The sequence below is a fragment of the Vicugna pacos genome, chromosome 19, assembly GCF_048564905.1.
Source record: "Vicugna pacos chromosome 19, VicPac4, whole genome shotgun sequence".
In the NCBI taxonomy this organism is placed as follows: Eukaryota; Metazoa; Chordata; class Mammalia; order Artiodactyla; family Camelidae; genus Vicugna; species Vicugna pacos.
In genome coordinates this window covers 44,707,481-44,777,986 of record NC_133005.1, presented here as the reverse complement: position 1 = coordinate 44,777,986, position 70,506 = coordinate 44,707,481, and the positions used below count along the sequence as shown (strand labels likewise).

At 54.3% G+C, this 70,506-nt stretch overlaps 2 long non-coding RNA genes across 2 annotated transcripts; both read right to left on the bottom strand.

The window, feature by feature from the left end:
• Positions 1–30,914: 30,914 nt before the first annotated feature.
• LOC140687332 (uncharacterized) lies at positions 30,915–33,057 on the bottom strand. Its single transcript, XR_012061541.1, has 2 exons — positions 32,675–33,057; positions 30,915–31,704 (listed from the first exon to the last, which is right to left on the bottom strand). It is a non-coding gene; the product is annotated as an uncharacterized lncRNA (long non-coding RNA).
• Positions 33,058–51,274: 18,217 nt separating this feature from the next.
• Positions 51,275–54,573, bottom strand: LOC140687331 (uncharacterized). The gene is made up of 2 exons (XR_012061540.1): positions 53,862–54,573; positions 51,275–51,402 (listed from the first exon to the last, which is right to left on the bottom strand). It is a non-coding gene; the product is annotated as an uncharacterized lncRNA (long non-coding RNA).
• Positions 54,574–70,506: the final 15,933 nt, after the last annotated feature.

The window sequence follows — 70,506 nt, the reverse complement described above, 5'->3', positions numbered from 1 at the left end:
AGGGACCACAGTGACTGCAGATGAGCAAATGCACCGACAAGATCATGAGCATGGAAGCCAGGGAGAGCTGAACCCGGGCTGGTGGTGCGTGGAGGACGTGCGCGAGGCGTGGGGAGTGTCAGTGTGTGTGTGTCTCTGCGGGTGGGCGTGTCTGTGTGTGGATGTGAGTGGGCAGCCTGTGTCCACGTGTGCATGACGGGAGGTCTGTGTCAGCGAGTGCGTGTGTGTGAAGGAGCAGGTTGTGGATTTGGGAGAAGGCGGCCCCAGAGGAGGGGCGCTCCCCTCCTCTCCAGGTGCAGGGGTCCCAGCTGTCGGCACGCGTGACCGGCGGTGGAAACCCCACCACTTGGATAAGGTGCTCTCCCGGATTCCTCCACTGCAGACTTACCCTTTCTCCCTGTCCAGGCTCTGGTCATTAGGAGGGAATTGCTAAAACCAGCCCATCCTCAAGGGAGAGAATTAAGCTCCATCTCCCGGAGGGAGGAATGTTAAAGAACGCGTGGACGTTTGTTAAACCCACTCCAGGAATCAGTGAACATTTTAGGGAGAGAGGCTGAGGCTGTGACAATGCCCTTTCCCCCTGTATGGCCTCTTGTACTGAATTCCTCTCCCAGCCCCACATTTGAGTAATCACTGGTCTCTTTTCCATCCTGTGGTTTTGCTTTTCCAAAATGTCTCATAGATGGAATTACACAGTGTGTTGCCTCTTGGGTCTGGCCTTTTCCACTTAGCAGAACACACTCGCGAGTCATCCACGTTGTTGTGTGAACTGGAGACATTCTTCTGTATTGATGGGGAGTTTCCCATTTTACAAACAATACCATGGTTTGATAATCCATTCACCTGTTAAGGAGCACGTGAATTGTTTCCAATTGGGGCAGTTCAGAATAAAGCTTCTATAAATACCTGTGTACCGGTTTTCCTTGACCACACATTTTCAGTCCACGCGGGTAATACTTAACAGTAGGATGGCCGGGTGGCATAGCTCAGCTGTGTGAGAATGTGGACGCCTCCTGACCGAAGCTCCCGGGCCACTTGCGTTCCCTCCAGCACTGGCTGACGGTGCTTCTGGCTCTCACTGCGCGGTCAGGAGCACTGGGCGCCGTCCCTTTGTGTTTCAGCCGTTCTGATGAGCGTGTGGCGGTGTCTCATTGCTGTTTCAGTCTGCAGCTCCCTAACGACTAAGGATGTCGAGTATTTATTCCTATGCCTGCTTGGCATCCATTTATCACCTGGTGAGGTGTCTGTTCAGATCTTCACCCACTTTTAAGTTGGGTTTTTGAGTTTAAGAGTTCTTTATGTGTACCATATGCAAGTCTCTTATTGGATGTGTGGTTTGAAAATATTTTCCCAAGTTTGTAGTTTGTCTTCTCATTCTCTTAACAGTGTCTTTCACAAAGTAAACGCTTTGGTTTTAAAAAAGTCCAGTTTACCATTTTTTTTCTTTCAAGGATGAAAGTCTTGGTGTTATGGCCACAAACTCATTGCCAAACCCAGGTCACATGGATTTTCTCCCTACAAAGTCTCTAGAAGACGTTCTCTTCCATAATTTTAACATTTTGTTTTACCTTTAGATTTTTTTGTGTGTAGTATGTGAAATTTGTGTTGAGGTTCCTTTTTCCCCCATAAAAACATCCAGCAGCATTTGTTGATAAGACTATGGAAGAGGGAAGGGTACAGCTCAACATGCACGAGGTCCTGGGTTCAATCCCCAGTGCCCCCATTAGGAAATAAATAAGTAAAACTAATTACCTCCCCCAAGAAAGAACCAAACAAACCCCCAAAGACTATAGACTCTCTGTCAAATTATCAATGCACCTTTGTCAAAAGGCAGTTGACTATTTGCTTTTAAAAGTTTCAGAATCCAACTGTTCATTGATGGAGCAGAGGAAAACAAGTCACTGGCACGTTGGCCTTGCGTCCTGAGACCCTGCCAATCTCACATGTCCGTTCTGGGAACTCTTTTTGAGATTCGTTGTGATTTCTCCCAGGAAAGACTTATGCCACGTGCAGATAAAGACGGTTTCATCTGTCCCTTTGTAAGCTGCATGCCATTAGCCTTTTATCTCTTTACTTTCTTTATTTCGCTGGCCAGGCCTTCCAGGGTGGAGTCGGATAGAAATGGGGGTTGGGGATGGCTCTGACTTGTTCCTAATCTCAGGGGGAAAAGCATTCAGTTTCTCTTTACTTACTGTGTTGTTAGCTGTAAGTTTTTTAAGCTTTTATTTCTGTAGGTGACCTTTGTTAGGTCAAAGATGTTCCTTCCTTTTCCTGGTTTGCTGAGACAGTCTATCATAAATTGATGTTGAATTTTGTCTGATTAATTTTCCTACCTTTATTAAAATGGTCTTATGTTTTTCTTCTTTATAGTATTAATGCAATGAATTATTCTAGTTTTGATGTTGAACCAGCCTTGCATTCTGTGTGTGAAATAATACGGCCACTCCAGCTTTCCATCAGTTTGTGCTTGCACAGTACGTCACTCTCTCTACTTTTCCTTTCATTGCATCTGTGTCTCTAAGTTTAAAATGGATTTCTTCTGGACACCATACAGTTGAGTCTTCCATGCTTTTAATCCAACCTGACCATTTCTGTCTTTTGTCATTTATTTAGACCATTCACATTTAAAATGATTATTGACAGCACTGGGTGAAAACATACCATTTTGTTGCTGTTCTCTGTTCATTTCACTTTTTACAAATTTCTCCCTCTTTCGGCCTTCTCTAAGTTTAACTATGCATTCTACGATTGCATTTTATTTCTTCTGTTACATAGTTATACCTCTTATTTTTTAATGTTTGCCCTAGTATCTACAATATACTTTTTAAAAAATCTAGGTTCACCTTCAAGTAATATGATACCATTTCACGGGTAGGGCAAGGGACTTAGGGCAGGGCGTCCCTGGTTCCTCCCTCCCCCCCGCCCCCCATGCATTGTTGCCTTGTAGTTCACACATATTTCACTTTTGCATGCAAACCTGCGACACTGGGTGTGTTCGTAAGATGGTGCAAACCTTCCCCATGTCTATAGTCACCACGCACTTTACACGCTCAGGCTCGCCTGCACTTGGCCCCTATTAGTTAACAATTTAAAGCTGAGTTTTCCTTTAGCATACGTGCCTTCAGGTAACATCTGCTCTGCATAAGCAAATGTGTGGGTCTTCTTTTTCCCTGCCAGCATCTGTCTCTCCCCAGGTTTTGGGTTTTTTGTGTTTGCTCTGCAACTTAGATTCTGTGATGGGTTCAAGAGAAGTCAGCGGCTGGCAGTTTGTCTAGTCCTTCACTTGTTATAAAGGTGGAAGTAATAATCTCTCTGGGTCTCTCCATCATTGAAGTAAAATCTGAAGGCTTTCACTCCACTCTGCTTGCGCTGTGTTTCATTCGCTCACAGTGAACAGAAATTCCATTACAGAGACTTGATCTTATCTGGCTACCTGGCTGGGGCATCTTCTAAGCAACTGTCAGAGTACCTGCCAAGGCTCGTGAATGCCCACCAATTGTATCTCACACTGGAAATCTGCAAGATGTTATCTCACCTTTTCATTACTTTCAAGATTTCTCTCTTTTAACCTCCACAAAAGAATTCTCGAGAATTCTGCAAGGTGCCCTTAGAATGGCAATAGGGCCTGGACTCAGGCCGATCTGGGTTCAAATTCATGTTCTGCTACTTCTAGTCGGGTGACAAGTCAGTTTTCTGACTCTCTCTGGGTCGTCTTGGATGGGGTGACTGTGTGTAATTACACAGTATTCCTGTCCCGTATGTGACAGCCTGGACAGCCACCGTTTTGTCCTGTTTCGCAGAGTTACTCCTATTAAACAGTCGGTACTTGAACAACTCAATAAAAGCCTCGAGCCCGTTTTTTTCCTTTAGGAAAGACTCTTTGGTAGGCACCCAGGAAGCACCCAGTCCTTTCTTATTCCACAATGGCTGCATCTTCCTCACCTGCAGCCCTTTCCCCGGAGACACAGTGTTCCAGCGGTTCCCGCTCCAGGCAAGGCCTGCACCTTCCACCCAGATACGGAAGCTCAAAATCTCAGAGCCATTCCTGATGCCTCCGTTTCCTGCACCCTCATATCCAGTGCATCTCCGAACTTCATCTTCTGGACGATCTCCCACATTTACTGGCCTCCCTTCCAAACTACCCTCATCCTCCCGTCAGAACAGTGCAGCCGCCCGTGAACTGGCATTCCCTGTCGCTGTTCTCAGCTCCTCTGCCACCTGCTCTTTCTAAAACAGAGTCACGGCTCCAGCCTGAGCCTTCGTAGATCCCCACCCTCCCTTTGCATCCCCCACCGCTGTCCCTGGCAGGTTCCCTTGATACGCCCTTTGGCACCTGCACCTCCACGCCATGCCTCTGCTCCCCGATTTTAAGTTCTGCTTTGTTCACGACGACTAGCTGAGACCCTGCCACCAGCTCATACTAGATGCTTGATAAATATTGGTCGTATAAATGAACGGATGAGTGAGTGAGTGAGAGTGGGTGCCTTCTACTGAAGAAAAGGGGATCCAACTTTAGAAAGAAATGACATGAACTCTCATGTCAACACTGCCGTAGCCTGTATCACGCTCCCAGCACTGCTTCTAATTAAGTGGCTTCACACGTGCCAGGCCTGCAAGGCGGGTGCTATCACCTTCACTTTACAGCTGAGAAAACTGAAGCCCAGAGACGCTCGCTCATTTACAAACGTCATAATGTGAGCCGCGTGTCCACAATGGACTCAAAACTGACTCAAAGTGGTGTTTCAACTTTATATTTATTACCAATGGGGGCGACTCACGTTTAAAAACTGACATGAGTTTAATACTAAGTCAGTTCTACCCGGAAGCAGTTACATTTAACTAAATGCAGGGGGACTCCCAAAGGTCATCCCGTAACCTTCCTATACCCAGCCCAGCGCACGGACCCCTGGCCGTGACCGGCGTCTCCTGAAATGAGAGAGTCCACCCTGAGCGGCGTACTGGTCCTTAGAGGGGCGTTTCTCTCCTGGGAGCCGCGATGACTCTCCGCACAGGTTCCCAGACTCTCGCCATTTGCTGGGGCTGGAAGGAGCGCTGGGCAGGGCGCGGGGCCATCGGGTCTCTGTGCTCGCTGGCCGGGACCCCCCCCACCACTAGGTGTCTCGCCTCGAGCCTCCTGATCAGAAGGCCACGGGTTGGGCTGTGGCCCCCGACGGAGGAGCCTCTCGTAACGTCCGCGTGGGGAGCCACGTTAGTGACGCTTCTCTGGGGGCTAATCTGGTGTCTGATCTTTCAAAACGCAGAGTGGGCCGCTGTTCAAGAGAACGGAGGGATGCTACTCAGAAAGGTGCTCTCGGGCCATCGTTCAAAACTCGGTTGCCACCTACCATCTGCAAAATCTTCTTTCCCTGGAGTTTTCATCACACAGAGGGCTGGTTAGGTGCGCTCAGAAACGCTAGTAACGCAATCTCACGCGACAGCGTGTCCCCGTGACACACGATCATCATTTGGGAGAAGAAGTCTGGTGAAGGGTTTTGCTCGCTGGGACAGATGTCTGAGGTCCCTGGGAGAAGTTCATCAAGGTGAGACGGAGGCTGTGAGGGCAGCACGCTCACCCGGTGCTGGGGCTGGTCGCCCCACAATCCAGGGTGCGGGGTGGGTGCTGTGTCTGCGAACCTGACGCACAGCACACCCTCACCTGGCTCTCCCACACTCGTTCGTAGGTGGAGACAGGTGCCTGGGGACGTGGCGTTAACAGCCCGGGGAGGGACAAAGTGCACAAGGTGGGTCAAGTCCCGGAGGGGTGACGGCAGGCCCTTCCCCCCAACACCCTCTATTGTCTATAAAGTAATTTTTAAAACTTATTTAAGTAACACATGCTGGAAAATTATTTCAAAACTGAGGTAAAATTTCAGAGCCTCAGTTGTACCTTGTGGAGGGAAGTGTTGAGTTTGATGTGAATTCTTCTACGTGATGAAGACACAAACATGCAAACACACCCCTTACATAGGTTTGTGTACAAATTGACGTGGTGCTTTAGGTATATAAATAAATGCATATAAAATGTACAAATGTATACGTGCATATACATGTGGCAACTACCTTGGAAAGCAGCCTGGCCATGTCTTAAAAAGTTAAACCTCATACAAATATGAAATCTTTATGTTGTACACTTGGAACTGGTATAATGTCATGTCATTTGTGCCTCAACAACGAAAAAGGTAAACTTACATCCACCATGTGAGCGAGACAGCCCGTTCCTGGGTGTTTGTCAGAAAAGCAAGCATTCGTCTGCGCAGAAACACGTCCAGGGCTGTGGGAGCTACTTCATGGGCATCGACCCAAACTGGAAACACCCCAAATGTCCATGGACAGAAGCGCTGAGAAACCGTGGAGCATCCACGCAACGGAAGCAGCTCTGATAGAAAGGCTGGGCTGTGGGCACAGTGGCCACGGGGATGGATTTGAGGGCAATCACTCGGGTGAAAGAAGCCAGACACACACGTGCCCTTCCACGTCTGTAAAACTCGGGAAGATGGAAATTAGTCTCTGGTGCTGGAGAGCAGCTCGTGGGTGTCTGGGCACAAAAGCAGGGGTGGGGCCGTGACGACGGGCAGAAGGGAGCCTCTAGAGGGGACAGAGTCCAAACTAGAGGTGGACTGCGGGGGTGGTCTCCTGGGTGTGTCCTGTGTCGAACTATCAATTACACACACGCTAAACAGGTGTGGCGCGTCAGATGTCAGTCACGCTCTCCGACGGCAGGGCCGACAGCCCCGCCGTTTCCGTTATGGCGATAGGGAGGTTGACCCTGTCTTCGTAAGGGCAGTGGGGCTGTGGGGACACGCTGCCACGTGGACAGATCCTAGGGGGCCCCGTGAATACAAGGGGAGGGTGTCAGTATCGTGCATTTAAAAAGTAGCTCAATTTCTAAGGGGACAAGTAGGAATCACCACTGTCAGGAAGACTTCTATTTCAGACAATTGCTCATACCATCGGGAGGCCGGGGCCCCACCTCTGCTCCAGCGTCGCACGCACAGGGCTCCTGCGCCCAGGGTCGGGGGCGACGGCGAGTGGAGGCGCCCAGCTGCACGTGCAGAGGGGACCCTCCCTCTGCCGCCCCAGCGCCCAGATGCCACGCCCGGCCGGGGGCTGCTTCTCCGCAGCCCACGCTCGACCTTTGACGCTAACTTCGGAGACACAAATTTGCACCAGCAGCTGTGCTTCGAGCCTCGTGCTTCGCCCACATCTGGACTGCTGCTCATCGGGCGAAGAGGCTGCTCTTCCCCGTCCATAACCAGGACTCCTTCTTGGCCTCTCTCCTTCCCGCTGCAATGCACACACCCCCAAAACAAACACAAGACAGAGTCAAAGCCGCTTGCTGGTGGACTCTGCAGGCCGAGGGTCCTCTCCCTTCCGCCTCCCCCCAAGCCCTTTCCTCATCTCCTCAAAGCAGATGGCAGGCCTGGTTCCCGGGCTCGCGGGCGAGGCAGTCAGGCTGCGCCCAGTCCAGGCTCTGGAGTCTGATTTCCAAGCCCCTGATTCACAGGACGTAAATAGTTGGGTTTCTATTCAATGAGACACGTCTCCTCTGCCGCCAGGAGGCGGGGCCGGGGGGGAGGGTGGAACCTGAAGCAGGAGAGTCGGGCTAAGAGGAAGGCTTCCCTGGGCTGGGGGCGAGGCGAAGGACACTTGAGGTTTGCGGCTTCTCGCGTGTTCTGCCCCCTGCCCTGCGTCCGCTCACTCCGCCATTGGTCTTATTTTGAGGAGGCTGTTTCGTCGGATTCCCCAGCATGTTGCCTGTGGTTTTAGAGCTGCAGAGACGTCTCCCATGGAATACCCGAGTTAGGTGTGCGGCTTTCAATCCGTTTCGTTAGGTGGTTAGGGAAGCGCTTCCGAAGACTCAGAAGGGCCTCCAGGAAGACAACAGCTGATAAGCACTTAGGACCGAGACTGAATCCAGTTTTTTCTTGCAGGTTCTCGTAGCCAGAGGTGGGAACCGTCTTCCGCTCGACGAGGAAATCAAGGCAGGGGGGCTGAGCAGACACGGGAGCTGGGCAGCGGGGCCAGGCTTCCTCAGAAGAGGACAGTAGGGCCTCTGTTCCCTTGAGCGTCCGAGTCTCTGCAGGAGGTCGACCAGCACGCCGGGTAACAAGCATGTCCCCGCGGGTGGCGGGGTCAGCGCTGTGAAAATGTGACACAGGTGTGTCCCGGGCAAGACCCGAGCTGGACCAAAGGGAGCAGCTCTTGCTGCTCCTGTGTCCTCTCTGGTGAACCCAAGGCACCCTGGTGTTGGAAGCGGCTCCTGGGACCCATGAGAGTCCCCTGCTCACCCCTCCCCTCCCCTCCCCTCCCCTCATGGGACCCACACTGCTGACTCACAGTTGACCACAGTGAGAGTATTTACATCAGGGAAATGGGCGGACACTACAGATGGAGTCCTTCCCAGCCCTTCTGCTGAAAGCGCATTGTTAACACTTGCCAGCCCCCCGCAGGCTCTCTCTGTCCCTAAAGTCTCCCCCTGGTGTCCTGAGCTGCTGGCTGAAAAGAGGACCCTGGCTTCCCAGTTTGGAACCGATGGGCCGTCTCCCCAGGCATTTCCTAGAGCCCAGACAGGTGGGTAACACCCTCGGCCACGTTTGCAAAGAGCGCCGGGGGTCACAGTCACCTTTCGGGCAGGGGCAGCAGGGGAGGAGGGAGGCCACATCTTGGGAAGCCCTGGAACATGCTGCACCGAGAACTCGAGAGGGAGTCGTAGCTGCTGTGCCGTCAAACCGCCTCAGGAAGGAATCGCAGGTGCAGAAAATGAAGGTCTGGGTACTGAGGGGGAGTCCAGTGTCGCTTGGGTAAATTGTGATGGGTTGACTCACCTGAAAATTGTAAGGGATGGAGCAAAGAGAAATGAGAGCAAAGAATATGGACATTAATGAACAGGGAGTAATTCTGGATTTAAGAGGTATTGGATCATGGGAGTCACCAAGAATAAATTGACTAAATTGCTTGTTTATTTTTAGGCTCAACAGAATTTGCAAATTAGGGCATTGATCAATCGATTGATGTATTCATTGAATCAATCAGAAACTTATGGAGACCATACTGGGTGCTGGGCGAAATGTTCTGGGTCTGTGATATTGAATGAATGAGCTGAGGGCCCCGGAATCAGTACAGATACACAAGAATCCAACAATGACGTCAATAACCAGGTGATTACAGATCTTGTGTGTGAGCTTTGTAGGCAGAAAGAGCATACGCAAAGGTCCTGGGGTGCAAGGGAACCGTGAGTAGGAAGGGCAGGAAGTGACAGAGTGGCAGGGTGTGGCGGAGGGGAAATCCACGGGCCAAGCCTGGGCCACGGCAGCCTCGTTGGTTCCTCTGGTCTTGGGGGCAGAGGGACTGGAGGCTGCTGGAGGCGTCAGCCAGGCGGGTGGGCCGTCAGAGGTGCCAATTTAAAGACCACTTTCGAGAACTCTGTGCGGGGACAGACGGGACAGTGGCAGGTCCTTGAGGGAAAGCACAGCACCCGCCTTGCTTCCTGATCCTACGGCTTTGCGGCTCCAGGGCCTGGGGAGGCACAAACTTGCGCTGGCTTCCCGAGCTCACGTTTTGATTTTCATAAATGCAAATTAAAATGCTTATCTGCTCTATAAAGACCTGGCATGTTTAACTAACCGTTATCCCTTCAGTGTGGTCCCGGGATGTTGGCATCATTACTCTCCCAGGTAGAACAGGCATTGAATCCACAGGGGAGGCATTAAAGACGCTCTTCCTCTCCGTCTGACCGCAGCAGCAGTTGAAATGTATTTATTCGGGATTGAGAAAATAGAATTCAATTAGAGCTGGAAGGGTGTTAATTTAGGTAATCCCGTCGTCTCTGTCTGACAGACGGGGGTGGCCTGACCTGGGAGGGAAGGGCTACCAGATGTCACTGGATGCTGCTAAGCTCCTTAAACACACGCTCAGTTCCGTTCATGACGTCTAAGAACCGTGCAGGCTTATTGACACAATCTGATACCCTAATAGGAATCGTCTTCTTTATTCAAATTGTCTGGTAGGGGCTTCCCTTCCCCGGGGCTTCCGTCAGGTGCAAGTCACGCGGCTAGATCACGCTCCCTTCAAATAACAAGGTGCAGTGAGAGGATAAGACAGATGCAAACAGATATGCCAGCTCGCTTTTTATTTTACTTTTTTTTTTTTTTTACAGTGGTGGAGTTTGAGATTTCAGCGACAAGGAGACTTTGAGATTTTTGGAAAGAAGCTGTTCTAACACCTGCCCTGTCGCAGTGAAATTCTTGGTCGCCGTTTACCAAAGAAGGTGGGTTTAAGGTAATTATCATGGACCTGAAGACAGAATTTTCTAGACAAGTGGAAAGCAAAATGAAAAAAAATTATTATTTAAGACATCCAAAGCCCTACAAAAAACATGGGTTTTGGGTTTGGCCGTCTCCGCCAGGCGAATACTTCACGCCACGGTTCAGCCTTCCCCCCTGCTTCATAGTCACCGTGTAATGGAATATTCAGATGCTTCACCGGGACAAACGCCCACAGACAGGGTTAAGACTCACACCACTGTTACAACCACCACACGTCCGAGTGCGCACTCTGAAGGCAGAAGCGGGGTCCTGACTGGCAGAGGGCCGTTCACCCACTGGCGGTCACAGCTGGAGCCACGGCTCACTTCCGCTGGTGAAAAAGTGTGCCCCCTTCTCCTAAGCTGCACAGTTTATTTGTATAGACAGCGAACCGAAGGCAGGGACACCTTCTATATTCTTAGAAAATAAATGATAGACGGTTTGGTTTTGAGAGGAAAGGGAGGGAGGGTGCAGGGCTTAAAGCAACCGAGACCGGATTTCCTTGACGGGTGTTGAAATCAGAGAATGAATTGAGGCAAATGGTAGGAAATGCTTTCAGTCCCTTGACGAATGTTTCATACGTGTAGACAAAACATTTCTGCACGCACAGGAGTGGTGACCGTGTGATAAACACCCCATACGATGTGGACGGTCCCTCTGGAGCATCTGGGAGCAGATGGTGTGTCTCTGCGAAAAGAAGGAACAGTTGCCAGACAGCTGAGGCGCGTGGGTCTCGGAGGTCCAAGTTAGCAGGACGCCTTCCACCCAGACGTCTGGAACTCTTTGCTGAGCGGGAGAAAATTCCAGAGTTCAGATGAAAGGGTTTTTCCCTCGAATCCACCGAGGAAGCCGTAACTCATCACACGGACTTTCGTGGCCGTGACTCCCCTGCAGGCGGCTTCCGGAGATGCTCACGCAGCAAGTGCTTCCTCTCGAAGGACGAGGTCATCGGCTGGAAAATCGGCTCAAAACCCCGTTGCCCCAGACAACCAGAGGCGTCCCCAGGCCTGGCGGAGACGGCGGGGACTGAGGGAACAGAGCACACTCTGCTGATCGCGTCAGGCCTGGCTGCGCGGGGGGGCGAGTTGGAGGGCTGGCCGCTCTGTGCCACGGAGGCTGCTTCCCACGACGGTGGGTGTGTCAGGACACACCAGAGTGCATGTGCCGTTTAAGGAGACGGATCTCAGCTTCCTTCCCGATGGTGCAGGCCGGGCACCCCGACAGGACACCTGTCCCCCCTCCTCTCCGGGATCACCGCGAGCCCCAGGCCTGCTGCCCGAGGAATGCCCAGGCCGCCCCTCCAGGGCTTGCGGTCCCTGGAGCCCCTTCCGCTCCCATTGTTTGGAGCCCTCATCATTTCTACGAATGGCCTGTAGATGGTTCCAGCGAAGGCCCCCGCTGCTCCAGTAGTGGCTTCCTGTGATCGCTGGCCTGCCTGAGGCGGCCTACAAACCCGCGGCAATGTCGTGAACGGGGAGCCTTGTCGAAGCCTTGACACCTGTGGATTTCGACGGGAAGCCGAGAACACAAAGCCCTCCCTTGGCGGTGCCCTGGCGCGGCCCTGGGTCGGGGGGGCCTTGTCTCCGACGGGCTGCACTGACTTAGTTAAATCCATGTTTCCTTTCTCGAGAGCAGGAGTGGTAATAATAGCCAAGTCTGAAAGGAAAGAAGTTTACAACACTCGTCCTTTGTGCAACACTGCAGCCAGGGGCAAACAGCACGGCCGCTAAGATCGCGCAGGGAGCCTTGGTCTCAGCACAGGCAGGCGCACGCGGGGACAGGCCTGGGGTCCAGGACCTCTGGCCGCTCGGCCGCCTGGACGTCTGCACCAGCTGAGGCAGTGCACGGGCTGCGGGACCCCTCCTTCCTGAATCGTCGTTGGAGAAAGTTGTTCTGAGTTACCAGTGCAAGGGCCGATCACCGTCCAGTTTACTAGGTCACATCTAGTCCACTCCCAAAAGGTGAGTCCTCGGGAAACATCGGCCCTATGTGATGGGAGTAATAACACAGCATCTACTTGGCTGCCTTGAGCTGTGGTTCATGTCACCTGGTGGAATCCTTACAAAGTGGGAGTTGTTATTCTAGTGTCATCGGTGAAACTTAGCAATCGAGTAACTTTCCCGGACGACAGATGGGGGTCTGGGATTTGAATCCTCCCCCTTTAACTGTTACCCGCAACGGCAGCTGCTCAGCGTGGAGGGCCGGCTCCTGCCCACCGCGTGCTGTGGGCCGTGCTTCACTTTAAGCGTGTTACGTCGGTGGCCACCCCCACCGGAGGTGCTCATGAGGACTTTCTGCCGGTCAGTAAGGCACATCGGTCCCGGAGAGACCGTCACGGAACGGACGGCTTCCTTTTTTTTAATTGAAAACAAACTAATGGTTACCAGGGGCAAGGGGGAGGGAGGGATAAATGAGGAGTTTGGGATTAGCAGATACAAACTGCTTTATATAAAACAGATACACAATAAGGTCCTGCTGTGCAGCACGGGGAACTGCATTCAATATCTTGTAACAGCCTCTGGTGGAGGAGTGTGAAAAGGAACATGTACATGTATCTGTGTGTATATGTGTGCGTGTAACTGGAAGGTTTCTGAAGCCCACTTCCTCCCAGCCGAGCAGACGAGCCCTTGGACGGGGCCTCGTCACAGAGCCAGGCTCCAGGCCACCTTGGAACACCCGCCGCGTCTTCCAGTGCAGGGAGCTCCGCCTCCCTCTCAGCAGCGTGGTCGGTGTGGTGCCCTAGGTCCACACCCAGGAGGCAGGCAGTGCCCGAGGTCACTGGCTCCCCTCGCAATGGCTTCCACAGCCGTGCGGTTAGACAGTCAGGCTGAGGAGCAGGGCCACGCTTTTCATGGAAAGTAAATGGCCAGAAAAAAAAAAATCACAGCTTCCGAACTGCATGCTTCAATCCTTCACTGGTGATTAAATTTTAAAATGTTTCTGTTATAAACCCTGAACAGTGGTTTCTGCTGGGTTCATTTTCAAGTCGCCCTGTAACAATCTCGTCCCTGGAAAAACCAGTCAAACTTAGTAGCAGGAAAGTTGAAAATAGAATGATAAGGACTTTGCTAACACTCTCCTTTCCCCCCATTCGAGTTAGAGGACAATTTTGTTTACCTGATCCGGGTGAGGCTCCAGTTGCCCTGTGAGCCTTTCAGGAAGATGAGGAATTTATCTCCTCCCTGTGCAACATGGAGCTCACAAACCCCTGAGATCGTGATGTAAGCTTTACAACGGTCCGTAAAGAAGGCCGACACTGTACGTAAACCCACAAGGACCGGGCAGCCGACGTTTTCCAGCCCCCGGACCACATGACACTGAGCTGCCTCATCGGTCCCTCAGGGAAGAAGGCGCAACTCACGCGTACGTGCGCTCTCAAACAGGAGGCCTCAAATCCAGCGTCGCCGAGGTCAGGCAGGGCGTGGAGGCCAGCGCGGCGCACCTGGCGCGCAGAGGACAGAGGGGAACTCTCTCCTCCCTCCCCGTCCCTCCAGCCCGTTCTGGTCATGTGGGAAGGAGGCCACAGCGCTGCCAGATCTTAATTTTCCAGGAAAAGCCGGGAATCCAGATACTTTACGTGAAATCTCCCCAGTCTTAAACATTGACAGGTCATTAAAAAGCCACATGCACAGCGCAGCACAAACCCGGCCTGCGCCCCGCCCCCACGTGCCCCGCAGCCCGGCCGGACCTAAGCGCCTCCACGGAGCCCATCTAGATGGGCTGAGTGTTCTGAGCGCCCGCTCTGGACGCCGCGAGTTGGAGGCTCACACGTTTTCACCTTGTTTTTGTTCGTCCGTCCAGGTACGCACTTCAGGGCTCTGCCTCGTCGCCCGTCGTCACCCGGGTCACTCCCACGAGCAGCCTGGTTTGACAGGTCTTCTCAGTTTTCTCCCATCACTGCTCTACTGTCTGTTCCCCCGTTTTGCTGTACTTTATACACACGCTGAGACACACTGGGAGCTTCAGACGCACTCAGCCCCGAGCAATCCGTTTCACAGAGTGACTGCTTAGCGCCCTTTGCAACAGTTGCATGTAAAAACGTACCGAGCTTTTATTGACCGCTCCGGTCCGCACTCTGTCCTTGGCGCTGACGATACTTGACTCAGCATTCCATCAGTAGTTCCCGAGGACAGCTGGTTTCCCTGAACTCTCCCACCAGGGTCCTTAATCCCCTGCTTATCTCCCAGAGTCATTTGTGTTAATCCCCAGTCTAGAGAGCTTACAGCTTTCGGCTGTTGGTTGAGAGGGACCGGTACAAAACGCTAAAGATCATGCAGGCTTGTGTTTTCCGGTGGGTCTGCCGCGTCTCCCCCTCTGCCTTTCATTTTTAAGCCTTCAGTGAAACATCTATTTGATGTGTGTGCCCTCGAGTCATCGCGTTTTGAATTCATATGGGCCATCATTTTAAAAAATAAAGTCACAGATGTGTCTAAATGTATGGTAAATGCCCAGACAACATGGGATATGGACAAATTTAGAAGCTCTTTCCTATAAATGTTCCGTGAGGACCCAGGCTGGAACTGGAAACCCAGAACGCCAGTGGCCATTGCTTCTCTAGCAATTTGCTTCCGCAGATAAAAGATGTGCCCTCAAAACTGGATATTAACAGGGTACAGTGGAAATTGACACGAGCAGCGTTTTCACACTGTGTTGTTGGGTTTCCCAGTGCTGGTGCAAAGTCGGCTCAGTGAAAATCAATGATTTTATTAATATATGTAGGAACCAGATCCTCAACCTGCTTAGAGGCTTTTTAATGAGGTGGATGCTGCAAACTCGGGGTTTTGAAAAAAGGTGAGGAAATGGCATGTCGATTCTGTGGAGTCATGATTGGTTATGTATTTTTTTCCTTTTTCTCCCCAAATGGAGCAAGCTAAATAGCCAGAGCTCTCTGATGTATGGGGTCTTGTTAAAACAGGCTCCTGGATTAAGTCACAAAAACGAGACTGAGACCACGCCACACATACCAGCCCCGCCGCCCCCGTCTCCTGCTCCCAAGGTGCCCGCGCAGCTGCCCCTCTCCACCCACCGCCCCACACCACGGTGCTCATTAGTGTCGCGATGGTGTAATATTAACTTTCAGAGCTGCTGAGAGATCTAATTAGATGGAATGACTGATTTTTAAACACTTCAGGCTGTGGATGACACCCACTTTGCAAAATAAATCAAGCTTCCCGTGAATCTATCCGGGCCAAGTGGGTTAGAAGGAAAAGAAGGCAACCCTGTCTTTGTATGAGTCTCTGGAACCCTCGTCCTTATGTTTAAAAGCACATCTTGCTGTCGTAGAGGGTAAGTGAGAGAACATTCTGACTTCATACATATTTCCTTAGGTAAAGCCATTCAGTCATCAAATCTTAATTGGAATGTTTTAGTCTTCTAAGACAGGAGGGAGAAAGACGTAGATCTGGGGAAGCCCACTTCAGTTCCCCGCTCTCTATTTCTAATTGGCTATTTCAAAGGCAAGACATGTCCTGCCCTGTTCACAAAAGAAGCATGGTGAGGAGTGACAGGATTTAGCGCCCTCCCTAAAGCTGCGGCCCCTCCCGAGCAGAGGCCGTCTGTCGTCAGCAAAGATGCTGCCGCGTGCGGGGCTTCCGCGGGGCTGGGAGCCCGTGACCTTCGGCGTGCAGTGGTTATTAAGATTTCACAGGAGTTACGTACAGTGTCACAATATTATGTCACCTCCTTCGAGACAGTATCGCAGACATTATGACAACATGTAGCTCGTCAAACAATTATCAGTTGAGGCTGATGAACGTCGACAGTCTGGGGGAACACGTCAGGTGGATGCGGAGCTCCGGGCTGGCACTCGGACGAGCTTCATGCAGGCGTGGCTGCCCTGACACCCGAGCCCATTTCTCTGGAAGAATTTAATTTAGAGAGAAGAGAACACTGTGTCTCCCCTGGTGTTCCTTCAGGTCACGGGTGAGTTCTGTCCTACAGGTGTGCCAGCGCGAGTGTGCAAGGGTGTGTTAAAAACAAGGTTTGCTGCAGCGCTGTCCCTTTTCAACATAGCTCTCCATCCCCGCCCCACACTCCAGACCGACCTTCTGTCTCTGCACCTCCCTAATTCTGGCTACTTCATATGAGCAGAGTCACACAGGATCTGCCCTTTTGTGCCTGGTTTATCTCACCAAGCGCCACGCCTTTAATGTTCGCCCATGTTTCGGCATCTGCCAGACTTCCGTTCCCTTCTGTGGATGACAGTGCTCCCTTGGATGGATAGACCCCCTTTTGTTTATCCAGCACTTGAGTTGTTTCCCCTGCTTGGCTGATGCCAACAGAGCTCGTGTAAAGTACCTGAGCTCTGGTTTCAGTTCTTCTGTGCGTAGACGTGGGAGTGGGAGCTGGTGTAATTCCAGTGTTACCGCCAAGACCGTAAATCCCACAATGATGCCCTTCCAAGGGCTGCCTCGTGCCCCCGCACACAGGCTCCCCCTGAAATGAGAAGGAGAAATAGAGTCGCTATATGGAACACGGGGTGCACTTTAACTCCTAATCAGCCTGACTTCCCCTCCGTGGAACAGACTAGGCGAAGCACCTGCATCCTATCAACGTGGCAAGCGCAGCTGGAGCCCCCGGGGTCACGAGGTTCTCACGGCGTTTGGGTTTCCTGAGCGCCTGTGGGTGACCCCTGCCAGCCTCTTGTGTTTCCAGGACGTGCCCTGTGGTGCTCTGCACGGCTCTGATACATCTGAGCGGTAATTACCTGGCATGACTGTCCTTGACTGTCCGGATTGTGAAACAAATATTTGTGTGCCCCATTGCCCGCACTTTTCCCAGTGCCGCCCACGCTCACCCACCGCCCCCTGCACCTGGCCAGCAGGTGCTTTGTCCTACAGGGAGCCTTGCCCCTGACATCCCTTTTGGGTTCTGGGTAACTGTGCTGACCCTTTTGGGTGATGGAACACGAGTACACATCGATGTCGTCCAGCGCCTCTGGTTGGGCAACACGGTGCCAGGTCTTGAACTCCTTGGAGGGCTAGGGTGTGGGGAACTGAAATCTGGACAATTAGGATTGCAGAAGCCCCTGGGTCTTCCCAAAGGCACTGGAAACACCAGGGCAGCCAGGCAGAATGACGGGGACTTGAATGGAGCTGGAAGAGGCGACAGCTGGACAAATCAGGGCTTGAGGTGATGGGAGAGGATGGGAGGGGCTGCCAGGGAGAGGATGGAGCCCCCCCTCCGGGAAGGCAGCACCACCGACGTCCGAAGAGCCCTGGCCGCCAGCCCTCGCCTCTCCAGGGCCACCGTGGTCTGCCTGGGGTCTGTCTATGTGGCCTCCTTTGAGTCTGAAGCTGCTTCTACTGATGGGGAGGTCGGTGCCTGCGGTACTGTTAACGGACGTGAGAACAATCATCGTCACCATCATCTCTCTCTCTGGCTTCCTTTTGTTTTCCAGCCAAGCAGCTGCGTGGGGAAGGGGGCGGCCGCTGTGGAAACACACACACACACACACACACACACACACACACACACGGCTTTCCAGCACGCGGCGAAGAGGGCCCAGATGTCGCTCCCAACACCTCCCGCCTGTTTCTCTTCACTTTGCAGATTCAACACTCTTTCAGGCAAAGCAGCCTTGTCCTCCTGGGTCTGCAGCTGTGAGGTCTGCTCTCTGGCTCCTGGGACCCGCCTGGAGGGCCGGGCTCAGCCCGCAGAGGCCTTCCTCATCCATGCAGGCCTCCGAATGCGGGGGCTGCACCTGCCTCGCCTGAGCCGGGGAGGTCAGACATCCGCCCGGAGCCTCTGGCCCCGGGAGCAGAGCGGTCTTCCCCTCTCCCAGGCAGCCCAGCGCTGACCAGCTGCTGATGTGATGTTGGCAGTACAGGGACCAGCCCACCAGTGGAGAAGGTCCCCGCTCACAGTGGAAGGAGGATCTGGACTGTCCGCCCTCCTGAGCTCAGCCGAGGGGACAGCGGGGGCCTTGGCGCCCAGAGATGCTGCCGTTCTCAGCCAAGCAATAGTCCAGGTGAGCCCCTGCCTCAGGACGACCGGCCGCCTGGCTGAGTCAGAGACACAGGCCCCTCACCGTCTGGCTCACACATAAGCAAGGCCAGGCAGGCTCCACGGGCACCTCCCGAAAGCAGCAGGTTCGGTGCAGTCGGAGAACCGGGGCCGGCCCCCCGCTGAGCAGTTCTGCGCCGCAGCTGGGGACGGGCTGCCGGGGTCCCAGGCGAGGCTCAGGAGCGCGGGGCAGGGCTGGAGGAGGGGGCGGCGTGGATGCCCGCCTGCGTGGAAAAGGGCCGGGCAGGCTGCTGGCCTCATGGCTGTGAGGCCGTTTCACCTCCGGTGCTTCCCTTCCTGGACGGAAACGCCGTTGGCTCCCAAAGGACCTGGAGTCCAGGACAAGCGCTCAAGACCCCAGAGCCAGGTTCTTCGGCACCGAATGGACTCACACACCGTTGGCCGGGCCGAAGCTGGCCAGGCCCCCTCTGCCGGCTGGACTCCTGCAGGAGGACCTCTCTGCCATCGCGATGTGGGCTATTTTAAGACCCTTTGGATGTGGTCCGGCTGAAGTGCACGCGCTAATTATGATCCCTTTTTGTTAATCACGGTAATCATCGTCAGCGCGGTGATTTATCGCCTCTTCGGGGGCCTCGCTCAGCGCGATGATTAGACCTGCTCTGACAGCCGCCGGGACACTTCTTCATTTTAATTACGGAGGAAACGCTGTTTGTGAAGGAGACAGCTTCATTTCCTCCCCCTCCGCAGACGAGGAGGTTTTGTGCTGGGACGGAGCGTCCGGGCAGAAGCAAGGGCTCCACCTGGAGCCCAGGTGTTCACTGCGAGGTGGGGGGAGCAGGGGCTGGAGTGACCCACCGTTGGACGGTGTCTGGTTAAGCACTAGACTTGTCCGAGCTCTAGCCTCTGGCCAACCGGGAAAACACGCCCGCCCCCAGCTCTCCCGCCTCCCCCCGACCCCAGCAGGCCTGTGGCCAGGCGTGGCCTGACACGGGGCCCTGGCCCCGGGCTTGTGCAAGGAATGCCGCGGCTTGGGGACAAGTGTGCATTTAGTGGCGGCCGATTCCCTTTTACTGCGTCCTGCTCAAAGACTTTATCCCTGACAAGTTTGCAAGTGAGCGGAGCTGGCTTTCAGCAGAAAAGCCACGGAAGTGGGTGTGTTCTTGCACAGACAGATGTGTCTGAAGGATCCCCGAGCACTTGGCACCTGAGCAGTGTAACCACAAGCAACTCGCTGCTCAGGGCTGGTCGGCCACCTGCTCCAGGTCTTCCTGGGTGGAGGGCCTGGTGGTAAAGGGTCACCAGGGTGCCTACGGTCTCAGCTCTGGTGGAGCCTCCATCCTGGGAAGCAGCCATCCTGTGCACCTGCTGTGAAGGTGACCCCGAGGTCATCTCCGAGGCACCCAGTCACTGAAAGGGGTCATGTGGACTGACTCAGTCAGTCAGTCTCCTGCAAGGGTGGTCACGGGGCCCCTGAGACAGAGGAATCAGGGGCAGGAAGACCCGCCGGCACTCCCTTGCGGCGAGGTGAGTGGGCCAAGCGGCAGGGGTGGTTGACACTGAGGGCTGGTTGTGGCCAGGCCACTCTGGCAGCAGGCGTGGGCCACGGAAGACAGTGTGTGCTGCGGGGGGCCTGGGCCTGGGCAGTGCTGCCTTCCCCTGGCTGAACACACTAAGGCAGGGCTCCCAGGATCCTTGGTGGCTCCAGTGTCTGGGCAGGCGGTGACACTGCAGTCCCCATGGGCGCTGGCAGCAAGAACCAACCCCAGAGGTTCCTTCCAGCTGCCTGGATTCTGACTGTGAGCCAGGCATCCCCCACTCCCACTTTGGAGGGAGAAGTTTCAGCCCTGATGCCACCATGAAGAGCTCCTTGCTCCCCCAGCTCCACATGAGCCCTGTGGACCCAGGCCAGACCTGGGGGGCCTCGCAGACATGCTGGCAGGGACCCCGGTGCTGCAGGAGGGCAGGACTGGACTCTGCCATCCAGACTTGGAAAAGCTCCTGCTGTTTGGGGGGATGCATCGGAAGGGGACAGAACCCCAGGGCCTGCTGTCAGTACCAGCAGGGGCAGAGGCAGTTCTGCTTCTGTTTGACCAGCCCAGGCCCCGGCACGTCCAGGAGCATCGCTGTTAGTGAACAGTCGCTGAGTAAGGCGGGATGTAATTAGTGGGCGGACGCACATGGAGGCACATGGCTCCTCTTCCTGAGGTCTGTCCTGGGCCTGACAGAGCATCCGGAAATGATGGAGGCGCCCCCGCACAGCCATCGGGCTGCCTGCTGCCCTGTTGGCTACAGGATCTAGATGTGGGGCCAGCAGTTCCAACTTTATGTTTATGATGCTTAGAAAGGGCACATGATTTATTGTTCCTGTTCCATCTCGCCGTCGGCTAAACGCTCCCACAGCTTCCTTGCCTCTGTGACTTGCAGAAAGAGAGCTGTTTTTGCTACTGTTTGCTTTGCATACAGTGCAGCATATCCCAGGGAGTTGACTCCACAAAGGCCAGACTGGAGGAGGAGGTGGCAGATGGGAACAGGAGGATGGAAGGAGGCCACTTCCACATCCTATGACACATGAGGAAGAGCAACACCCATTTGCTGCTGCAAAAAGGCTAATCCAGCTCTGCAGACAAAGGCAGGTAAGATCCAAACAGCACATCCTTTCCTTTGAGACACGTGGCATCATTAACGGGCTCTGTAGTGGTGAATTTTAGGTGTTGGTTGGATGAAATGCCCAGATAAGTGGTCAAACGTTATTCTGGGTGTCTGCGAGGGTGTTTTTGGCTGAGATGCATGTCTGGATGGGTGAGCTGAAGAGAGCAGATTGCCCTTCCCCATGAGGGTGGGTCTCGTCCCATCAGTTGAAGGCCTGAATAAAGCAGAGAGGCTGAGTAAGAGGACCACTGTCTGCCTGACTGCTGAGCTGGGATGCCGGTCCTTTCCTGCCTCCAGACTTGCACTGAAACTTCCACTCCTCTTGGGTCTCCAGCTCATTGACTGCAAATCTGGGGACCTTCCAACCTCCATAATCATGGGAGCCAATTCTCTATAATAAATCTCTCTCATGCACTATGCGTTTTATTGGTCTGTTTCTTCAGGGAACCTTGACAAACACAAGCCCCCAAGGTAGGTGATCCAATGGCATCACTGAGAGAGTCCACCCCACCCCAGGTCAGTGCTAAGGTGTGTGTGCGGGTGGGGTTGCAGGGTCCAAATCTGGGGAGCCACCTCCCGACCTGGCCTTCACCGGTCACTGTCCAGGGGCCTCGGTTCCTTGAAGGGGCCTCTCTGAAGCTTCCACCCAAGCTCAGGCTGTAAATCTCGGCTGGCGTTGGAAGCCCCACCTCTGGACACCAGCCTCCCAGGGTGCATCCCTGGGGCTATATCCCGTGCGAGGGCAGGACCCGGACCCCTGACCCCTCAGGACCTGCACCTTCACCTTCATCTGCATCCTCCAGCCACCTCTGCTTCCTCACTTTCAAAGGCACTGCCTCTTCCTCATCCCCTCAGGGAACCTAAGCTCTCCTCAGTCTGGGCTTCACCTGCTCTCCAGGCGGCTTCCCGTTTGGCTCTGCCTTGGGGTCAAGGGCACATGTGCATTCTAAGAGAGTGAGCAGAAAACGCAGAGCAAAGTCTCCCGAACTCACCCCCTCGCAGCGAGACCCAGCGACATCGCTGAGATGAAAGACACCGTCCATGGGCATGTTTAGGTGGATGCCAGCCTCCATGTTTATGGGAAGTTCTGTTTATTTACAAACAGCTGTATTACCCCCGAGTTGACCTCCACTTGAATTCAGCCGTAGGGAAGTGCTCACTGGGACCCACTTTGTAAAAACAGGCGGGGACGGCGGTGAGCCGTCTCCACCCGCGGAGACGTGCAATCCAAGACAAGCTCACGCTTTACTTTATGTGCCTTGGGACTGGCTTCTTATTATAAGAAGCCATATTACTCATAATAGAAATTAAACACAGGTTAATATGGTTCGCAGTGAGTATATAATAAGAATTTGTAGGGAGAGAATGTCTCCATCCTGCTTAGAAGCAGCGTGTGCTCTTACACAGGTCGTGGGTGTCCCCGGTGATTAGATTTGTACTGAGGTTTGTCTACTAAATCGAATTTTCCTCATAGAGATTATAAAGACATTTTTTTTTAAAGCCAAAGCTCACCTGCAGCACAAGTCCTGGAGTAGCAGAGGACAAATGAACGGCAATTTACTACATTTCCAGTTGTTATCGGGCAACCGACGGGTCGCTCCTTGCCGGCCGTGTTCCATGTGCTGCACTCAGGGGTGCGTTCATTTTGCTGAATAAACAGGTAAAATGCTTCAGGAGCACAAACACTTATTTTCGCTCGGGCTTGTAGTATCCTGTTCTTTGCTGATTGCAGAAAAGGAAAAAACACCCACGTTTTTATCTTTTGATTCATAATTCAGATGCTTGGTGCACGGGATCTTCTTATGATCTCAATTGTTAATGTTTTCTCTTTGTAAGACAGGGTTTGAGCAAAGTCAATATTTTAATGTTGACAGTTAATGCTTGCTTGACATAATTTGTGTATTACTTCCTTTAGAAACTGGAAAGAAAAGAAAAGCACCTTTCCTGAAATAAAAGTTTGCAGGATGAAGATAACCGCCACGTTCAACATTCAGGATCCGTTTATCTTAGGACTTTCAAGAAATATTAGAAATATTCACAGTGGCAAGATATCACCAGAGCCGTCTGCAAGATGAATTAGAAACAGTGGTATCTTGCCTTTGATTTATTGCACAGAAAATGTAAATGCAATTCTATGAATATGACTCAATGAGTGAAAAATGCCAGGCGCAGTTTACTGTGATTATTCGAGGCTAAAAATGCTGTCCGGTTGTTCTATTAACGGACTGGGCGCTGGGAGCTCTGATCCAGGGACATCCTTCTCTTGAAGAGCACCGGACGCCTTCTCCTTCCCTCTGGCAGAGGTGGGCGGGAAGGGCGGTGCCTCAAGTAACTGCCGATGGGGGGCTACGCCTTCCTGGCTGAGTGGCTCTGCTGGACAGTGATCGCTAAGGTGGTGCCGGCTGTGATGAGATGCAGGGCGCCTCGCCGAGCCCAGCCGTGGCCTGCGCAGTGGCTTTTGATACGCGAGTATTCAGGGTGCAGGTGGTCCCCTCACCGCGGGGCTGCTGTCCTCGACCCCTGATGTGAGAATCGGGCTCTGGGGCCTCCCCACGGCAGCAGCAGTGTCCGCCCCGTCCGACAGCCACCACGAGAGTGGCAGAGCTGGTGTGCCCCACAGGGCCCAGGGCGGGGTGGGGGCCCCCGCACAGCCGGGAGAGACTTGGAGACCCAGGGTCTCTCACGATGGCTTTTCCAGAGTCACTATTTCATCGTTTTTCTAAATCTCAATTCATCCATCTCAGAAGAAAGGGGGCGTCTCCAGCTGCAGCCCGTGACCTCCGACACCACCGTCAGGGCTCTGAGAGGTGTCCTTGCCGTGTGGCATCGGAGGAGGCTGTGTTCCCGGAGCACCGGGCCCTGGGGAAGGCAGGGCGCGGTCTGACCCCAGCCTGGACGCTTACAGCACGGCCGGGAACCCGCACGAGACTTGACGCGACGAGAAGTGAGCTTCCGTAAAGGAGGCCGCGTCGCGGATGGAGAGGACGAGCTCGCGGTTGTGGGGGCTGGGGGGCCGTCTGGGGGGGCGGGGAGCAGGAGGCACAGACCACCGGGCGTAAGACAGGCTCGAGGCTCGAGGGTGCATTGCACACACGGGGGATGTGGCCAATGGTTTCTAATAACTGTAAATGGAAAGTAACCTTTAACACTGCATACAAACAAAATACTTTTGAGAAAGAAGTGAGTTTCCCACAGGGGAGCCCAGTTTCACATCAGCACGTGCAAGCTCTGGCCCCTCTGGTGGGAGGTCTTCTCGGCCCTTTCCTCCCCTCGGGAAGCCGGGGCAGCCGTGCACTCCGGAGACGGGGGTTGAGGAGAGACGGCGGGCGCCTCCGGCTCAACCCCGCCTTGCTTGAGTGCAGTTTGGTCGCACTCCCACTCAGTCCGTTTCGCCGGAGCAGAGCCTCGCCCTGCAGGTGCGTCTTGCTTCCCAGAGCAGAGGGACGTGCAACTCGGAGCTTCCTCGTAGCCAGCTCGGGCGACTCAGTTCTGGCCGAATCACTCCGGACTCTAAGTGCTCCTTTGAAAGCACAGCTGTGAGCATGTCTCTCGATGTCTCAATATTCTAAGCATCGGGGTGCCGCTCAGTTCTCACTGAAAATTACTGAAAAGGGCTCAACGCGCATGAGCCTGCATGCACGTGGCCCATGGCTGCCCACGTGGCGCGCCGTGCCTCTGGCCTGCCATCCAGCTGGCCTGGGTCCCCAGGCTTGCCCGTCTCAGCCATCTTGGGAGGCCCTGGTGGAAGCCCAGAAGCAGCAGGGAGAGCCTGGTGGTGCGCGGAAGCAGCGTCCTGACAGGAGACAGCCGCCTTTGAAAATAAACCGAGAAAGATGAACAAGGAAACACCTCTCCTACAGCAATAAGAAGACTTTGACACTTTAGAGCCAATACGGTGTCAGAAATAGATTTTATCTCTATTTTTCATGTGCAGTCTAAGATCACAATTTCCATAAAGCAAATAAAAGGACCCATGTTACTGGCTCTATATTTCACACATGATGGAGGCAGCACGGTAAAGCCTTCTCTTCTACGTTGGTAAATAAAAGAATACCATTACAGAGGTAATCAAAGAAAAAAAAATATAATGGCCATTGAGGAAACGGGCCGCTACGCGGGGCCCTCACTCTCTCAGGAAAGGAGCAGGCACCAAGGCAGGATGAGTCCGTTTTTTCTCTCCCTGGCTGGTCGTGTCTCTTGCTGACATAAACAGAGATCCGATGCTTCTGCGTCCGTGGGACCGAGCACTGCAGGTCGCGGAGCACGGCGTGGCTGCTGCTCTGACGCTGCATGAGACACGCTGAGTTCCGGGCACTCAGCTCAGCTCCCTCTCGGGCTGACGGAGAGGCCGGGAACTGTGACGACCAGAACAGCGTCTGGGGGAGGAAGCGTCAGAAGCAAGACTCGGCGGAGGAGGCGGGGGGTGACAAGGGCAGGCGTGCACGGGGAGCGACCTACTGGGTGAACCGCATCCATGTTGGACGGACACTGGCAGGAAGCACCTGCTTGGCATCACTGTCCGGAGGGGCTGCTGAGTCACTGGTTCTAGAGCATTCCTCAGATGTTGCCGTCGGAGCCTCAGCCCTGCCCACGGTGGTCTAGATCCACCAGGGAGCTGCACTTCGATTCGTTTCTCATAACCCACGTTACCCGCACGTTATCCCCTCCCCAAATCCAACCAGTCTGCCTGGTGCAGCTCAGCGGGGCACGATGTGGCCTTACGTCCACCACCCCTCGAGGGCACGTTTGTAGGGGCTCGGCACCCGTGTCTGAGTTCTGCAGCCTCACGTGGGAAGAGGCATCACTATAGACAAGCTGGAGGCTCAGGTGCTGCCTTTCCTTTTCCCGAAACGTACACTGGTTTCTCTTTGGGTATCGGGACCCAGCCGGTTGAGGTGGAGTTCAGAAGGGCGGAGTGTGGACACCATAAAAGGCCAAGAGAGGAGCGGCAGGTCTTCAGGGAGACGCCACTTGGAGAGGACTTGCTTCTTGCCGCCCACGTGTGGGAGCCTGGCCAGCCTGGGTTTGAAGGGAAGCCTCTGGGGCGTCGCCCGGGGCTCAGCCCTGCCCCGCCCTCTGCCCCCGAGATGGTCTGGGTGCCAGCTTGCTCCCGTGGATGGATGGCTTTGTGATTTTGCTGCAGTCTTCCTCAATCTCAATATGTTTTGCAGAAGTAAAGGATGGCATAATTTATCACAGTTGAACATGTGCTTTGTTCAGTGACAGGGTAATTAGACATTCTTTCAGCAGACACATTAAATATATACTTATGCATTAAAGCTCTGTGTCTCTGATCAGCGCTGCTGATTTATTCTTTAGGCTTGGATCTTTGCCTGTTGATGGCCATATAAAATGAAACTTCCATGCCGAGAAACAAAAGTGACAGGGAAGGAGAAACGGCTTCCATACGCTAAGTCAAGGTAAGCGCTGGGGGGCTGCTTAGGGGGGCGGGGACACGCACACACGTGCCTGTGTATATACCTGTATGTGTAGATCTAGAAATGCTTAGCGGTCCCGAACAGGCTGGGGCTGGGTTCTTCTCTCCCTGCCTCCCTCCGTAAACATTAATTATGCAGCGATCAAGATAATTTTGCATGCATCATGCTGACCTCTCTCACTAGAGGGCAACACAGCCTCAGCGTAAGGAGCCTCTGCCTTGTGCTTCCAGCGACAGGAGGTGTTTAATAAGGTGCCGTGTGGATTTTATAATGAGCACCCGATTAATCTTACATCAGCGTAAAGTTACTTTTGAAAATCCGGTGACGCTCCTGAGTACACATGACTTGGCCATCTCAACAGGTGGCAGGGAGCTGGTTCCTAATTTTGGCCGCCGTGGACAGGGCCCCGCCCTGTTTTCACTTGGGGTGCATACCTACAAGACTGGGGTGTCCCACGGAGGCACGTGTCAAATCCACCGCTGCCCCCCACTCCAGAGCACAAGGCCACTTCCGCATCCCGAAGGTGTCCGGGTGGGCCTGCCGCGGCGCACCGCCACCCGCGCACCTCCTGGACAGTGCCTGCCTGCTGGGCGTGCCCTCTGGCCTTCTGCTCCGCGCCCCCCACCCTGGTGGGGGTGCAGGGAGGAGCCGCTCCTTGGGCCTTAGAGTCCAGCTTCGAGGAGCAGAGTGGATTTTTCATCTCTGTCCCCAAAACGTTGAAGGCAATCCTTTCGCCACCAGAACTTGTGTCAGCTGTGCTCATTTAATATTAAAAAGTCCATTTGCTTTAACAAGTGGGGCTCCTGGAGCTGCCTTCCAAGTTATACGCAGGAGTGTCAACCTGCCCCCCGTGCTCGGCCGAGGATGGAGGATCTTTAAAAACCCTGAGAAACTGACTACACAGATTCTGCCAGTTGAAAACGTAATTGCGTAAATCTGTCGTGCGTTCCTAAATATATTAAAAATATTAGGGATCATTAGAGAAATGAAACAAAGCCTCAGGTTTCAAGAGTCTCTTTGTCAAGTGTTGCCTGTGCGAAGAACACACTGAATTTCTTCTCTCAGAATCTTTTCAGGCCAAGATGAATAATGAGGGCCCGGTTTTCCTTTGGAGGAAGAAGTCTGACATTTGACGAACACCCTTACTCAGCGTTTGCAGTTTTGCTTCCAGAAATAACCACGGCCTTTTCTTTGAAGGGAGCTCTTGGGAATAGGTGCTCAGGTTTGTAGAGTGGCTTTATTTCCAGAGGAGGATGGATATGTGGGTCCTGGGGCCGCGGGGGGAGGAGGGTAAGAACATACAGGTGTGTTTCTTCACTGGACGGCTGGCCAACAGCCCCTGGGGAAATGGGGGATGGGGAAACGCAGCTATGAACTCCATGCAGAGTGTCCGGGGTGTTCGCAATGTGAACCTGGTGTCCTCACACTCCAAGTCCACAATCACAGGCAGCATGAGGCTGGAAAATACCTCCAGAAGCCTCCGAGGCGCTCTTCGCTTTCTCGTCCCTCTCGGGATCCCACCGCTGTGGTCCAGCAGAGCCGGCCGCACGTGGAAGAAGTCAGGTCGCCGAGGCGCCTCCCTCTCCAATTCGCCAGGCCGTGGCCCGTCTGTGCTGGAGGGTCTCACCATTTCCTTTGAAATGTAACTCATTATCCCAAAGCAGAACTAAATAACAAACACTCCAGAGAGGGGACAGATGGTGAGCTGCAGATTAGAAGCTCAGCCTAACCCTTCACCAGCATTAAACATTTAACATAATCGCACCACAGGTGCCAGGGAGGAGCCGGCATTGTTTAATTAGGCTTAATTAAACATAAGGAAAAGTCTAGTACTGATTCAGGTCGAATTTTTTAATCGATTACAACCAACCCCCGGCCATCCCTGTGTATTGGCCGTCTTGCACCCCACCCTCTGATTAACCAGAAGACTAGCGGGAAGAGTCAAAGTCGGGCAAGAAGATGGAGATGCTGTCAGTAAGCAGCCAGACTATGTATAAACAGACCAAGGAAAAGAGTGTTTTTGCAGTAAAGAAATTGCGTGAACACTTGGCGATTTCCAACGTCTGTAAGGTGGGCATAGGACTTCTGTCTGTCTGGCATCTCATTCTTGATCTGAAATCTTTCCGTGGGAATGGGTACAGCGGGAACCTGAATCTGTCCATGCATTTGTGCCTGTGCGTGTGTGTAAAGGGTAGTGTTCAGACTGCACTGCCCACATGGGAATGCTAACAAGAAATGTGGCAAATCCTACTTTGAACACGTGCTTGCAACACTAAATCTAAGACCTCTTAAAGGGCAGGCAGAGACACTTGCTACACAAAAGGCATGTTGTAACATTTCGTATTTATCATCGAAATAATAACCTGTCTTGACACCAACGCCAGAGTGTGAAATTATTTCAATTTCCGGCACCTGTGTCTCCAAAACGAAGAGGAACACGAACCTCAGATGCCGCTACGGAGTCTTGAGAAACACTGTGTTTAATGTCCGTTTTTTTAACGCTGGCTTCTGCAGGTAAATTGTGAAGCACACCTCTCATATGAATGTGTGTTGGCCACAGGAAAGCTGGGTGCTGTCTCCAGGTCAGCGGTGCAGGTCTGCAATCTAGGACAAGGGTTTCGTAGCACTTGGCTCTGCCAAGTCTGTCCTTGGGCCAGAGATGCCTTGTCCATCTTCCCTTCGCATGCTCCGCCCACTTCCATTCAGAAGCCTGACCCTGGACTCTTCCCCTGAGCTGCCTCCCACCTGTGCTTTCTCTCCACCACCACCCCCCCGGGCCTGGGTTCCCCTGGCTTCCCAGAGCCCCGCCCTTTTACACGGTGAGGATGCCCTCTCCAATCATGCCTCACATGGGCAGATCATCAACTTTATCACGTAATTTCCCTCTGAAATCCATCCGTAGCTCTTCCCTGATTATAGGATTAAGTCCTAACACCTGCTGTTGGATGCAGATTCTTCAAAATCCAACCCTGCCCAACTTGGCCGAAATCACCTTCTATCTCCAAATGAACGGTGAGCTCCACGCCAGCAACGTCTGCCCTGCACCCAGAAGAAACCACACTCATTCTCGCCTCCAAGACTTTCCCACCGCGTTCTTCCTGGAGACCCTTACGTTCTCCCTCTTCCCATGTCTTTCAGGACTGGCCCAGGTCATTTCTCTCCAAGGTGCCAGCCCTGCCCTCTCTGGTCACTGTTGGCTGCCCCTTCCCTGAGGTCCTGCCCAAAGGAAGGTTTCTCTGAACCACTCACCATTACGCCGTCTGCTCCTCTGAGTTCTTACCTGTTTCCCTGAGGGTCTAGGCTTCCCAGGGGGCTGCAAGTTCCTACAGGGCAGAGGCTAATTTACATGATTATGTGTCTCCCCCCAACAAGTGCCCCAGGTTCTACAGCACAGCACCTTGAAAGGCACCAGCGGGTGGTATTTATCAGGTCTGCAACGGACCCCAAGGAACAGAACTGACACCAGTCACAGCTCATGAGATGAGGTCCTGAAAGGGTAAGTCAAGGTAAGGGAGGCAGCCGGGCACAGAGGATAGATACAGTGAAATACACACAAAAGTGGAAAGCTGTCCCCACCTCTCTTTCGGCGTTCCCTTTGTGACAGGCTGGATCACGGTCCCCGCAGGCATGCACACCCTCCTCTGTGGACCCTGTGGCCGTGTCACCTTCTGTGGCAAAAGGGGTTTTCACCTGTGATTAAGGATCTCGGGATGGGAGACTATCTCAGACTAGCCGGGCTGGCCTAACGACGGAATCACGGGGTCTTCATAGGAGAGCAGTGGGAGGGTTGGCGACACTGTGGTCAGAGGTGTGATGAGGGAGGCACAAGGGCGCAGTGATGGAGGACGGAGCCCCGGATGCAGGCAGCTCACGGAAGCTGGGAAAGGCAAGGGAACAGATTCCTCCCTGGAGCTTCCGGAAGGAACCAGCCTTGCCCACGCCTTGATTTGAGCCCCGGGGCAACTGGTTTTGATTTTCTGGCTTCAGAATTGTGAGTGAACACATCTGTGCTGAATTTGTGGTGATGTGTTCTAGCAGCCACGGGAAAATAATTCACGAGCAGCTCGTAACCGCCGAGAGTCTGCCTGGAGGCCACTGGGTTGGCGTGGGTTCCCTTACCTCTCGGGCTGCGGTGGTCATGGGGGGAACCGGGACTGAGGACCAGAGGGAGGGGCAGCCTGAGACCCCGGCCCCGCATCGGGTCGGCGTGCGGCACCTCCGGCGGGACGCGCTGCCCTCGGCCACGCGGGGGACGGGAGCGGCCCCGCCTCGCCTCCTCCCACCGCAGACGGATTTCCGAAGCTAATTTAAGGTAAAACTCAAGGAAAAGCTTCGGCCTCTTTGAAGATTCCGCCAAGATGTTCATGGAAAATGCTGGAGCAATGCTCTTTAAGGGAAATGCCTTATGGTTCAATTAAAAGGTCTATGTTTTTCTTTTCCAGGTTTTACGGAAATTCGGCCGTGTCGTAAAGATAAGAGGACCAGAAGCATAGTGCCCCCCCCAAGAAAGTTGTTCGGAATGTGCGGCGTGTAGCTGGCAATTCATGGTGTCAAAGAGTCGAGGCAGAATGGAACAGGTTTTTTTGCTCGTTTGTTTTCACCTCCACAATTTAACAAAAGAGCTGGAAAGCATTTTCCTGATGACTTTCCGCCGGGGCGGGTGGGGGCTCGTTTCTGGAGCCAGTGCTTCAGGGGAAATGAGGGTTAAGTAACCTGGGAGCTCATTGTTTCTGCAGAGACCGGGCCACCCCCACCCCGCTCCGTAGAAGAGGGATGAGATGGGAACGGGCGGTGGGCGGTCTGATTCCAAAGATGCGGTGCGGGGGCTCAGTCGCCTCGCCGGCTGGAACGTAAAAGAGCCCCAGACTTACAGAACACCACCGGCCATTTCATCTCTCCTCGAACTTCAGCCTCGGTCACAATTTTCTGTGTGGTTTGTTTAAGGGCTTGAATTCATCTCCCAAATAAATTGCTTTGGCTTTTCTGGAAATACGGAGGTTCACAGCAATTGTCTGAAATAGCCTAGTGCCAAGACCAAGGAGACCGTGGGGAGGGAAGCTGCCTGGGAGACTCGCTGTGAAGAGTCACGGGTCCCCTTACGGTGTCCTTGCACCTGGTGGCGGCTCAGGGTGTGGCCGCCTCCAGCATCACTCACTCCTCATCACTGACGGCAGGAAGCCTTCAGCAGCTCCAGGCGCGATCCAAGCAGGGCCATCGAGGGACACAGAGACGGTCCAGCTTCCAGGAGCGGCCGGTCCTCCCTGCTCGCCGTCCTTCCCCCGCTCCGTGCTCTCCCGGGTCTGCCTCGTCTCTCACTCTGACTTGTGCTATTTTGTGAAATTGTGGAGCTGAAAACAAACAAACAAAAAAACCTGTCCCATTCTTCCCTGACTCGCTGATAGAATTCTGTGACCCGAGTCTTCCTTTTCTTCTACAATAAAAATGCCCGCCCTCTTCCAAATCTCTGCAGGTCTTGCCTCTGGTGAAAGCACGGCCGTGAAAACACCCCTCAGACCTGGGACGCTGGCGTCTGACCCTCCGACTTACACGAGTGAGGTGCCACGGGAGAGTTGCTTGGTTTCTCTGATCCCAGTGCCTCACCTGTGAGAGGCTGCGCGCCTGCTCACCCTCCGAGCTGTCGTCGGCCTTGTCTTAGGGCCCGGGACGTTTCAGAGGCTGATGTTCCCAAGTCAGCCACGGCGGTTTCCCAGCCCAGCCCTGCCCTTGCAGCCGGAGGGTCTCGGGCAAATACTCAGGCTCGCTGAGACTTAATATTCTCCTCCGTGCAAGGCAGGCAATCACTCTGTCTTGTAGATTGTTTTGAAGAGCAAATTAAACGAAGTTTTGTAGGTGAAGCCTTTGGCGTGATGCCCAAGCAAACTATGACGGATAGACATTACGATGCTCACTGTACATGCTCCCAAGCCCCAAATGAGTTATTTTTATCATCGTTGTAAAGACGGAGAAACTGATTTGACATATTCATTTTTACAGAAGTCTGGAGAAATGCTCCCCTTCCAAATCACCTCCCACCACCCCCCAGCCCAGAGGGTGAGCTTTCTAAGCATTGGATCTGATCATGTCAACTGTCTTCTTTAAGATCTGGCAATGGATTCCCATCCCTTCCAGGGTAGAGAGTCCAAGAGCTTTAACCTGAGAGACGTGTGGCCAAGTGACCAAAAGCCTTGTATTTCTCCAGCTGTATGAAACATGCGGACAGATGTCTCTCCATCCAGGTTTGCTCCTCTGGCCATGCCCCACACCCCCGACCCCTGACACGCACAGACCACTTCTCTCCTCTTGGAATGCCCTGCTCACCTCCTCCGTCTCCTCTGCCACCGTTTCTCAGCTGGGCAATTGCAGCAAGCTCCAGAGGATCCACGCCCACGCCCACCCCCCACCTGCTCACACAGGCGTCTATTCAAAGACACACATGACCATTGTACCCTTGAAACCTTGGCTCCCCAGGTTCTCAAGACACAGCCAGATTGCCTGGCATTTAGTGGGTGCTGGGGAACCCTGCTGCAGCCGGCGTGCTCACCGTCTCTGCTGTGGCCCCGCCAAGCCCGGATCTGGCACCTGGTGGGACTGGGTCAGTATCCCTGGAGGGGACAGTGCTCTGAGATGCTCCCAATGGGGTTGGGGCCATGCCCTAAGACCCTCCCTCAGCCCTGGGGTCTGTGGCCCTCTGTCTTCTGAGGGGTGAGTGTCCCCACTGAAGAGGGGCTGAGGATGGCACATTCAGTGGAGTCTAGACCCGCCCCCTGGAGTCACAAAGGGCCCCACTGACAGGGCTGGAGATGTGATCCTGCTGGTAGAAGCCATGGAGTCTTCCCCCAACCCAGGTTCCCTCTCACCTACGAGCCAGTCCTGTCGCCTGAGATGTCCAGAAACCATCTGAAAAGAGGCGTCTGGGGCAGACTGGCCTTGTTCTGCAGGACGACCTTTACTCCGGCATGGGAAGGAGGCTCTTCAGAATGGAGGGTAAGAGTCCCAGACACGCTCTCAGCAAGGGGGAGCAGCACCCGAGCCTCGTCGCACCTGACACCCAAGGAGAGGAGCCAGACCTCTGAGGCACTGACACGACCCCCGACGGCCATCATTGCTGCCTGTGCCACTCCCCAGAACCGAGCTGACCCTGCGCCTCCAGAGGGAACTCAGCCCCACGGGCAGACGTCACGCTCCCGGAGAAGACAGGCAAGTCACGGGTTCCAGCAGGCCCGCCGGGTGCACAGAGCTGTGTCCAGTGTCGGATGGAGTGAGGACCAGATGGTCTGTGGCCTCCCCATCCTCAGGCTCCCTGCAGTGGCCTCTCCCCTCGACCCCCAGGCACCGCTGGCCACGTGGGTCCCTTGGAGGCCTGGCAGGGACCCAGGCTCTGTCTGGCTGAAGGCTGGGGTCCGACGGGGGCTGTGATGCATTCTGACTTGCTGAGACCAAGAGGGGTCTGACGAGCCCACGTTGCAGGGAGGAGAGCCTGGTGTCGAGCCTCCTGTCCCTGGACAGCGACTTCCCCAATAACTTTCCAGCACAAATCAGGTGGTCTGTAAGTCAGATTGAACTTGTCGGATAGGCCATGTTGGAAAACATACATAAGTTCCATCCAGATGTGCTCTTGTGGGAAAAGCAGAACACACTTTGCCGGTGACATTGTTGAAGGAATGGACGCAGTGGACAGACACCGGATGAGGGAGGTGCCCACTGGAGTGAGGCCAGGATCGCAGTGGCGGCAGGACCCGTGGGGGGACAGTCACACGCTGATGTAACATTAGCAGCCAGAGAAGAGCGTTCAACCTCCCTGATGTGATGCAAAATTATAATAAGTACCTGCTGTACAGCCTGTCAAATGAACATATTTTAAAAACTGCAATCTTTATGAATTAGAATTTTCTCCAGAGACATGCCCAGAGCGGGATACTTGGACCACACGGTAGCTCTATTTTTAGTTTTTTAAGGAATCTTCATACTGTTTTCCATAGTGGCTGCACCGAATTACATTCCCACCATCAGAGCAGTACTATTCACAGCAGCCAAGACATGGAAACAACATAAATGTCCATGGACAGATGACTGGTAAAGAAGCTGTGGTATGTATATACAATGGAATACTACTCAGCCCTAAAAAAGAATGAAATAAAGCCATTTGCAGCAACATGGATGGACCTGGAGATTGTCATACTAAGTGCAGTAAGTCAGACAAAGACAAACACCATATATCACTTACATGTGGAATCTAAAAAAATGACATAAATGAATTTATTCATAAAACAGAAACAGACTCCCAGATATAGAAAGCAAACTTATGGTTTCCGAAGGGGAAAGGGTGGAAGGAGGGATAAATTAGGAGTTTTGGATTAACAAATACAAACTATTATATATAAAATAGATAAACAACAAGGTCCTACTGCACAGCACAGGGAACTGTATTCAATACCTTGTAATGACCTATAATGAAAAAGAGTACATATACACATGTATAATTTCATCACTATGCTGTGTGTAAGAAACTGACACAACATTGTAAGTCAGCTGTACTTCAGTTAAAAAAGAAAGAGAAAAACAAAAATAACTAAATAAAGAACTGTCATCTTTAATATTACTGGGGCTATCGTGTGCTACTGTCGTAAACTGCCCACGGTACTGTAAGTTGGAAGCACTGTAATTTCATAGTTCCTTGTGAAAATAATTTGACAAAATATAAAAATAAACACAGAAATACAAACAAACTTAGGCAATAAATTTAGCTCCCAAGAACCTAGTCCGAGGCAGCAGGTGCATGACTAACAACGCTGTGGTCAGAAGACCAGCTCATAACACATGTTTCCCCAAAGCCTTGCCCCCCAGATTACGGCGAGGTGGGGTGGGTGACGAGGTGCAGTCTGACCCAGGAGTGTGACTGTGTACAATGGTTTATCCAGAGAGTGAGGACCAAAAGGGAACGCAGGATCATGGTGGTAAACTTGTCAGTGACTGAAAATGAAAAGAACATATTCACGTTGTCTTACTTTTGCTTGAATTATCCATCTGAAAAATAAGAAAAGGAGAGGGACAAAGACCCCTCAGCAAATGAGAGCAAGTGGCAGCTCGGTCGCCTGTCCCCAGGCAGCGTCCGGCAGCGGTGTTATCGCCGCGCGAGTTAGCTCCGGAAGGGCCTGATTTTGGCCGCTTGCAACATCTGAGCCACCCACCTGGAGCCGGGCCCCGGCGCCCAGACGCAGCTCCAGCCGCTCGGACGCACGCCAGGGCCAGCTCTAGCTCGCTCTCGTTCCCAGCCCGCTGCTGCGCCACCGCCGCCTCGCTTACCAAGCACAGGCTCTTCATTCCGGGTAAGTGTTCCCCTGTTGGGCTCCTCCTCTGGGCGGGGAAGGTGTCACGGGAAGCCAAGTTGCCTTCTTCCCATTTCACAAAACGGCTTCTCATTCCTCGTCACTCCACTCTGAAGGGCGCACAAGGGACTTACTCACGCCGACTCTGCGTGGACCCCACGTCGGTGCCCTGTAAATGGCTTGGTTTGTTCTGAGGAGTTGACAGCTATCTCAGCGGTGAGAGGACCTCGGAGATGTTCATGCTGATTGAGTCCCCCCACCGCCCCAAGTCCGATTTCAAGGAGCAGATCCTTTCAAAGGCGAGACGAGCATCTGAACCCTTTGTAAGAAGCACCGGTCTGATGGCCGCCGTACTTATTACGGGCATTAAAGGCTTGCATCTGAGAATTATGCGCAGCTTGGTGTTTCGCTTGAATTCTGCCTTCCTGGTTCTTTTGACGGAGGAAAGAGGAGAGCCGGTGGGGGGAGAGCGCCCTTCATCTCGGCCTCTACTTCAGCTGCGCGCAGCGAGCCCTCATCAGACCTGTGCCACGCCCTCCGCCGCCACCGTCAAAGGCGGAGCTGCCGTGAGCCCAGGGCCAGGCGGCCCGTGAAGGCCCATCCGCCTGCCAGCCCGCGCTCGGAGCTAAGTCTTTGGCAACATGAGGGCAGTTCATTAGTTTGCCACCCCCCAGAACAAGCTTGGAATCAGATTCTGACTTTTTTTTTAACAGGTGAATTCAAAGAAGCCAGTGAGAGAAAGCCGCCTCTGAAATTCCTTCTCACCCAGGCAGCGCCGGAGCCCGCCTGTGAGGGCTGTGCACGGCTGCGTTAATAACAGGCTTGCGTGGGCACCCACACTGCTCACTGTGTGGGGGGCTCTATCACTGGGTAGGAATGTCCAACGTAAGGAAGCAGCCCTTGGCTCTTTCACAAGGTGGGCAGTGAACCGAGGGGCCCAGGAAGGCGAGGATCTTGGACGGAAGCCGCCGTGCTCGGGGCCCAGCACGTGGCTGACCCAGGGCCGTCCTGCCGCCCGTGGCCTCTCTCTGGAGAGCAGCGGTCCGCACGTGGGGTGCTGTGTCATGCCAGTGATGCGATGACCCGTGCCTGACTTTTCATGTCCTTGGCAGGGACGGTTTGGGAGAGAAGGGAGTAGACAGCCATTTTCCCTTTGAGGATTACTGCCTCTGCAGGCTGCAGGTGTCCGCAGGGGTCAGTGAGCTCGCCGACCCGCCCCGCAACGCGCGCACGCCGGGGTCTAGGTGCGTGTGTCAGCCCAGAGAAGTCCCTACAGAGCAGTCACCACGTTTAAAACTTCCAAACCAAGTTAAGTGTGAGAGAAGAAAGGGAGGGAGGGAGGGAGGGAGGGGAGAGCCCCAAGAACTGACATTAAGCGACTAGAAGACAAGAAAAGATGCCATTCACGATGGCAGGCTGCCGATCACCCGTGTCCCCGTGTCCCCGTGTTGAGACCCTCCAGCACACGTGGAGCTGCTGCAGCCGGCAGCCAGTGCTGTGCTCCGGAGGGCACAGCTGGGCCGCCACGTCCAGGACAAGGCGACGTCCTCCTCCTTTACAAGTTGATGAGGTTTCACGTAGTTTTGCTCACATTGTGCTCAGCTCCTCCGCCTGGCCCCCCGGGGGACTCTGGGTGGCTGCAGTGGTCCTGTTCACACCTGGAACGCAGTCCCCGAGATCCTCCTGGCTCCAGGCAGCCCAGGCCACAGGCAGGGTCCTTGGTCTGCCTGGAAGGAGGCAACTGTCCTGCGTCCCTCAGTGGTCGAGTCCCCCCAGCCCTCAGGCTCCAGGTCCTGTGCCCAACCCTGCACTTGACTTGGCCGCACACGACCTGAGGCTGGCGGGTTCAGGACAGTCGTGTCTGTTCTTAAAAAAGCAGGCATACGCTGCTCAAGTCATGGGGCTCTGGGATTCTAGGCCTGCGGGGACGGGGGCAGGGGAGAGACCGGATGTCCCAGGAGCCCCTTGGAAGACAAGATGGAGCGTCTCTCCTGAACCCTCGTTCTGGCAGCGAGGGAGGAGAGGTTGGTCTCAGCGACAATCCAGGATGGTTCTAAATTGTTTTTCAATGCTTAAAATTTAGAAATATCAAAAGCTAAGAGTGTGGTACCTGTATAGAAGTTAAAGAAAAGGCATTACTCACTAAACATTTCTAACATGAAAGGAGAGAGAATGGTACCACGACCCCCACCCCATCCCCAGACTCAACAGTGATCAGCACACGGCCGACCTGTCCTCAGCCCGCCCGCTCCCAGATCTCAGACCCCGGGTTCTGCTCAGGCTTCTGTAAACACCGACATTCGGCCTCCGAGAAATAGTGGAGATTGGTTTCTCCTTGGCCTCTCAGCTTCCGAATTCAACCTGATGAACATCAGGGTCTGAAACTTACACGTAAGCTAATTAATGGTTCTGGTTTCTTTTCTCTTTAGGCAACCTTGTTCGTTTCTCTGTGGGACAGAAGGTCGACGGGCGGGTGGCAAACGGGCGCTAAAGCGTCGGTGCAGTTAGCTGGCACCTCCCCTGGGTTAGTCAGCCGTTCGCTCCTTATAGCCGGGTCGTGCTCTCACGGGTGGGGCAGCTGCCCCCACTCCCGTCTGACGTCCCCCGGCCTGGTTCCAGGGCGCCCCAAAGATGTCACACAGAGGCCCGGGGGCCTCAAGCAAGGCCTGGGAAGTTCCTACCAGTCCACGGTCTGTGATGAACCAACGCCACGGAGGCCAAACCTGCCCCGACCCAGGGCTGATGGTGTGCGCTGGGCCGCAGAGCCAGGCGGGGAGGCCCCCATGGAGCAGATCGAGGCACCCTCGGCCAGCCGGGCGCAGCGGCCAGTTCAGAGCATCTCTCGCGCGTCACTAAGCCACGCGAAGGGTCTGCGGGGGGCCTCCTCCCAGGCCTACTGCTGCTGAACTCCAGCTGCGCAGGGTGGAGGCCTGACCTCCAGCCTGTGTGGCTGCGGAGGGCCCGGGCTGAGTGGCCCCGGCTGACTCCACCCCCCCGGAGTGGGCCGGGCTCCCAGACCCCGTGCTTCCAGGCGGCAGGCATCTTCTTGTTCGGACCTGGGGGTGAGTCACCCAGGGATTGTGTTTCCCTCTGGGTGAGTGTTTTCCCTTCTCCTGTCTGTGGGGAGCTGTGTCCTCAAGGAACAGTACGGGACCTGCAGAGGGGGAGGGGGCAGTTACTGGAGCGCAGCGGCCTCGGGGACGGAAGGTGGCCGTGGAGTCCTGCTAGGCGGAGGGGTCCCTGGTCCCTCCCTTCGCAGCGTCCCAGCCAGAGGAGGCTCACGGATGGCAAAACATTGGATCATTTTGTTGTTCTGAATCATTTCCGACCTTCCATTTATCACCACGGGAGTTTGTCTGCGAAGCAGAGTCTTATCCCAGGTAACCAGGCAGAGAAGCGCGGGTTTGACTTTTCCTGGAATTCTCCTTATTCTGCCCGTGGAGCTGCCTTCAAGTCCCGTTTGGAGGACGTGAGTGGGGACAGTGTTACTGAAATGCAGGTCCAGCCTCTCGCAGCTCGAACGAAAGCCAGCTCTTAGAGAGGCACGTGTCGGGGGAAAGTTGGGTGCTTCATTCCCGAGGCCGGCATCCCAAGACGGGGCGGGGGGCGGACTCCTGCCCCCAGGCCAGCGCCCCCCACCGCTGGCAGCCAGTGGGCGCGGGCTTCTGAGGGGGACTTTCGGGGTGCGCAGGCGGGGGAGGGGCTCCGTGCGGCGCAGCAAGGCAGCTCTGACAGGTGCCTTGGAATCAGGCATGGTGTCACGCTGACTGTTGTAAGGCAGTTAGCCTTCAGCTCCAGGCGCGTTTGCTCCCGTTTCCTGGAGGCCAGTTCTCGGGGTCGTGGCAGCTTCTGTCTTGGCTCCCGTCTGGTCATCACGGGGTTCACGCCCCCCCCCCCCCGGTAGGGTCTCCGTCTCTGCAAACCAGCTCAAAGGACACAGCTCAGAAGACTGTCTACAGCTCTTGAGGAGAAACTAAAGGTCTGTGACTCGGTTTAATGGCTAAACTATTATTCCTCTGATTGGCTTGACTTTTTCCTGTATCTCCTGGCTTCTCCGACTAAACCGACTCTTTGACTAAAGATTTTCTACCGAAAAGAGGCAGGTAGAGGACGGAGGAGGGTGCGTCCTGGGGAGGCCCCACAGGGCCCTGCTCCGTTTCAGCAGGACCCACGCTCGCTTACGCTGGGGGCCTCTTTATCCGCTCAAAGGATGCTCACGTCCATCGTCTCACAGACATCCGCAGAAGCGCCGGGTGGCGCTGCCATGTCCCTGCGCTGTGGAAGAAGAGGTGAGACACTCCCTCGAGGTCGCGTGTCGAGTCAGTGCAGCCCCGAGTCGGGTGCCCGCGCGTTTTCCACGGCTCTGCGTGTCCCTCTGGGCCCAGCCTCACGACCAGGCGCTTCGGGTCACGTGTCGGGCTCCTCCCTGATGGAGTCTCCTCAAGAATCACTTTCAAGTTTGTTCTCACTTTGCTTTCAAAACCGGCAGATTTTATAACCCCCGTCTTCTCTGAGCAAGGTTTTGTGGTCATGATCATGTTCATTTCAAAGCATTTTCGAAAGCAACTGTTTATTAAAATGCCAACAGCCATGATTAATTTCGGAGGCTCTGCAGTGCGTCTACCGCCCGATGACGTCCCGGGCTGGCGCCGGGGTCTGCGCAGCGAGCGTTGCCTGGGCACCCCCACCCACGTTTATTTTGTCCAGGGAAGATCTGTCCGTAAGCCCAACGCCCAAACAACGTTCATGTCATTTGGCATCTCTGCAGACAACTGGCACTTCTTTAAAAAAAAGAAAGGCAAAGAGATCTGTGGGTTAACTGTTTGCACTCGACTCTCTAAAGAGGACATCTGTTAGCTGATAGCCCAGGACGGTGATTGATTTAGGACGCCCTAAATCACATCTGTGTGGGGACAGAGGGCAGACGGGCTGCAAACTCTGGCGGAAAAAACATCTGTCAATGGCCAAACAGGGACCCACGTTTGCACAGTCGAGGATGCCAACAGCATCTGACGGTGGACCGCACTGTGGTTCTGGGGCGGGGGGCAGAGCGCTCATTTCACGTCTCAGTGGGAAAGGAGGAGGAACTGACTCCTTGACCAAATAATGCTTAGCAGAGTCGTTCACGGGGCAGCCCACCAACTGGTAAAGTCAAAACGATGAAACGAGGCTCTGAATGGAACACACACACGTCTGGAGATAGCAGAGGACCAGCTCCCTGGAGAAGGGCAGTGTGGTTGCGAGGGTCTGTGGCTAAGTGGGAAGATAAGCTTTTCACCCAGAACTAACTTGCGGTCAATCAGTTCACGACATGAACGCTTTGCTGCAGGACTGAATCCCTGAAGTCGGACATAATTCACTTCACTGAATTCAATTTGCAAATTTATCAACTGGGTGCATTACCTACGTGCTAAATGTGTTTCTGTTAACTGCTAATAACATGTGTAGCAGTTGCAATTGCTACTGGTTTCAACAGCCTTTGAGGATATTTCCAAACAGTTTGAGAGAATAAAAACACACCCTGGGGACTCTGAGTTTCAGGCCTGGTGCACGTCACGGACAGACACATTGTAAGGGCTTGGACAGACTCCCCCGCCCAGTGCATTTTTCAATTCCAGCTTTCTTCCCAGCTTCCCTTACTTCATGGAGTTGATTCTTAGAATGGAAGAGAGGGCTGACGTGCATTCCCGGAGGTCGAGCCTGGGAAAATGTTACAGAATTGGAAGACATGTGCCTGTTTTGTCAGATTATCCTAGGAGTCAGAGGGATGGGGTCGGGGGCACGGGGTGTCAAAGTGCCCAGCTGGCAAGGAGAACTCGGACGAGGGCCATGCACCCTGCAGCGGGTGTGCAGCCCCCTCCAAGCTCCTTCAGCGTCACTCCCGAGACTGCTGTGAATTCCCCGTGTGACGCGCTTGCCCCTCTCTGGCATCCAAGCCAGCTGTTCATCACCTGGGGGAAGCCTGTCTCCCTCTCGTTGACATAAGGGCGACCACAGGAATGCCGCAGACTGTGGTCGAGACTGGAGAACCGACCGGCGTCTTGAACGCCCGAGCCCGCGTCTCCGGGGCGAGCACGCCCGCGGGGAGCTCGGAGTCCTGGCAGCCCTCCTGCAGAAGCAGAGCGGCCGCGGCTGCGGCGGCGCAGCTGGAGACGAGGCAGGTGGGCCACCTGCCCCGCTGCCGCCCCCGGACGCCGAGTCCCGCACCTGCTCCTGTTCGCCAGGCGATGCTGACGCTGTCCTGCTGCCGGCCCTCTCGTCCTCGTCTTCCTCGCTGCCCCAGGACGAAAGCCTCTCATCTCCCCCCTCTGCCCGCACCCGCGCGGTCTGTTCCTCCTCGGCACGGCCTCCCCGCCCCGGCTCCTTGCGCCGCCCTGTTTCCCTGGGGAACGTCCCGGGGTCAGCGCAACAGTCCGCATTCCCCACACGCGCACCCAAGCTCCCCAGAACTCCTTGAGGAATCCACACGCCGACCTGCATCATCATTAATTCAGGACTCCTCCCTGCGCCCTCCCACAGCCCAGTGGTGGTTCTTTTTTTAAAATTTTTTAATGTTTTGCTTTTTAAAATGGAGGTGCTGGGGACTGAACCCAGGACCTCGTGCGTGCTAAGCGCGCTCTCTGCCCCCAAGCTGCCGGCCACCCCTGCCCCGAGCAGTGTGTCTGAGTCTCCTGCTTGGAGCGGCCTCCCCCCTCTGCTCCGGCGACTGTCAGACCTTCTGGATTTCCTGCTGCTGACCTCGCCTTTGAGATACAAGAGCGAAAACTCGGAGCCCCCAGAGGCCACCGCCCCCAGCGGCACTGAAGATGAAACCGGGGGGGAAAATCCGCCTCCCCTCCCCCCAAAGCCCGTGGCCTCTGGGGGCGCACGTCCTCGTGGAAGGAGGCAGAGTGCAAGTAAAGAGGGGAAGCGGAGTGAGGGGGGAGGCGGAGACGGCCAGGCTGGCTTTAATTTGAAGGAAGGTGTGCAGGAAAGAGACGGGGCGGCAGTGCCCCGAGAGGCCACAGGGTCAGAGGTGCAGACGCCCCCCTGCCCTGAGGACGGGGACCTGCCGCTCTAACAGGCCAGGAAGCCCGGGGTGCGGACTCGTCCCCCGCTAGCCCCGGCTCCCCGCTTTCCAGACACGCACGCCATCCTTCAGAGGGCACCTCCCTCTGAGACGACAGCTCCCCTCCTTCTGAGACGCTCTCCCCCCACCGCCCAGTCTCCCTCCTGCTTGGCTATCATTCTGCAGCGTCTGTGTCCCCAGCAGCTACACGTAGGTCAAGCCCCCATGACGAGTTCTCATGTCACCCTTCGGGCGTCCCCCTGCTGCCACGGCTAGTGAATGTTGGCCTCCCCACCAGGCGGGGGCCCCCGAGGTCCGGACTGCACTGCCCCCGGGTCCAGGGCCACGGATGGTCCACGCCGGGCGTGGATGAAGCGCCTCAGCAGAAGAGGAGCGCTGTCTGTCCTCGTCACCAGACGGTGACCTCCTGCAGGACAGGTGCGTGTGCCTCCACCTCTGGGGGAGCCCGGGACGTCCGCATCCCAGGACGATGCGAAGTTGGGTTGAACTTTAGGTCCAGCCTTGCGTTTCCCTTGCTCGCTGCTCTGGGTCTGTGACCTGATCCATGGGCCGTCCCCAGCAGCTGGCTTTGTTTACGAGAACTAAGCCTGTGGTCTCCACCCCCAGCGTGAGTCCACCCATGTGCTGCTGGTGCCTTGATGGACGGAAAACGCCGCTTCCACACAGAGCCTGTCAGCCCCCCGTGAGCCCAGGGTGCTGCTCTCAGCCGTGACCACGGAGATTGCCTGCCAGCTGCTGCCTGGATAGCAGGGTCCCAGCACACCATTCCGGGGTGCGGCCTCTGTCTCCCGAGCTGGGTTCCCAACAGCATCGCGACACTCCTTTGTTCTCTCGGCAGGCATTCACGGAGCCCTCTGTACTCGGCCCCACGCCGGCGGGGAGGCCAGTGAGGGAGATGTCGGGCCCCCTCCCCTGCTCTCTCTCAGGGAGCTCGGGTGTCGGGGAGGGTCTGGCCTGAGTGCTGTCATGAAGCATGTTTTCTCGTCACCTCCTCCACTGTACACAGATGACCAGTTTCCAAAGAATTAGAATAAAATGCACTTAACACTGAAGCTATTTTAAACTTAATTCCAATTAAGTTCCTTATGAACATCAATTATCTCTGTATGGTGTGATCACCAGTTAATAAGGGTTTCCAGCTGATAGAACGCCAAATCATGTGACTTTATTACTCTCAGTTCTGGGCCACCAGAAAGGCATGTTCCTGCCCGTGTTTTTACCTGCAAGAGCTTTGGACAACAAGTCCAGCTGAGGGCTGGCCACAAACTCTGTCGGTGCAGGGTCCCCCCATCCCTGGACCTCATCTTCTCATCAGCACATGTGATGGCGCCAGCCCACCGAAGGGTGCCGTGGCAGGGACATGAGGTCACATAGCGACATTAGTCAACGCTGGTGCGCCGCGTACCATGAGCCGTCCCCACCTGAAGTGTATTATTTATTCCCATGTTATATAATAACATCTGTTATAATAATAGAATAATGATTGTATTATTACTGTTCCCATTTTACAGATATTGCACCACTTGACAGATGAGAAGACTGAGGCTTCAGGAGGGGACTTTGGGGGGATGAGGGACTTGCCCAGAGAGCCCAGCAGGTGGAATCCAGTTCTTCCCGACATCCCAGGTGGGCTGGGGGAGGCTCGCTGGGGAGTTTCTCCAGCTGGAAGCAGGTTTGCCCCGGGGGGGCCCCGCCCTCAGGCCTGCCGGAGCGCAACTCTCCCCTGCGTCAAGCTGACACTGAGTGAGTGAGGTCGGTGTCTGCAAGTACCCACCACACCTGAGCCACCGTCGTCTGGCTTCGTGCTCTGTGGACCTGGCCCTTCGTGGGGGACCCCTCAGCCCCACCCCGGGCCCAATCCCCGGCAAGATAGGTGGCCAAGAGCCCCCTGCCCGCCTCACGTGGCCCAAATCCTGAATTCTAAACTGAGATTTTATTTCAGTATGCCCTGCTTTTGGTTCCCAAGGCTTGTATCTTTTTAATTTTGTTTTTAAAAGCAACCGTATTGAGGTTTTATTGAGTCATTCTGTCTTCTGCGTTCCTATTTTGTTATTTCTTTTCACGCTTTCTTCCAGGGCTGGGGGGGGAGCTTCTTTCCCTGAGGACAGCGCTGGCAACTGAGGCCGGGAGGACACGGGCTCCGGGCAGGTGCAGACCGAGGAGAGCCCCTGGCGCCCGCACAGCAGCTCGTGGTGTAGGGACGGGGTGGGGTTAGGGGCGGGGGGCGAGCTGCAGCCTCCGGAGGGCGGAGTGGGGAAGGGGGAGGGAGGGCTGGAGCACGGACACCTCCCCAAATCGTGATTGCGTTGGTCACCTCAGCTTTTGCTTTTCTGTTTTGTTGTTTCCTTTCTTTTTCAGTCACTCCTTCCTCCACATCCTCTGGGTTTTGCTGGGCGTCCTGCTTGGGGGGGCAGCATGGAGCAAGGTGGAGGGGGTGCCCGGCCTGGGGCACATGGCCTGCTGGGCCCCCTGCTCCCTCGCACCCAGGCTGAGGGGTCCCGGCCTCTGACTGGTCCACTCTGAGCCCCCCGTCCGTAAAAGTGGCGGTGATGGGTCCCTACCTCAAACTGCCATTGCGAGGATTCAAGAAATAGCGCTTCACGTGTTTGATAAAGAGTGAGAACACAGAGCATCCTAGGCCTGATTTTTCCTAACTTTTGAGTTAAAAGCTTAATTCTTTGCTTTTTAAAACAAGTTTATTTTAAGAGCAGTTTTAGGTTTACAACAAAATTGAGGGGGAGGTACAGAGATTTCCCATATACCTTCTGCCCCCAAACATGCACTGCCCCCATCACCATCCCCCACCAGAGTGAGGCTTTTCTTTTAACCAGAGATGAACCCAGATGCAGCATCGTCACCCAGACTCCGCAGTTCACATTCGGGCTCGCTTGGAGCTCTGCATTCCACGGCCACGGACAGGCGTGTAACGGCACGCGCGCATCATCGTAACATTCCATCCTCACTGCCCGGAAAGCCTCTGTGCTCTGGGGGGCCACTCCTCCCCCCTCCCCACCTTGACAACCACTGGTGTTTTTTTTTTTTACTGTCTCCATAGTTTTGCCTTTTCCAGAATGTCATAGAAATGGGGTCAGAAATGTAGCACTCTCAGACTGGCTTCTTTCTCTAGTAACATGCGCTTAAGTTCCTCCCTGTCTTTTCACGACTTGAGAGCCCATTCCTTTTTAGTGCTGAATAATATTCTACTGCCTGGATGGACCCCAGTGTGTTTATTACTTAGCCTCATAAAGGCTTGAGTTGGGCAGCGTCAGTCCTCCGACTTCGCTCTTCTCCAGCACTGTTTAGTGGGCAATTCTGTGCCTTCTGCATCTCCATGTAAACTTTAAAATCAGTTTGTCAATATCCTTCAGAGATCTTGCTGGGGTTTGGACTGGGATTGCGATGAATCTATAGGTCAAGTTGGGGAGAATCGACATGGTGACAATTGAGTCTTCCTATCTGTGAACTTGGAATCTCTCTCCACTTACTTAGTTCTTTGATTTCATTCATCACAATTTTACAGTTTTCCATATATATCTTACATTAATTTTGCTAGATTTATACATAAATGTTTCATTTGGGGTGTTAATATAAAGGGTATTTTGTTTTTAATTTCAAATTTTACTTGTTTAATGTTGGTACGTAGGAAACCAATTGACTTTTGTATAGTAACCTGGTATCCTACAACCTTGTTATAATTGCTTACTAGTTCTAGGAGAGGGGGTTTTTTGTGGGGTTTTTTTTTGTGTGTGTGTGGGTATTTTTGGTCAATTCTTTAAGATTTTCTTCATAGATGATATGTCATCTGTGGAAAAAGACAGTTTTATGTCTTTTTTCCCAATCTGTATACATCTTATTTCCTGTTCTTTAAAATTCATTAAATGGCGTTAACAAGGACTTCTGGTACAATGCTGCAAAGGAGCGATGAGAGGGGACATCGCTGTCTGGTACCTGCTCTTAGTGGGGAGCTTCAGGTGTCCCACCCACCACGAAGTATGACAGCTTTTTGCAGGTGTTCTTTGTAAAGTTGAGAAAGTTCTTCACTATTCCTAGTTTACTGAGAGGGTGTTTTTAACCACGAACGGATGTTGGGTTTTGTTGAATGCTTTTTTTGCGTCTCTTGATGCGACCATGTGATTTCCCTCGGTGGTCGGCTGAGATGATGGCTCACATTAACTGACTTTCGAGTACTGAGCCAGCCTTGCGTACATGGGATGAGTCGCGTTCGGTCAAGGTGTGGAACTCACTTTACACGCTTTTGGGCTTCATTAGCTAACGTGCTGCTGAGGATGCTCACTGTATGTTCAAGACAGATACTGGCTTGTAGTTTTCTCTTCTTTCAAAGTCTTCGTCTAGTTTGGGCGTTACAGTAACACTATCCGCATAGAACGCGTTAGGAAACGTTCCTTTTGCTTCTAAACTCTGAGAGAGATTCTGGAGATTTGGCTTGACTTGCCGCCTCCAATGTTTGGCAGCACTCGCCAGTGAGCCCATCTGGGCCAGGTGCTTTCTGTTCTGAAAGGTTATTAACTATTTCTTTAATGTCTTTAATAGATGCAGGCCTGTTCAGATAGTCTGTTTCTTCTCACATGAGTGTTGGCAGATTGTGCCTCTCAAGGAACTGGCCCACTTCATCTGGGTTATCCAATCCATGGGCACAGAGCTGTTGACAACAGTCCTAGGTTAGCCTTGTAGCGTCCGTGGTGCCGTAGAGATGTTCTCTGCTTCTTTGTGCTGTTAGCACCTCGTGTCCCCTCGCTCGCTCTTGGTTAGTCTGGCTGGAGGCCTGTTGGTATTCCTGATCTTTTCAAGGTATCAGCTTTTGGTTTCACTGATTTTTTTCCTGGTGATTTCCTGTTTTTAATTTCATTGATTTCTTATTTTTTTCCCCTTCAGCCTCCTTTGGATTTGATGTTTATCTTCTTTTCTAGTTTTCTGAAGTGGAAGCTTTGATTATTGATTTTAGATCTTTCCATCATATGCATTCAATGCTGTAAGCACTGCTTTCACCGAGTTTCACAAATTTTGGTAAGTCTGTTTATATTTTGCTTTAGTTAAAATGTTTTAAAACTTCTCTTAAGTTTTCTCTGTTGACCCATGTGCTATTCTGAAGTGTGTTTTTAACTTTCAAATGTTCTGGGGTTTTTCGGGACATCTCTCTATTACGGATTTTGGGTTTAATTGTGCAGTGGTCTGCAGGCGACACTGTGCAACTTCTGTTCTTTTAGACTTGCTACGGCGGGTTTTTCCGCCCAGAACGTGGCCTTCCTTGGTGCGTGTTCATGTGAGCTTGAAAAAAATGTGTGTTCTGCTCCTGTTGGATGGATGTGTCTATAGACGCCAATTACATCCAGTTGATTGATGGTGTTGTTGAATTCAACGCCGTACGTACTGACTTCCTGCCTGCCTGCTGGGTCGGTGTTTCTGATACAGGATGTTGAAGTTGCCAGTGATAACCGTGGGTTTATCCGTTTCTCCTTGCCGTTCTGTCCATTTATTGCCTCATGCAGTTTGATGCTCTGTTGTTAGGCTCACACTTGTTAAAAGTTGTTATGTCTTCTCAGGAAAATCACTGTGTTATTATGTGTAAAGCCCATCTTTATCCCGATGACTTCCCCTGTTTTTAGGTCTGCTCTGTCTGCAGTTAGGTAATTTCTCCTGCTTTCTTTTGATTAGTGTTGCCGTGGTATATTTCCTCCATCCATTTACTTCTAATATGTCTGTGTCTTTATATTTAAAATGGGTTTCTTGTAAACAGCATAGAGCTGGATCTTGTTTATTGATGCTCTCTGACAGCCTCTGTCTTAATTGGTGCATTTAGGCCTTTGACATTCCAAGTCATTACTGACACGGTTGGATTCACAGCTACCATAATCATCACCGCTTTCTATCCGTTGCCCTGGTTATTTGTTTCTGCCTTTGCTTCTGTCCTTTATCTGTCTATTGTGGTCTTAATTGAGCATTTAATATTATATCATTTTCTCTCATTTCTTAGCAAATTAGTTATACACTAAAAAAAAAAGTTTTATAAAAAAACTTTTTTGTGCTTGCCCTAGAGTTTACAATATACATTTACAACTAATCCAAGTGCAATTTCAAAAATAACACTATACATTTTCACTAATAATGTGAGTTCCTTATAACAGCAAAATAATCAGCACTTCTTCCTCTCATTGCTGGTACCATGCTTTCATTCATCTCACTTACATCTGAACACACATAAGCACATATATATTATATGCATAAGCAGACATAATCAAACATGTTGCTGTTATTATTTCGAACAACCTGCTACCTCTTAGATCAGTGAAGAATGGGGAAAGTACATTTTTCTTTTACCTCACTTATCCTTTCTTCAGTGCTCTTTCTTTCTTTACGTAGATGCGCGTTTCTGGCCTAAATTATTTTCCTTTTCTCTGAAGAACTTCTTTCTTATTTCTTACAAGGCAGGTCTACTGGCAACAGATGCCCTCAATTTTTGTTTGACGGAGAAAGTCTTTCTTTCCCCTTCACTTTTGAAGAATAATTTCACAGGTTACAGAATTCTAGTCCAGTGGGGATTTTTTTTTCTCTCAACACTTGAAATATTTCACTCCACTCTCTCCCTGATTGAATTGTTTCTGTGGAGAAGTCAGATGTAATTCTTGTCTTTGATCCTCTACAATAAGGTGCTTCATCCTCTGGCTCCTTCAGGATTTTTTCTTAATCTGTGATTTTATGTAGTTTGACGACAATAAGCCACTTCTAGTATTTTCCAATATTTATCCGTCTCGGTGTTCTCGGAGCTTCCTGGGTCTGTGATTCGGTGCCTGCCGTTAATCTGAGGAAATTCTCTGTTGTTACTGTTTCAAACATTTCTCCTGTTCCTTCCTTCCTTCCTTCTGCTCCTGGTACTCCTGTTAAGCATGTGTTACACCTTCGGTAGTTGTCCCACAGTCCGTGGGTATTTTGTTCTTTTGTTTTTTGCTTTTTTCCCCCATCTTTCTTCTCTTTGCTTTCTGGATTTGGAGGCCTCTATGGAGAAATCCTTGATCTCAGACACTCTGTCCTCAGCCGTGCTCCGCTTAACTAACAAGCCTGCGGGAGGCAGTCTTCATTGGTCTCGCAGTGTGTTTTATCTCAACGATCTCTGTTTGGTTCTTTCTCAGGATTCCCATCTCTCGGCCTGCGTGGCCCATCTGCTCTTGCCAGCTGCCTATTTTATCCATTAGAGTACTTACTGTATTTTCACCGTCGTCTGAGGTGCTTGTTCTGATCGCTCGGTGTGCCTAGTGGTTTTCCTTCCTCGTCATACGCGGCGCTCTGGGAGAAAAGAGCCGCAGTCAACAGACCCTCGGCGCCGTGGCGGAGAGAGGTGGGGGAGGGGAGGGGCTGGACGCTGCGGTCAAGTCTCCGTCTCTTAGGGAGTCTGTGCCTCTGGGCGGTGAACTTCACCTGGGTTTCTGGCTTTTCCCCCCTTTACGGAGAGAAAGGGGCGGGATGAGGGGAGCAGACTGGAGCTGGCGTTTCCCTGCCCCGGGTCAGCTGGGCTCTCACAGTCCCGCGGGCCAGGCCCTGGTTGCCTGGCGCCCCCTGAGGGCAGACCTTGTTGGGAAGAACAGCGTTCCCTCGAGTGGTTGGAAATGGTTCCTTTCCCTCCCTGTGCTGGGAGCCTGGGGGGGACTTTTCTCCAATAATTACTGTGGGAACCTTGTCGAGCTGCTGGAGGTAAGTCTCACGATACTGTGGGGCCCCTACGACTGGGACTCTGGGGTTTCCAGAGCTGAGCCTCCCACAGTTCATCAGCTACGCTCAGCTTCTCCGGCCCGGGCGCCGGCTCCTGCGTGGGTCCCTGCTCTGGGATGCTGTGGCCCCCGCGCTCGGCTGTCTCTTCAATCTTGCAGCAGCAGCTTGCTCTGCGTCCCCCTTTTCTAGGAGCCGAGAAGAATTGTTGAGTTTTCAGTCTGTCCAGCTTTCCGTTGGCTAGCACAGTGTAGTGACTTGCGAGCTCCTTAACGTGTAGCATTGGAAACTGGCCAGTTCTTTGTTGTTAAATATTTTTCCCCAATAAGTGCAAATAAAGTTGTGTCTTTGACTCTGAGCACCACTGGGACAGATCCTGGTGTCCCAGCAGGGCCGTGGCCCCTTTGTCCGTTCCTGTTCCCTGTGAGTGACCACCCTGCCCAGGCCCTGCCCCCCACCGCCTCCTCCCCGCACAGCTCTCTCTGCTCTCTGTGCTCGTGGAACACCGGCAGCCGCCCCGAGTTCCGCCCTGCGAGCCCCCTAGTGTTCCCAGCTTCCCGGGGGCAAACTGAGCCTGAGAGAGTTGCACACCCCTCGAGGGCACTGAGACAGCCCGCGGTCATCCGGAGGTCAGGCAGGACCGCGAGAGTCCACAACCGGAGCTGTGGGCCCCGAGCCCCGGCTCCCCCTTCCTGCAGTGGCCACTGAAGGGGTTTGGGGGTGGGTGTGGTCCACAGCCACCAGCAACCAGCAAAACAGACCTGAGAGCAGAGACTTCTGATCTCACTTCTGGGAAGGCCGGGGTGAAACAATCAGGGCTATTTTTAATGTGGCATTTTATCACCTCATCTATGAAGGAGTACATACTCAAGTTTCCAGAGTAACAATTTAGATGTCTTGTTTGGAATTAATATCTTGCAGCTCTTAAAGCCCTGGAAAAAATGGAATATTAGTCAGGTGTTTTGTTGCTAAGAAACCGGTGCAGAAGCAGGCAGCCCCGTTTACAGAGGACCATGGCAATGCTGCTCACCTGCCGCAGGGTTTGAAATGCTTGGTTGGTGGAGAAGAGAGCTCCCCTAACCTCCAGGAGAGCCCCCAACCATGAGCACATCAGCCCCCAACCCCCAGGACAGACCCCAACCACCAGGGTACTTTTTTAAACAAAGAAAGTGTCTCCAGTTACTTATCAAGGTCCCCTTGTTCCTACACCCACTCCTGGGAGAATGAGAACTGAGCCCAGGCATTCTTATGCTGAAAGAAAGAAGCCCCAGAGAGGAAGGGCTCTTTGTGGGGGGGGGGGTCTTCGCTCAGTGTGCACTGTGGTCCCCCGCACCCTCCCCTCATCTCCCAGGTTGGGGCTGGGTTCCAGCCCTGCCCCTCGTGACCTCACACCTGGCCGTAGTTGGATGGACCACAGTGTGGACACATGACCTGAGTGGATTCTGTGTCCTGGGAATTTGGACTGGGTCTGAGAGATTTTTGAGTGGGAGTCTCTCCAATGCAAACAGACAGAGCACGGGGGTCCAGGGGTGACTGTATGCACGGCCATTGGCGTGGGAAGCAGAGAGGGGGCGGGGAGCCAACGGAGGTTTGTGGAAGCCCAGAAGAGCGGGTGGCGGTGCCCGTTCCTGCCTCAGCCCGCATCCCTCACCTGGTCTACCTGAGATGCGGGGGGTCCTTGTCATGGGTTCCCTCCCTCCCGGCTTATGCTAGCTCAAGATGGTTTCTATTTCTTGCAAACAAAAGATCACATGGAGAAACACACTTCCAACTCCAGTGTGCTCCCTGGGGACTTGGATATTCGGAGTCTCTGTTTTCAACCACCCTGAGCCTTAAATCCTGGACTTGCAGCCTCAGGGCTACAGCCCTTCAGGGCACTCCGAAATCCAGGTTAGTCCCTTTCCGTTTCTCCCTCCCCCGGCACGCCTGCCTCGGCCTCCCCACCCGAGGGAGTCCCAGGTTAGGTGACACGCCCGCCTCCCCAGCAAAGACGGGGTTGCCTGCTCGTCTTCAGAAATACGGGCTGATGACAGCTGAGCGCTCTCTGACGCCGAGGGGGAGGCGGGTGAGTGCGTATGCAGGCGGGGCTTGCTGGGGCCTGCGTTCTGGCGTCATTGGGCACAAGGCTCGCAGCATCGGGCTTGTCATTTGATCTTTTAAAGCCTCACTTTCCACATCTGTAAATTGAAGACAGCAACACTGTCTGGTCTTGAGGGTGAAATGAGGTGATGTCTGTTGTAAGCCGAATCGCCCCCCAACCCTGTTCATGTGCTGGAGTCCTAACCCTCCAGGACCACAGAACGTGCTCTGTTTGGAGAGAGGGTCTTTACAGAGAAAACCAGGTTACCATGAGGCCAGTAGGGTGGCCCTCAAGCAGTATGTCCTTATCAAAAGCGGGGACCTGGGCACAGGCAGGCACGCAGGGAGAGGGCCAGGTGAGGGTGGCGGGCGACCCAGGAAAGAGGCATCGACGCGTCGGGAGCAGCAAGGGCTGCCAGCAAGCCCACAGGACGGGAAGAGGCCTGGGGCAGCTGGTCCCTCCCGGCCCTCGGAGGGACAGCCCTCCGAGGTTTGGTCCTTACGTGTCCTCGCTGTAATTTCATCCAGCACGACCTTCTTCCTTCTGGCTGCCTTCCCAGCCAGGACCCTGTGGCTGGTTCTGGCCCCGGATCCAGGTTCCTGGCGGGATTCGCTCCTCTCCCTCTCGGGGAAGCCGTCCGAGGGCCCTGGCAAGGTTCAGGCTGCGAGCCACGTGGGACCCCCAGCTCAGCTTAGGCTATTTTGCACGCTTCCGCAAGCTCCTGCAAGCCTCCGCTGGCTCCCTGCCCGCTCTCTGCTTCCCGCGCCAACGGCCCTACGTGCATGCAGTCGCTCCTGCATCCCCCACTGGAGAGACTCCAACCCAAGAACCGCTCAGACCCAGGTCCAAATCCCGGGACACAGAATCCAGTGGTCCCCACTCGGGTCATGTGTCCACACTGTGCCCTCCAGCTGTGGCCAGGTGTGAGGTCACGAGGGGCAGGGCTGGAGCCCAGGTCCAATCTGGGAGGCGAGGGGAGGGTGACAGGGACCACAGTGCACACTGAGCGAAGACCCCTCGCCAAGAGCCCTTTCTCTCTGGGGCTTCCTTCTTCCAGCACAAGAATGTCTCCCAGGACCGGGTGCAGAAACAAGGGGGCTGTGATAAGGAACTGGGGGCAACTTCTCTGTTTAAAAAATATACCTGGTGGTTGGGGTGGAGCTCTGTTCTCGACCAAGAGTTTTGGGGGTCCCCACGTGCCCCTGTCAGCACCGCACACACGATGACTGAATCCCTTACATGTGACCCACAGAGGAGGGTCTGGGCCAGAGGCCAGAAGAAGAAGAGGGATGGGGGACGAGGACAGGTCACCTTGGGTCACGTGCTTCTCAGCCCGAGTCTCCTGGATGACAAGCAAGAGATAGGGAGCTCAGTGTCACCACGGTCCTGCCAACTGTCTCTGTCCCCGGGGCCCAGGAGGGTCAGCCTGGACACGAGCACTGTCCCCTCCGGCACCACCGCAGCGTCTGTGACCCCGAGTCGTGGCCAAGCTCAGCCCTGCACCCGCTGGAGAGGGAAGGACAGCCACTCTGACAAGGGCACTGGACGGAGGGGGTGCCACTCCGGGCCCTGTGGCCTCCACGCGTCTTCCTTTCCAAAGCTTGTCACTGGGGACACCAGGGCTGGAGTGACGTGCCCTGGAGGCCACGCTTACTGCCCTTCTCCTTCCCGGCCAGCAACCGAGGGTTCCGTCTCTGTCCGAGGAAATCGTCCCTGCACGGTCTCCCTGCCTCCCGTCTCCTGTCCCTTCAATCGCAGCCACAGCAGCAGCCCATCAAACTGTGTGCGGGTTAATGATGGTTTGTGAAAATGTTTCGCGTTCCCAAGACTCAAAGCCTCTATCATGCAGGCCGTTCCCATGGAGACGGCGTAAACAAAGCGGCTTTCCTGGTGATCACTCCCGTCGGGGGCACGCTGGGAGGCCAGGCTCCCAGGTCAAGCCGCGTGCCGGCAGGACGCCCAGAGTAAACTCGTGCGTCCTCTCCCGACCCACCAGGTGGCCCCAAGCATCTTACTCCCAGAAAACCTGCTGGAGAGAAGACTCTAGAACATTCTACACCCAAACGGATTCTGCAACTATGACAAAATAAAAGCAAGGGCAACCATTCCAAGATTTTCATTTTCCTTGTTGTTGAAACAAAGAAATCCTACATCAGTGCGTTCTTTAAAAAAACCCAAAACCCTTTTTAGCAAGGAAAACGGTACATCCCTTGAGTAGAGTGTGCTTTTTCCTGTCGAGGAAGGAGCAGCCACGTGGACACATCCTGATGTCTCCAGACCTGGAGTCTCAGTTCACCACAGAGAGGACCAGAGGATGCTCTCTGGTCAGCGTGGGCAGCTGAGTAACGGTCCCCGAAGACGCCCACGTCCGAAATCCTGGAGCTTGTGACTGTGTCATCTGACCTGGAAAAGGGTCTTTGCAGATGTGATCACAATAGGGACCTGGAGGTGGGAGCTGACGCCGGATTCTCTGGTGGGCTTGGTGCCATCATAGGATCTCTGTAAGAGGGAGGCAGGAGGGCACCCCTAGAAACCAGAAAAGACACAGAAAGGGATTCTCCCCCAAAGCCTCCAACAGATGCAGCCCTGCCCACACCTTGATTTTGGACCTCTGACCTCCAGAACTGGGGGCGAACAGTCTGTGTTGCTCCAAGGCAGCGCCTTCGTGGTGATGGGTTTCAGCAGCGCAAGAAGCAGGTACAGTCCGCGTGCAGAGTTCAGTGCACACGCCACACGCTTCTCTCCGGGCGGCCTCTGCTCCTCCCTCCGGAAACACATGGCGCTGAGTTAGGACTGAGGGCGAGGAGGCAGTGCCGCAGGAGGGGTGCTCCTGGCCGACAGCATCCCTCCTCATCCCCACCGGCTTCGTTGCTCCTAGTTGCACACATCGCCACGTGACAGGCTAAGTGTTTGGGGCTGGGCTGTGTCCTTCCAAGAGGCGTGGAACTCCGTGGGAGTAGAGGCTTGGTCTGTCTGCTGCAGGGCGCCCTCCGCACCCCTACCCGGGGGCACATCTGTGGAGCACGTGGCAACCGCTCAGTAAATATTTGTTGGCTGAGTGACAGCATTCTGCTGGAGCCGGGCTCTTGGCCATGTCGGGTCAGTAGTTTGTTTGCATCCAGATCAAAATGAAATAAAAAGAATGCGGTAAGACATCTCCCTGCGCCAGTGTGCCCCTGGCTCCAGGAAGCCAGGCTCCCACCTACCCCTCCCCACCCTGCGTTCCCCTCCTGTGGCCCAGGGCCTCCAGACGTGCTGTTTTGGGGAAGTGCTTTCCTGCAGGTGTCCTGGCTGAGCCCTGCGTCCTAGACATTTTTACTAAGGGTGTTCTTTAAGGTTTATACGCATTATCACCCCAGGTAGCAAGTGCCAGGCTGCTCCAGACTGAATTACTGTGGTTAGCACCTGAGCTCGCAGGGTGGACATGGCCCTGCGTAGAAGGAAAACCGTTCCAGGCACTTGGAGAGAACTGAGCCTTTTGGAATTGTCCAGGGTTGTCATGCAGGGTGAGCTGGTGGGCCTGCCCATGATGCAGGAGATGGTGACCTGCCCAGGGGGTGAGGGTATTGCATCATTGTGTCCTGGATCAAACCAGACCTGAAACTCACCTGCTGTGAGCCAAGGCCTTGCTTTTGTCCCATCCTATATAAAGTATCTAAAGTGCTGTGGCATTTACAGTGTCAGCTTCTCCACTTTACAGCGAGGGGATGAACGCTGAGGGAGACCAAGTACCTTTTCCAAAGTCTAGCTAATAAGTGGCCAGCAGGTTTGACCCCGCAGGCTGATGTTGGAATCAAAGTCCCAGCCCCTCCATGCCTCTTCCTCCCACAGGTCATACAGTTTACAGATGTAAACTCAGCACAGAGAGGAGCTTGCTGCAGATCAGACAGCCTGCCCTGTTAGGTAGTAAGATCCACATCCACAGAGGCATTCAAGCAGGGGGTGAAAGGAAGGTCTTTCTCAGGAGGCTAGGGCCCTTCACCCTGGAGCATGTGTTCTGATTTCCGGTAGCCTGGGTCTGTGACAGGGCCTTGAACAGCAAAGTCCTCATGGAAGTTACTTACTCTGAGACTGAACTTGCTTTTAGGGCCCTCCCCCTGCTTTCCTGCATCCTCCGCCCTCCCCTACGTGCTCAGTGCCTCAGACCTCACCAGCAGGTCTGTGAGGTGGGAGGGCAGGGACCGCTTCTTTCTGTCTGTCCTCAGGGTCCACGTCAAGGCTCCGAGAGGCCCTGGACTCGTAAAGACAGTAGGAGGCGATGTGGGAGCCAGAATGGCCCCTGCCTGGCAGGTGCGAGCCTCTGGGCAGATGGCGTCCGAGTGCACCCGGTCACCTGGAAGCTTCTCCATCCGCAATCACACGTCCCACAGAGCGCGCAGCCCTGGGCACCGAGGGCCTGTGAACTGGCGGCTTTCTCTCCCCTGGGTGTGGGAGGGTGCTTGTTCCCTGACCACCCAGGAGAGGAGGCGAGGTGGCTCTGGGCCGCCCTGGCCTCTCTGTCCTCCAAGCCTCCACTGCTTCCAGTAGTCAGTGACAACACCCTTAGGTTTTCTGCCCTTTGAGACGCTCCTGGACCCCTCCTCGCCCTGGCTTCTCTTGCAGAGCATCCAGGGATGCAGTCAGCCTGGGGCTGCTGCTCTGCGCCGCCCTCGCAGGGGTGTGATTGCCCCGGGGCTGTAGAAGGCAGCTCGGCTCCCTGCCCGCGGGCAGCGCAGACGGCGTGGCTCAGCGTGGCCACAGCCTGAGCCGGACGGGCTAGGACTGTGATGCGCTCGGCCAGCACCGGGCGCACAGCGACGCTCACGCTCGTAGCTGGTTATTATCCTGTTGTCGGAACAGCCCCCTCACCCGTTTTCTGTCCCTGCCACAAAGACACAGGTGCACACGCACAGGATGAGCTTTGCTGGGAATAACCGTGAAATAACAAAGCACGTGTGTTTCCGCAGCAGGAGGGATGGGTGAGACCTGATCAAGTCTTTGATATCTTTGCACCTGTGGGTACATCTTCTGGGTCATTCTAAGCATTTCTGGCTTTTCCACTTGGGCCACAGGGAAGGAACCCATTTGCGCCATTCCAAAGCTTCAGGTGGGACTGACTGTGCCTCCGGCTCCCCTGGTGTCGGGGCGCCTGCCCAGTGTTCTGAAGATGCTGACCCACCTGCAGCCAGGTTGGTGTGGGCTGAGAACAGGGTGGAGGTAAACACAGTGAGGCTGTGTTTGAAACTTGTAACTATGATGAGGTGGTTCTATGATTATCCAGTTAGTGTGTCCTCGTCCCCAGGAGAATTCACGCATCACTCCGAAGCTAAGGCAGGGGAGTAGAACAGGGAGATGCGCTGTTTCGCTCCCTTGAGCGCCCGCCTCCCTGTGCACACGTCCCCAAACCTCCCGCCTCCCTGAGCTTTCCCGGCAGCCCGTCGCCGCTCGGATCCTGCGGGCTCCCCGGAGGAACCCTTGAGGGTCGCTGTGTAAATGAGGAGAAAATTGGTTATAAATCAACTTAATTTCCAAAGATATTAGTCCAAGGAGAACCCAATTTTGTGCGAGGTGGTGGCTTTATTAAGAAGTTACCTGAACCGAGAAGGAAAAAAACCCATAAATGTGTCCCTTAAGTCGAAGTCATAGGAACATTTCAAATTGTGGCGCTCATAACATGTTCTGAAATGTTTCTCCAGATTCACTCCCTTCTTGTTTTTCCTTTATTGCATCAGTTGGGCACAACAAGGAAACGCCACGTGCGGGAGGACCACGGCAGAAACAGCGTCTGTGCGCTGCCAGAAGCTCAGCTTGTCTCCGCCCGCTCTGCTCCCTTCTCTCACCCACTGGGTGAAGACCCTCCTTGGGGAGGCCCCCTGGGCAGAGGACAGGCTATGGGTCACCTGGGTGGTGGGCAGACCCCGCCACCAGGTTCCTCCTCCAGGAGGTAGCAGAGGGGACCTCCGGGAACCTTCTTGGGAGGGACGGCCCTGTCCCCAGGCTCAAGGGGAGGGCACCAGGGGCTGGAAACCACAGGCAGTGGGAGACAGAGAAAGAAATGCATCTGGGAGTGACCAGGGAACTAAGGGTATATCTGCGCTTGAAATTTCATTCTTGGGTTTCCAAGATGGGATTTGGTGCCCTCGGACCACAGAGAGCATCCGGTCTGAGCGCCTCACAGCTGCTATGGCGTGCTCCTCACCTCCGGATTGCACTGCCTTGGGTACTGAATTTGCAATATTTTCTCTGATTTACTTATGCAAATATGGTATTTTTCTAATTAAAAAAGAAACCCATGTCTTTCTGTCCATTTGGGAAGTGTAGGAAATTATTTAGAAAAACAGTGAAGTCTCCAGTCGCCCCAGCATTCCTGCGTGCCTCCTTTCAGTACCTCCCTCCGGTGCCTGGGTTCCCTGTGCGCGTGTGTGTGTGCGCGCGCGTGTGGGCTCAAAAGCGAGACAGCTCTTCATTCACGTTTCTCTCTTGCTTTTTCTCTTACATTCATAGAGCATGAGCATTCCCCATGTTCTCAAAATATTTTTCGAGAATGAGTTTCTTCATTGTTTCATACTGCATCTTGCGACTGTTGCATTTTTGACACCTGGGCTTTTACTGTAGAATATGTCGGCCGTATGAAATTTTTCATCGCAATTAACCTGGTTGCAAAGCCCATCCTTGCACAAGAGGCTCTGGCATGTCTCCTGGGGAAGCCACTGATGTTTCAGATGGAGTGGGATTCACGGCACCTCCGGGCTAAGGCGCTGGGCACTGGGAAACGTGGCCCAGACTCCCAGCTCTCTTTAAGTGGGATCTCGCTCCGGCTCGGGGGTCGGGCCCGTGGCTGAGCCCACAGATGAGGCTGGTTAGAAAGGGTTTCTAAAAGGCTCACGCTGACTGGTTCCAGACAGTCCCAACAGGGTGAACGCAGTGCTGGCTTCCGAGTTAACAGACACTTTTTCAGAGATGTGCAAGCAGAGGGACCAGGTCAGGAAGGACACATCAATTTCTAACTGAAAGGGAAAAAAAATCCAAAATAAAGCCCTCATCATTCAAAATACTCATGTTCCAGCTTCATGCTGTGTCCAGCTGGTCAGACGAGAGGGGTTCCAGGCAGAGGACTGGGAGAAGTGCAGCAGAATCGCCCGGAGCCCCACAGGGAGAGGCAGGCTCCCCGGGCTCAGCGCCGGTCCCGCGCCAGGCTGCCTGGCTCAGCTGTGGGCGGCGCGGGGCACCCCAGACCCGCCAGGCCCGCCGGAGGAACAGCGGCCCCTCGGGGCCCGACGAGACCAGACGAGCAGAACGTGACCCCAGAGCTTGAGGCCAGAGGATCGTGGACGAAGTGGTGCCTTTTCTGGAAGGTTGTGTTTCATGGGACGAAACTTTGCAGGATGTGTCCCCAGGACTAGCGGGCTGATGTCACAAGGATGGGTCCCTCAGTTTGAGGTCTGGTGTTTGCAGGTGGCTCAGGGGAAAAAAAGGCAAATTTAGGATAAGGATGGAAGGAGATATTAGGGAACCCAAGAAGAGGAAGATGCCAGCATCTCAAGAGGCAGAGTAGCTGGGAAAGGAGTCTCGTGGGAACCCAGGGCCTCTGCACCCCCTTCCTGCCTCTCACTGTTTTCCTATGCTTCTCTGAGTATCTGGGTCAAAAGTGGCTTCCTGAATGTTTTCTTCTTTACCTTCTTTAAAGCCACGGACTAAGTCACTGGCGGGGGTGGATGACTCTCTCTCTGCCTCAGCTGTGCGTCCGACAGAGGGACCCACTGACGGGCTCAGCTTGGATGGGTCGACCGCCTGTGCTTCTGTCCGCTACGTCCAGGGCCACAGCACTGACTCCGCCTCATCTCTTTAGATATTTATGCTCCAAAGGTCTGGACAGCATGACACAGGGGAGTTGCCAAGAAACCTGCGACGTGCTGGCCTCGGCGGACCGTTGGCTCCCTCTCCTCACACGCCCGCTGCACGGGAGGCAGGGCGGGCCCCGGCAGCCCTGGGGTATCCGAACCCACGGGACGGGTCCGATGGGATGGCGGCCAGGTCCTTGGGCTCCAGCTGAGAGGCGGTGCTGCTCCTCTTCTGACTGAGCCTAAAACATCGCCCCCCCAGCCCCTCTGGCCCCTCCCCACCTCTGTCCCTCCACCTGCAAGGGCCTCTTTGAGCACCTCGGCTCACAGTGATGTTGGTTCCACAAAGGGTATCATTAAGTGCGATGGGAAATCAAACCGCCATTTCATTAATGGGCCCGTTACCAGGAACCGCCCGCCTGTGGTTACTACAGCTACTCCTCTCCTCGGGCGCTCTCCGAACGGCCGCGCAGCTTTCCTGGGCTTCGGCCCCGTGCGTGTTCTTTGATAGACGTGATTATCCCAGGCATGCTCCATGATCTTTATTTGAATGCTTCGAACTGGTGGACAATGCTGCAAATGCAGATTGCAGAGGGGGAAAGAGAACAGTGTGAGTCACAGCCTGCCCGGTATTATTCCTGCTGTAAAAAAATCAGAATCAGCGGGGCCACTACCTGCCCCTGAGTTATGGAGGCAGCACATTCTCATCTGCAATGAGCCACAGGGAGATGGTCGCACTCGGCTCCCGCGGACGCACCAGGAGTCACGACACCGCGGAGCGGGTGCCCGGTACCCTGGGAGAAGCCGGGATGACGCGGGCTCCTCGTGGGGCGGAGAGTGAGGTGGGACCCACGATGCCCAAGACGGAGGAGCCGCAGGGGTGCGGAGCCGGGCGCGTGGAAAGTGGTCATGGGACGAATTACTCCTCAGTGCCGTCTCCTTCCGAGTGTGCAGGGAGTAAGGGCTCAGGCCCGGAGCCGCCGATGACGAGGTCCCCGGACCCTGCCTCTGACTCGGTCGTGTGGCACTGACCCCCCTGGGCCTCTGCCCTCGCACGCTGGCTGGGCAAGCCAGGCCAACATGTGGAGAGCACTGGGGAGCGGCTTTCTCTCTACTGGGGTTTTACAGTCGAGGCCACCTGGCCCACGAAGGAGTTGGTTCCTTGGTTCAGGTGGTCCCCCGAGGCAACAGGTGGCTCTGATGGGAGGTGGGGAGGAGCCTCCCCAAGTCCACTGGAGCGACTTCTGACCTGGGCGTGCAGAAGAGCCGGCCAAAGGCGGGCCTGGGAGGTGAGTTTGGCCGAGACTGAGCCGGCAGCTGTGGGTCGGAGAACGTGCGGAGAAGATGGGTTAGCAGCGTGGCCTTGGCACCCGACGGCTGTTTCCCAGGGGAGGAGTGACAGTGACACCTTTCTGTGTCTCCTCGCAGTGTCGGCTGTGTTCTCCTCTCACAGGACAGGGTGGGGGCCGGGAAGGCAGGTGCACTTCGTTTTCCCAGAGGTTCCCAGCATTATGGCCAGACTGACGACCTCGGCTGGTGGGTCTTAATCCTCATCTCCAGAGCGGTGCTGAGGTTCTGTCCTTGAAAGGCTCAGCTCGTGTGTCCCCGACGCAGGCAACGGCTCTGCTGCTGGCCTGCTTGATGTCCCTCCTCCCTGACCACCTCCCTGCGCCCCAGGCCCCCGCCCGGCTCTCCCCCTCCCCCTGACTCCGAACTGCCCTTCATGCGACAGACAAACGGTTCCATCAAGGCATGGACTTGGGTCACATCACTCCCTTTCTTGAAACTCCTCCTGGTGCCCCCGAGTGGTCATGGGACTCTCCCATTATCTGGACTTCATGCCAGCACCCCGCACCACATCATCTTCTTTCCCTCCATCCCGCCCTCCCTCAACCTTGGCCTCGTGAGATCAACTCCTTGTGGGACCCTGACATCACCATTCTATTCCTTCCGGGCCAGTGTAATGCAGTGTCCCCCACCTCCTCCTCTGGGGGGCTCCTGCCCGTCTTCCAGGCTCATTTCAGATGTCCCTTCCCCTCACTGGGAAGCCTTCGCTGGTCCAGCGGCCGGGGAAGGAGCCCTGCTCTGTCCCAGTGGTACCCCAGCCTCTCCATGGAGACCTTGTTGGAGATCGTCCACACCGTCTCCTCGCCTGTATCCTGACCTGCCTCTGCTGGTACGTGCACCTCTGTCCGGCGCCCTCCCTGCTCTGCACAGTCCCCCTTCCGTGCCCAGCAGGCCAAGGGCCAGACACCCAGAGCTGCCCAGGTGCCGATTAGTCCCTCCTGGGAGACTGCGTAGAAACATTCCAGCTCCCACTGCCTTGGTGGGGATGACGCCAAGGTGCACGCTCTTTGCTGGATCCCAAGGTCCCCACGGGGACTAATTCCATGTCCCACGGTGGCAGTTGGTTCATTTTCTTCCTGCTGCGGTTTCCTGGGGCCCCCTCCCAACAAACTTCTCGCACTTGAACCCTTGCCTCTGGCTCTGCTTCTGGGGACCCTGACAAAGGCAGGGACCCTGGCCGTGCTGCTGCGGGTCCTGCTCTGAGCTCACTGGACGGGTGAGCGCCTGAGGGCACCAGGCATCTTCCCGCCATACTGACCGCTGTCCCCAGCCTGGAGCTCTGGGCACGGCGACGCTGCAGCAGATACAGAGGAAGGAAGGCACAGGAGCTCACGTCATGGCTCAGCCAAGCAGACCATCGCAGGAAGCGCTGGTGCAGGGGCCGGGGTCGGGGGTCTTTGTCGGAGCAGGAGCTGACAGCTGTCACTGAAGAGGCTGCACTGTTTTCTCTTCCTTTACAGCCGTGCGTTACGTGCTAAGCTTTTCACAGGACTTACAAGCTGGTGGGGGCGGGGATGGTGGTGGAGGGGGACACTTGTCTGCAAAACGCACGGTGACCTTTACCCTCCTTTCGTTAGAGAAATTCACAGGCTCCTTGGCATCTGGGATCCCTGCTAGAAATGCAACCCGCTTGTGTTCGGGGAGGTTGGCTGGAGAAGGCGGGGACGAGGTCTCCGTGGCTGGCAGCTGGTCCGGGTGACCTCAGCCTGCAAGGCTGTGTGATTGGCTGGAACCCAGAGAGCATCGCAGCTGCAGGGCACCAGCGGGGAGAGAGTGCAGCTCTGGGGGAGAAGTGGACTTAGTGGAGCACAGCCGGGAGGGGGAATCCACTGGCCGAAAACCAGGAAAGGGGGAATAAAGACAGAACTTCCTCAGTGAATAAATCATCATTTAAGAGTACCTCCGACTCACAACTGCATGTGCAGCTCACGCTGAGTTAAGTAATCCCCACGGTCAGCTGGGTAATTATATGTTCCAGAAACGGAAAGTTGCGGAGTGTTATTTTAGGTTGTTGATGGTACGATGAGAATAGCACTAGCCACGGCTGATACAGGACCTCTCAGCTTACAGAGCCCTCCCATGGCTGGGCACCATGTGAGTTACCATCGTGGGTGAAGATGGTCATCTTGAGAGGTGGGGAGGTGGAATGATTTGCTGAAGGTAATTCAGACTTGACCATCACTGATCAAAAGTGGATATCTTGTTATTAATAATTAGGAAGTTTCTGGAAGAAACTTCAATGTCCATCAACACATCACTGGATAAAGAAGTTGTGGTATATCAATACAATGGAATACTACTCAGCCACAAAAAAGAATAAAATAATGCCATTTACAACAACAACATGGGTGGACCTAGAAATTATTGTATTAAGTGAAGTAATCAGACAGAGAAGGACAAATATCATATGATATCACTTATATGTGGAATCTAAAAAAACGATATAAATCCTATTTACTAACCCAAACAGACTCACAGACATAGAAAACAAACCATGGTTAATAAGGAGAAAGGGCGGAGGAGGGATAAATTAGGGGTTGGGGATTAACAGACACACACTACTATATATAAAATAGATAAACAACAAGGACCTAGGGTAGAGCACAGGGAACTACATTCAGTTTCTTGTAATAACATAATGGAAGAGACTCAGAGAAAAATATACATGTATGTGTCTGTATAACTGAATCACTTTGCTGTACACCTGAAACTAACATTATAAATCAGCTACACTTCAACAAAAAAAAATTTTTAATTAGGATGTTTCATTTCACATCACACAATATTCTTATTAATGGCATCTATAAATTTTGGTTCTTTCTCAAATTTAAGAAATCTTTTGCCGAATTTACTTCATCTGTGAATCATGAGATTTGGGAGAACTTTCCAAAGACCAGCTTCTGGCTTCTTGAATCTCTCTTTGACTGTCCCCGGGCTTCTAGTGTCTGCTGCCCGAGGGGTTCCTGCGATCACAATAGAACTCCTGCTCCCAGCCCAGTCTCTTCGCGGCCGGATGGCGGCTTCATGTCCTTCTCAGACGTCCTGGAGGGCCATGGGCGATGGCTAGATGCCGTGGGAGCACTTTGTGCATGCAAACTGGGGGAAATCTGGACCCTCAAACACAAGAATCATTGTGTTTTAACTGGCATTACCAGCTTGCTGGGAGAAACATTTTCCTTTCAAAATAAGAAAAGGAGAGGCGGGAATGCCCCTGGAAGGGGCTCCGGGGACCTTTTCCCGGCACTTTCCTGGACGCGGAGGCCATGAGCTCCCACCCAGCTGCTGGAGTTGGTTCCCAGTGACCGAATTGTTTACGATAAACAGTTTGGACAAGTCGGAGAGGAAGTTAATTTATCCTCTTGCTGAAACATTTCATTAAATCAGGGGTCTCCTCGTCATTCACTCTGGGGAGCACAGAGAAGGAAGGTCCTTGTGGGCTGTGGGTGTCGACTCCCTTGTCCTGAGGGACAGATGGGGTCACATCGGTGGAGACCTCGGTGCCCACGCAGCCCGCAGTGCCCACCACGACGCCGCGGGCAGTCTCCGTATTAGCTCTCATTTCTTCACTGGCTGGAAGTTCCAGGTTCTTCGTGGAGTAAGAGAGGGAAATGATGGGGGACGAGCCGGGGGCTGGGCCTGTCTTTCCTGGGAGCAGCACCGCAGGCCTCGGGGAGGTGGGAGCACGGCTGCCTTGGTGGCCGGTGAGACATCAGGGCACTGAGCCTTCTGCCCCGGCCACTGCAGCCCCGCTGTGCACAGAGAAGCGGGGACTTGAATGTCATCTCTGGGCGTCACTGCGGTGTGGCCTTTGGCCAGTTGTTTAAACTCGGTGAGTCTTCCTCGTCTCTGCTCCCCTCAGCCCAAGGGCAGTGGGAGAACGAGTCAGGTGGTGCAGGGACTCGCTGGGGCACAGGGCTGGCGGGAAGGAGGGGCTGTGCACCAGGTTTGAGTCACTGTTACCGCTGTGCTGTTGTTACTGCCTGTGCACACCAGGTCTTAGCAGGGAGGGAGGCCTCCATCAGTGCCGGATGTCGCTGCTGTTAGTCAGCGCCATTTCCCTGCGTCACACCCAGGACCTGAGGGGGGCGCCCTTCCTTCCGGGAGGCGAGGCGGGCGCTGCGCTTGCCCGGCACTGGACGGTCACTGCGGCAGCACCGTGCTCGGGAGAGGGGCTGCTTCTTGCCTTTTTACCTTCTTTTGTTCATTTTTTTCTTGCTTGCTTGCCTTTTTTCTTTCCCTTTTTTTAAAAACTCTGCTGGCCTGTTACTTTTCTTTTCACAGGATGAAAGAGCAGGGAACCAAATCTGAAGTGAAGCAGCTGGCAGGAATGGATTTTCTCAATTTTTCAGACTTGTATCCTGGTAAATTACCCTGGCATCAAACACGGAGATGAATATGTAGAGTGTGCGTCCGTGGAGATTCTTTTATCATCTTCAAATACACTGTTGGGGAGGGAAGAAGCCGGAGCAGACGCCAGACGCACTGGCCCAGCGGCAAATGCATCTTTGGGGGTTTGAGGGGGGCGGGTAGGAGGGCCCACATGCCAGGGTTGATCTCATCTGCTTTAATGATCCGCAAACAGAAGGACACCGACTGCACCAAAATTTACGGAAATACAGTATAAACAGAAGTGGACACCATTTTATACCAATCAGATTTGCAAAAAGCAAAAAAAAAAAAAACGGTAAAAGAAAAAAGTCTCAATGTGATGACAAGGATGTGAAAAGGGAGGAAGTCAGACAGCAGAAGTGGAGAGCAGTTTGTAATCTGAGGATACGGAAGAACACAGGAGAAACCCAGGTCTATACCCGGCGACTCCACACCCGGTGCCTGCTCTAGAGAAAGGTAACCTGTCCGCCTGGAGAGCGTCTACGGCTGCCCACTGCTGCTTTGTTAGTCAGAGGGCAACAGTGGGGAAAACCAAATTCTCATCATTCGGGGAGGCGGCCGAGTCTGGACCACCAGACAGCCGTTGATATGAACAGCCCTGACTCCGCCCTGCGGCGTGGATCGGGGTGGAACGGCATCCTGCTGAATAAGCCAAGATGCAGACAGGCTCCTGCAGCACGAGGCACCTCGTGCAAACCACAGCCCACGGACCACCCGCTCTGCGAGAGACTCGGGCGTCTGCCTAATTCTATTATAGCCTTAATGAGCTCAGTTTAATTGAATGAAAAATAAAAATGGGAATGGGGTGGGGAATTTTTCATAACAAACTGGGCATGCCCGAGGCTTTCTGCCAGCTTGATGAGTGTCAAAACCTCCCCTTTCACAGGTTGAAAAGAACCAAAATTATGACCCACCTCCGCGCATGAGGCCGGCCGTGAAACGGGAGGTGTGCGTTGGCATTTCTTGATGGGCCCAGGACCTCCTTGGGCTTCCTGGAGAGAAAAACCAGCTCCCATATTGTTTTGCTCTTAAGGAGTCACAGTTCAGCCCAGGACGTCCGTGCAGGAGCCAGTTCGTCAGCAGCTGGGTGGGAGCCTGCGATGCTTGTGGGCGGGTGCGGGGCTCCCGGCCACGCCTCCTCTGGGGCTGCGACCTGGGTGTGGGACGCCGCCTTCCCACTCACCGCAGACTCTGAAGCCAAGAGGAAGGCAAAAGCCGGTTAGAAGGAACCTTCTCTCTTCAGTGACTGAAGAGGCTCAGAAGTGAGGGGTGTGGAATGAGTGTTGACACTGAGCCGGCTTCAGGTAGAGTGGGAAGGCTGTTTAAATAATAATAAAACCCTGACTGAATGGGAAGACCCACGTGTGTATTGCTTTCTGAAGTGAGAGCCGTGGACGGCCTTCGCCTGTAATTGCTGTCAGGTTTTAGGCAATCCTCTTTTCAGATCCCTCCTTTCCATGCAGCCGTGAAAATTGTTACCAAGCAACAATCAGGTCTTCAGCGCTGAGAACGCGGCAGTGACGGACGCGGAGAGCTCCCAGCCAGCGGCCCCTGCTGTAGCCCCAGCCCGGCTGGCGCCAGGTCAGCATCTCCGGCTGGGGCGGGGGGCAGGTGTGATGTTCAGGACGGCGGTGGGGGTAGGGAGGGCCACGAAGTTGAAAATAAATAAACGACCAGAGGAGACGCGCCCTCGCTCACCTCACAGCAGCACAACGTGGGGCTATTTTGCTGCACAAAGGCGGCGTGGAAGGGTGGGCGGGCCTCTCCTTGTAGGGGCTCTTGTGCCATTTCAGTCTCGGCCACCAGAAACGGCCGGGAAGTCCTGCCTCCGGACTCCACGGCGGCCTGCGGACAGGGCAGACCCCAAACCTAGCCAAGCCCAGCAGCGAACTGGCCATCAGGGGCCTTGACCTGCTCGGTCTCCTTCAGCGTTACCTGGAAGATGCTTTTTGAAAGGAGAAGGGATTCAGAGAACTCACGAGGCCTCTTCACTACTGCTGAAGGATGAAGGCTGGTGGGACCATTTTTTGCTGTCCTTGGGCCAAAAATGAGCCACAGAAATAGCCAGTCATAAGTGGACACCCTCAGGTGAGACTCAGCCAGCCTGTATTTTGGGCCAAGACGGGTCTCTTCAGAGGCCTCTCGGGCTCTGTGGCGCCTGTCCTGCTGGCACCGTGCCGGCCGAGGCTGCCCTGAGTGGTTAGTTCTGTCCTTTTCCACACAGAACTGTAAACTCACCACTTGGAGGGTCAGCACCCAGGCCTTCAAAGGGGGCTGGACTCTTGCCAAAGACTCGTCCATGGGTTACGTGCACATTAAAAGTAATTCTTGCTCGCAAGTCCTTGATCCACTTATCATCGTCCCAGCCACTAATGGTGTGCATTCATTTCCTTAAAATTCGAGTTGGCAAGTAACTTCCAAGACTCTACCGACATGCCAGGCACTTGGGATACTCGGACCCTAAGCTCCTGGATCGATGTCCAGGAGTCGCTCTCTGAATAGTGCCTCTGAGCAGACCCGTGGCTGCAGCGAGTGGGAAGAGCTTTCCAGTCAGAGAGTGGCCTGTGCAAAGGCCCTGGGGTGAGAGGCTGGAAGCAGCAAGGAGGCGAGTGTGGCTGGCTCAGAGCTTCAGGGGAGGGAGGCCAGTCATGGGATCAGGCCCTGTGGGCCCTGCAGGCTGCGGCAAAGACCTTGGGTCAGTACAGGGCCCTCTGGGAGCCACGGGTGTGGTGTCAGCAGAGAGATAACGTCCTGGAGCAAGGGACTTTCACATGCCTTCGGATGGAGAGCGCACTCTGCAGGGCCGTGCGGCAGGGCCAGGGCCAGGGCCAGGCGGGCGGCCCAGCCGCGGGGCTGGCTTCTCCTTTGGGGCCGGTGGTCCCCAGGCTCGCTGGGCTTACGGGACACAGTCACAGTTCAGTCTCCTTTAAAACCAGAAGGAGCACCATCCAGCATGGGTTGCCTTTATACCAACACAGCCATTACAAATTTTACATACATATATGCCCTGATGTGTATCGTATAGAACACACAGCCACTAAAATGTTTTACATACATTTTACATGTGACATTTTTGACCACTGTTATACAGATGATACAAATAGAAAGATAGACAGACATACAGTGGCCCCTGGGTATCCATCCTCGGGCTTTGGTTCCAAGACCCACCACAGGCACCCAAATCCAGGACACTCGTGTCCCATAGATTCCCCTCTGCATCTGACGCTCCCCACCTGTGGATCCAACCAACTGTGGATCCCGTAGTAATAAATGTGTTTATTGAAAAAAGCCTCAGTGTAAAAGGACCTGCGCAGTTCAGGCCCACGCTGTTCAGGCGTCAGCGACAGACGGGCACATAGTAGGTAGACACGTAAATAACAGGTGGATGGGCAGTTGTCTGCAATGGAAGACTGGGCCGTAAAGGCAGAACTGATTGATTAGGGCCCATGAAAGTCCACTGCGTCCCTGCCTACTCTTGGCCCGGCCAAGGGTGCCGGGGGGCCCAGACCCAGGCAGTGACAGTGGAAACATGTTCGGATTCCCCGCGTACATCACAGGTAATCCTGGCCAGGTTAGCGGACACGTTGGGGGGGGGCGAGAGTCAGTGCTGACTTCGGGGGGCTTTGTGCTGCAGGCGACACCCATTCCCTCTTACCCACCATCATGTACCCGTCAGCCTCCGAGGTTCCAAACCCTGGTGAGCTCAGCTCCTCCCCGGACAGAGTGCCATCTCCAGCAGACGTGGAACCAAGCAGAGGAGCCAGCAGGCATCAGGCAGGGAAGCCAGCTCTGCTCTCTAAGAGGAGCTGTCACCATTCAAGGCATCCCTCGGGGATGAACACTTGCCCCCTGGAGCCTGCTGATGTGCAGACGTGGCCCTGCTGACATCGGCCCTCTGCGGCGTCCGCGGGGCGGAGGGGAGGCGGGAGGGCTGCCCCTCCTGAAGCGGGTTGTCTTCCCTGGCGTCGGCATCGCAGGCGCTGACACCAGGACTCTCCTGGCAGAGCGCTTGATGGAGATCAAAGTGTGTGTGTGCACCGTGTCATCCAGGGCCTGTTCCCTCCTGCCACTTTCAACGAGATTTCCGAGTCGTCCCGGGCACCTTCAGAGGAAGCAGCCCTGTCGCTCCAGCCAGCCGGTTCGGAGCAGCTCAAAGAGAAGCTACTTTGAAAGCTTCCTCGCCTGTGCCCTGCTCCTGTGAGCGGGTCCTGCTTTCCTGGGCTCCCGGCTCTGGCCTGCCTCTCTCTGATCCGTCTCATTTCCAAGCCCTGTGTGGAGAGTTCTAGCAGCTGGCGCAAATGGGAGCAGTTAGCTTCTGCGGGTAATTAGGCTCCGCGGCCGGCCCTGGGCTCGGGACACAGCGGAGATTTTTATTTCAACTCCATTTTGTGTCACTTCTC